We start from the raw sequence: 72089 nt of genomic DNA, 5'->3' as shown, positions 1-72089 counted from the left end.
GAACATTTTTATTCGCAAACATTTCTTTATTTGTACAAATCGCTGCACAATCATTTAATCCTGAATTTCACAGACTCAAATTGAAAGGCATTTGTTTGTGGATAAAATTTATGCAGTACATGGATAATTGTGCGTGCATCCATTAATCATTTTGAGTCTAATATAATCCCATACACTGTAAAAAACTGTTTGTTGAGTCAACTTAAAATACTTTGTAACCTGGCTGCCTTAAAATTTTAAGTTCAGTCAACTCAAAAAAAAGTTTATTCAACTTGAAATGTTAAATTATACTAAGTGACAACTTAGATATTTGAGCTGAATCAACTTGAAATTTTAAGGCAGCTGGGTTAGTTTAGCAAACACAAATATCTAATTTGTTACTTAGTACAACTTACCATTTGAAGTTGAATAAACTTATTTTAGTTGACTGAACTTAAAATTTTAAGGCAGCAGGGTAACAAATTATTTTAAGCTGACTCAACAAATTGTGTTTTTTATTTTTTACAGTGTACGCTTGTGCTCTGCCTCTGTGCCACCAGCAAAACCGCCTGCGGTATGCCGCTTTCTGCATGTCTCCCATTGAAAATGAACTAGACACTTGCGACTGCCGCGTCCCGTGTGAAAGGGCCTATACATTCACACAAACCACAGTTTCAATATTTAGGATAGTATTTCCAATATTTTGCACATTGTCTTCAGTGATCTTGGTTTTACTCTCAGTATTTTTTTCTTTTTGCGTTCGTCTTTAGTGTCTCTGGCCTCTGTTAACGGATGTCTAAAGAGTTCGTAATATTTCCACACACATGACATTTTGAAAGAAGATTGCATGCAGTTCGTGTGCAATAAGAGATCGGTGCATCTGTCTCCACTGTATAAATTAAGAATGTGTTGATCATTGTTAAAGCTACAAAGCTAATACTTTTGTAGGCTATTTGTCCTTTAGAGATGCGTCCTTCTGTGATCGCTTAAATTTTTAAATGATCAAGGTTAAAAACACGTGAAAATTATAAACTTTCGTGACGACGTGGCAGTGGCCCAATCGGGCCAGTGACATACTCGTCAATAGTCCCGAGCGTCTTTCACGCTGGCCCCGGACCATCGGGCACTCCTTATTGTCGAGCCCTGATGTACCTTTGAGGTCCTAATATAGACCATGCAGTAGTAAATAAGGTACAATGTGTGTTTGCAACTGTACTTCCACAGGAATGAATTGAAAACACTATTTGGAAAGGAATAATGATAAAGGAAAACATGACTTCTTCCAGACTATTTTATTTATAATGAGGGCATGAATACATGTCTTTACATATTTAAAATACAAAATATGAGTAACTTTATTTCATTACAGATACATTTAAATGGGTCGTTAATCAAATTACAGCTACAGCTTAAAAGAATTTTAAATTACCAAAGTAATTACTTTGAATTTTAATGTCATTTATTTTATTTAAACATAAACTCTAACAGGCAATTACTGTTAATTTGTGATTTTCTGCATCTGATATTCTGGAAAAGCATCCTAGCATCCTTTGTGTTACAAAACTTGTGAAATCTAATGAAATATATTACAAATTACTTTTAAAAGCATGTAATTTTGTAATCTTTCATTACATTTTTAAAAGTAACCATTCCAACCCTGTCTATATTAACACAGAGAACTTGTAAATTAAAAATACACAAGTGTGTCTAAACATGTTAAAGATCATGTAAAATACAGATGATCTGCTGCTGCTCTCATGAATCTTCTGCTGTGTGTTCATGTCGTTCTCTAAATCTTCTCATTCTCACTTTCTGATCTTCCTGTTTCTTTCCTAAAAGCATCACATCATCATCATCATCTTCACACTCGTAATATTTGCATGTCAAATCCATAATGATGATTATAAATGTCTCTGACCTGACGTGTGTCTCATGTAGATGTGAAAACCTCCTAACAGACCCAACAGAACCATCAGCTGAAAACACCGGACCAGCACAAACACAACAGACACTGAACACACTGAACAACAACAATTAGACAGAAAACAAAACCGTTCGTTCATGTTTCCAGTAGTGTGTTTGTTAAACTCCTACCACATTCTGATGTGTTTGTGCTGCTGGTCACTGTAGAGGTCAAACTAGAGGTCACAGGTGCAGTAGTTGCTCCTGAAATCAAACATCAGCACAGAATCACCTGCTTTCTCTCTCTGAACCACATCAACACAATTCACTGCTGAGATCAAACTCATGATATGTGGACATTTATGTATTAAAATCTCACCAGGACAGGGTTTGACTCTAATGGTTTTCTGTCCATGACTGACGTGGTTCTTCACGCTGCAGCAGATGTTTCCATCAGTTCTTTCATCCAGATCAATGCTGCTGTTTCCAACCATCAGTGGATCTCCATTCAGAGTCCAGCTGTAGAGGAGCTGATCCCCCTCAGAGGAGCAGGACGCCCTCATCACCCCACTGGAGGAGCAGCTGATTGACACTTCCACTGAGCCAATAGGAGCTGGAGGGAGGGACACATGACAGTCACATGACAAACACAGGAGAATCTTGTTTTTCCTATTACTGGAGCATGTAGTGTGTTTAATGTGTGCTAGGAAGAAAAACCTTCACAGAGATTGAACTGATTGATTTGTATGAGAGTGAGATCTTTGGAGAACATGAGATTGGAATGAGTCTGATGAGAGAGTTTCTGTACCTTCAACAATCACTTGAAGATCTCCTTGAAATGTCACTCTGACCTGTGAGCTATAAATTACTAATGTGTAATTCCCTGAATCTGCTCTGATCACATGGTTAATTATCAGCATCCCTTGAACGAAGGTCACTTCTGCTCTGTTATTATAAAAATCACATTCAGTGTCCTTTATTTTGCCATACTGAAATCTACAAACTGGATCATTTTGATTGTTTATTTTCTTACATATCTTCATGTCATATTCACTAGCGCCCAGCAGCATTGGCAGACTGAGTTTGTGTCCCAGAGCTGCGTAACAGAGATCAGACTGATCAAACCAGCAGAACCGATCCAGACCTGAAGAACAAAACACACACACACACACACACACACACACACACACACACACTAAAATGTGCATAAATGTCAGTCTAATCATGAAAATAATGTTCCTGAACACAATTACATGAGCTGTGAATATCATAATCATTGGAGTTGCAGGAATATTTGCTAAAATACAATAAAACAATAGTAATGTATGTTGCTTCTGAAGCATGAGTGCAAAGATACAGATGTAAACTTGTGGTAGAAGATTGAGAACATGGGGAAGAGCAGAGCCGTTTTGAAAAGGTAAAAGAGGAAGTTAGTTAAATATGGAAATAGAGCTGTACAAGAGGAGTGACAGAATGATGTAATAGAGTAAAAACAAAAATAGAACCAACATCAAATGTTAGATTCATTTCCAAACTCTTTAAATGTTAATGCATTTTTAGCAGTCTGGTGCTGACATACAGTTTTACAGTTTTGTCATTTTACAGTGTTTTTATTTGAGAGATTCATGATCAGCATGAGTTTGATGTGAAAGTGACTCACATGCAGTAGTTTGCAGCAGCAGCATCAGTCCAAAGATGAGCATCATTTCCCAAAAGTCCAGTTTCCAGAAGAGCCCAAAACCAGCAGAAGAGTGTGATGCTGCTTCAGTCACACAATCACTTCTCACACAGAAGAGCCTGACTGACACGCATCTGTGCTCACAATAGAGTTAGAAAACTACTGCACAGTTTCCGTCAGAGAAAAGGAAGTTGAGATCATTCACAGTTTGCTGCATCCTAATGTGCCTACTTATACTACGCCCTTAAAACATGTACTCTTTTGGTGAAGAAAAAGTACACACTTTTGAGTGTGTAGTAGAGTAGGCAAGAGTAGGTGAGCTTTGTTACACACTATCATGTCACACAACTGCGTCTTAGCCATTAGCGTGTGCACTGATCCACACTTCAAAAATCGACCTGAAATAGTAGACCATCCGGGGACTTTTGGCATACTCTTTTCAGCATACTATGCTTTAGGACACACTTATTGTAATCTCACATACTATTTAGGATGGATAGTATTAATATTGGGATGCAGGAAATGTTTGCTTTTCCGTCATGGTGGAGACGTTTCACTGATCATGCTTGTGCAGTTTTACATTTTCACAAAGACATTTAATATATTACTAATTTTATCAGTCTTTGCTTGCTTTTATAACTGCAGTGCTCATAATGAACCACAAGGAAAAACTGGCCTTAAAAAAGATTTGCACATCTTCTGTCAACCTTTATCCAAGTCTGAATCCATGAGGTATGGCACAGAATCATAACAGATGATGTTCCTGTTACTCCATTGGAAAACTGACCATCAGAAGTTCATCTAGATTCTAGAAAATCTAAAGTGTTTTGAAATGATGAGACTGAGATCTGTCATTGCTCAAATGTCATTGTCATTGTTCACCACACGAGGTCTCCATCAGCACAGAGCTATAGATCTGTTGTCATATTAACTGCAGACTTTTAATTCTCATAATCCTTTCTGTGCAGTTAAAAAATTATTTTGTCCCCATAATACAATCCCCCAAACAGCAGTCGATATTAAAAGCATAATTTAATAATATTTAATTTATCAAAGTTTATTAATTAGGAATAATCAAAAATGAAGCACTATTTTTTTTTTAAATATTTTCTTCATTAGTACTTTTGTATTTTTCTAGTATAAATATCTAAAAACTCTTGATTTAGGATGCATTTACTAGACAAGTAAAATATTGTGTTAGTTTTTGCTTAAATCAAGCAAAAATATCTGCCAGTGGGGCAAGAAAAATAATCTTGTTAAGCCTTGGATTTAAGATTATTTTTCTTACGCCACTGGCAGATATTTTTGCTTGTTTTAAACAAAAACTGACAAAATTTGAGTACTTCTTTCAGAAAACAAGACATCTTAACTCAATTTACTTGTCAAGTAAATGCATCCTGATTCAAGAACTCTTAGATACTTATACTAGAAAACAAGACAAAAATACCAAAGAGGAAATCATTTTTTGCAGTGCATTGTTATTGTAGTTATTGTAAACCATTATGCATGTTCAGTTACTAAAACTGGGTTGTTTATTTTTGAAAAACCGTTTGAACCTGCATTTTTGTTTTTCTTCGGTGTTTGGTGAATCTGCATTTCAGACCCTGTCATAGAGCTTCACTGAACTTCTGACTCCTTCTGACTGAGTGTGTGATAATGTTTGTAGTGTTTGACTCGGATGCAGTTCAAGTGTGAATGAAGAAAGAATTCTGAGTTTCAGCCCGTCCGGATTCGATCTTCTGTTGACTGGAGCCGAGACTCACCGGACACGTTTGTAGCTGCGCACCCAGGCAAAAAAGTGCACTTCCATAATGTACTTGAAGTGCTCTATTATAACACACTAATTTTGTACTTAATATATTAATGATATTAAATAAATATTAGATATTAAATATTAAATAAAATGATTCTTTACTTCTTAAAATTAAAGTATACTCAACTGTGCTATTTTGGGACATTATGAATATGAACTAAAATGTGCTTGTAACACTATCTCTGAATTAAAAATAAGGTATTTAGTTACCACTTGTAATACACTTGGAAAAATATTAACACTTGAAACATTTTAAATAAAGATAATTGTTTTACCATGTTCAAGATTACGTATATTTTGTGAAAGAATTTTTCAAGATAAATTAAAACATTTTTATAATTCACAATTTATGTACAGTGCAAATGTCACATGTGTTTAGATAATCTTCTATAACTACAAGTCAAGCTGCAATACCATTAACACATTAACCTTATTGTATATAAATATATACGGATCCATTCAGAATTATTAAACAGAGCAAAATACAAATAAAAAAACCCTAATAAAAACATTTTAAAACATTATAAAACACATGCAACCATACTAAAACATGCAAAAAAATCTGTCAGAGGGCACACATAACATGGTTTGTTTATTTGCATTGCAGTCCCTGCAGTTCGGGAAAAAAAAAAAAAAATCCTGGTCAGAGTGAAATCGCCTAAAAAGGGCGGAACGCTACATAATGTGACTTGATGCTGATTGGACATCCAGAGGCAGAACAAACAGTGACAGCTACCTTAACACTGTGGTTGAATGTGATAGAAAAAAATCCCTCCCTTTCTCACTTTGGTGGTGTTTTTTTAGCTCAGTTCCTCAATATTTGTGATTAAAAGTTGACATGCATTTTAGCCTTTTCAGCCAATTGCATCTACAATTCGAGGAGCACTAAAAACAAAAGTGCTCAGTAGTTTGAGGAAAAATAACATGCAATTGGATTCCTCTTTTTTTCATGGTCTTGCTTACTCTATATCTCATGCTGCGGAGCATTTGAGCAGTTTGGAGTGAATGTCACCTCGCCGTACTTAACCTCCTCCTCCTCCTGCTCCTCCTCCTCCTTCTTCTTTGTCTGCGGTCTGACCGCAGCGTATATTACATCAACCGGGAGTGATTCTGCAGAGAGAAAGGAGAAACGATGACAGGACATTACCGGACGTCTCTACACATACTGAATAGCTGTTAGTTGATGCATAAATATCAGCTTTACCACAAATGCGAACTGACAAAGATTTTGAAGAGTCAAACTATTGTAATGATAAAGTAGCAAACAATAATGATAAAAAGATTAAATCCAGTCCAAGTTAAGAGACTCTCAGAGCAGCTGGAGATAAATTTCATGTATTCATGTAGGCTACTTATATACTAACAACATCATGTCATGCGCTTCAGTATGTGTGTAATAAATGAAACCGCATGTCCTCACAATTTATTCACACAGAGAAACACAGAACATGCAGGATTCCTATTTAAAGGGGACAAAACACACTTTCTGCCAATCTCAAGCTCATCTTGAGTATTTAGAGTAGTCTTAGGAGAAATCTTAGGGCGCTACTTAATCCATAAATCAGCTTTTAAACTTTAAACTACACGATTTTAAAAGACAGATGCATTTATTTTCTTTTAGTCTGAAAGAGTGTGAAGGATCTGAATCCAAAGTGATGAATCGATTAGAAATCTTTCATTTGCAATGAGTGATAGTTAACATGTTCAGACAGTAGCATTACTAATTCAAAGATTGAGGCTTATAAACCACAAACTGAATAGATTCTTGTTGTTTTACAGTGTAAAGTAGATCTCTGAGCTTTACTGAGTTTCTTACCTGTTTTCTTCTTTTCACATTTGTTCTCATGAGAGATATCAGCGTATATGAGCTCCACATTTCCAGCAGTGGCTGATGGGAAGGCAATCACATTATCAACAGATAAACTACAGTCTCATATTTCAATCATTAAAGTACTGGCTTTAAAACTAGCCTTATAACAGATCATGCCGCTTAAACGTTTTTTCACATAACAGACTGTTTGCAACACATTTGGAAAAAGATGGAAGCCCCTTACATCAAATATTACTACATTTTAACCTTCACCAGTTAATGACCTACAGATTCAAAATGAGCTGACCTGATGTCGACCTGAGCTGTTTCTTCTTGTAAAAGTAACATGCGGTGATGAACAGCAGAATCAGCATCAGAGCAGCGCACGCCCAGCACAAAGTAATCAAAAAGGCATCTAAAATAATGGAAAAAAAACCCAAGGACATTTATCAAACTTCAAAAACTGCTTTGAGAAGTTCATTCATACCAACTGCAACAGTAACAAGAATTACAACTTTAGCAACTTCATGCAATTAATAGTACAGTAAATTAGTTAAAAATCATATTAGCCACAGAACAGCCAGCAGATCCCTCTCTGCCATCATTAATATTATGATTAACTTATTTACATTATTAGTAGTGTAGTTAAGACTACAGTTAGTAACAGATAGTTACTAGTGTAGGTGACATTCATACCAGCTTTATTTCAGCATTTTTCTCTATATAATGGACTGATATGGTGCTCCGAGTTTGAACTTCCAAAATGCAGTTTAAAAATGATCCCAGCTGAGAAAGAAGGGTAATACAATTTAAATATTTTTTAATCTCAAACACTTGTCTTGTCTTGCTTTGCCTGAACTCTGTGTATTGTGACTCAAGACCGTTAGGGTATGTTGAAAAACTCTGATCGTATTTTCTCCCTCAACTTCAAAAATCATTTCAAAATCATCCTACATCGCTGCAGAAGTACCGGCCCAGTCTTTGCAAAGTGAACATGCAAAGAAGATCAAACACCCTTAACAAAAAAGGTAAAACAGCGATATAGGAAGATTTTGAAGTTGAGGGAGAACATGAGATGGGAGTTTGACATTAAAAAGTATATAAATTGTATTATTTTGTAAAATAATGATTGTTTCGCAAGATAAGACCCTTCTTCCTGAGCTGGGATTGTTTACAAGCGCATTTGTGATCGTTTGAAGCTGCATTTAAACTGCATTTTGGACGTTAGATCATTCATTCTCAGGGGATACGGACTTGGAGTATTTTTCTCCATATAATGGACTGACCATTATATGGAGAAAAATCCTGAAATGTTTTCCTCAAAAAACATAATTTCTTTACGACTGAAGAAAGAAAGACATGAACATCTTGGATGAGGGGGTGAATACATCATCTGTAAATCTTTGTTCTGGAAGTTTTCCTTTAATTAGATAATTGATGGTTGTTCAGGTTTAAGTAATTGCATTTATTGGTATGAACTTGAGATTTCTTGTTTTCACTCTCTTAAACTCATCCAGTCCTCACTTTTTTTTGCAACTTGTGTGAATGTATGAGCGCGTGTTTATGTATTAGATTTAGTTTATATGTCTTAGATTTATCCAGTAAAGTCTTATTTGTATTGAAAAGAGACGTATCTTGTTTTTTTGTGCTTTAAAGTTTATTTTTCATAAAAAAGTGAGACTTAGCCTCACTTTATTAATAATCCTTCCTTAAGAATCAACCAAAAAAGGAGAGTCTTAGAGTAATTAAAACCATTACAATCTATCAAAATACGTTTCAGAGACACTGAGTGGATTCTGTAGTGAAATGTGACTTTGACATGTTAAGGTTTTGTGAGATTCTGCATCACTCTTGTTGCTGTTGTCTAGCAAATACTTCAGTCATGTATTAAAATCTGACCAGGACAGGGTTTGACTCTAATGGTCTTCTGTCCATGACTGACGTGGTTCTTCACGCTGCAGCAGATGTTTCCATCAGTTCTTTCATCCAGATCAATGCTGCTGTTTCCAACCATCAGTGGATCTCCATTCAGAGTCCAGCTGTAGAGGAGCTGATCCCCCTCAGAGGAGCAGGACGCCCTCATCACCCCACTGGAGGAGCAGCTGATTGACACTTCCACTGAGCCAATAGGAGCTGGAGGGAGGGACACATGACAGTCACATGATAAACACAGGAGAATCCTGTTCTTTTACATAGAGCTTCAACTGATTCATTTGCATGAGAGTGAGATCTTTGGAGAACATGAGATTGGAATCTGATGAGAGAGTTTCTGTACCTTCAACAATCACTTGAAGATTTCCTTGAAATAATTCTGTGCCGTCTGAGTGACTGAGTGTTAATGTGTAATTCCCTGAATCTGCTTTGGTCACATGGTTTATTATCAGAGTCCCATTAATGACTGTCACTTCAGCTCTGTTATTATAAAGATCACATTCCCTCATTTTGTCATTCTTTACTCTACAAACTAGATCATGTGCTGTGTTGTTGTTTATTCTCTTTTTTAACTGCAGGTCGTATTTACTAGCGTCCAGCACCATTGGAAGTTTGAGTTTGTGTCCCAGAGCTGCATAACAGGAATCAGACTGATTAAAACTGCAGTTTAACTCCAGACCTGAAGAACAAAACACACACAATGAAATGTACCAAAATCTACAGACATCATGAACTAAAATTAGGCAAACATATGGTGACCACCTGGTAATTGCTCCGTCGTAGGACATAGATGTGATTTTGTGGCACACGTGTGTAAGAGATAAATTTATTATACTATGTAAATACTGATTTACATTAGTTTGAAGGCGGAGGGCGAAACTAAAAGAAGCCTAATGTTAGTGTAATCTATTAGCACATAGTCAAGTAGCCTAACAGATTTGAGTATCATGTCAGAAAATATTTTATTATGACTGAATTTGTTAATGTTAACTAAAGTTTTAGTACATTTACTAAAGTTACTAAATACACGGTTATTCAAACAGTGAATAATACAGAAAGCGAGCAGAGAATGCCATCAAATAATATTATCATTGACAGTCTACTGTGAATTGAAGCATTAACAAAATAACTCCTGCTATATTAAATAAAGCTGTCTGTAGCTGTGACAGAAAAGGTTGTATTTTCTTTTAAGTAGTTCAATTGTTTATTTTGTAAAAAAGTATTTAGTTCACTAATAGTGTACAATGTATTGTCAATGTTCATTTGGAAATTGTATTTGAGAATTATAAAACTGGTTAATAGTGACACCTACAGGTGAAATGTGCAATGTTAGTTGAATTTGTCACGTGATCTAGGCAGCCATGTTAGTATATGATCTACAAAGAAATGCACACATGCTGAGAGCTGTCCGATTGTAAGATTATTTGTTAAAGGGAAAGCCTACACTAACGTCTCCTGAATTTCTGATTAGAAGGTGCACACGTTTTTCACGGTGTCACGACATAAAGATGTCAAGATGTTAATGATATCCAAAGGGTGTCGCAATGTTCAAGTGGTGTTGAAGTACGATCAAGATGGCAATGACGCTGATGCTTGTTTTAGCAAAGAAGATATTAAACATAAAGACATCAGATGAAGTGTGGTTCTTTTACTCAGAAGAAAACCTTCAGGAGCCGTTACACTGTCTACACTGTGAAATTAATCTCTTACTTACATCATACATACATTTACACTTTGTTATTTATGTGAGAAATTTCCAGAGAGCAGAATTCAGTCAATGAGCGCACACACTCAACATAACATTGGCATTTCAGTAATGACTCATCTGAAAGCCCCTGATTGGCCATTACATTAATAAACTCAACACAATCGTGTGTGATTGGTTATAATGCGCAGTGCTGCTCAGCGAGTAGTTTCTATCATTATTATTAGATTTATCTGTAATGTACATCATTAGTTGTAGATCAGCACTCACACATCCTTAAAGAAAAGTATGTAGTGTAGGTGACATTCATAAAAGCTGATGAGAAACTCGTACTGTAATCTGATGTCTGTGTCGATGTAGAGGTCAAACTAGAGGTCACAGGTGCAGTAGTTGGTCCTGTAATAAAACACCAGCACAGAGTCACCTGCTTTCTCTCTTAATTATTGCAGAGATAATCATTTTGAAAAATTAAGTGGCCAATTTGTCTGAATGTCATGAATCTTGTGAAGGACACATCCAGGTCACATTTAATTTCAAAACTGTGATTAGTAAGTAATATTTAGCATGTTTCATTGAATGTTTTTGGGGACATTAAACCCTTTTACATTATGACATTTACCCCTCACATCTAATTTCTGACATATGAGGAAAATGCAAAAATAAATAAAAAAATAAAAATAAATAAAAAATAAATAAATAAATAAATAAATAATAATAATAAACAAATAATTAAAAATAGTCAAATAAATTCATTTTTTTGCAAATGAATTTGTACATTCATGCAAAAAACTATATAAACTATAATGTGTATTAAATAACTAAATGAACCTGAGAGAAATGTATCATATTGCATCAAATAAAAATATATTGTATGCAATTGCAGAAATATATGAATCAAGTAACAAAATATCACTATAAATAAGTGCAATTACCAAAAAACAACAACAACAACAACAGCAACAACCCTAAAACTTAATTATAAAACATTAAAGTACAAAAAATTAGAAGATTTAGGGAGTATCACTGTTTTTCATTTTCATTAAAATAGCAATGCAAATAAAATAAAATGGTTGTAAATTAATCCTTATTTTCTTTATGCAAAATATGAGGTTAAATGTTTGTTGTTTACAACAACAACTGCCGAGAAACAAGTAAAACATAGTAGAAGTAAATAAATACTATACTGTACAACAAATAAAAACAATCTGGCACAAGAGGATTCTGTGGTGAAATGTGATTTTGACATGTTCACTCTTATTGCTGTTGTCTAGCAAATACTTCAGTCATGTATTAAAATCTCACCAGGACAGGGTTTGACTCTAACGGTCTTCTGTCCATGACTGACGTGGTTCTTCACGCTGCAGCTGATGTTTCCATCGGTTTCCTCATCCAGATCAATGCTTCTGTTTCCATCTATCAGTGGATCTCCATTCAGAGTCCAGTTATAGAGGAGCTGATCCCCCTCAGAGGAGCAGGACGCTCTCATCACCCCACTGGAGGAGCAGCTGATTGACACTTCCACTGAGCCAATAGGAGCTGGAGGGAGGGACACATGACAGTCACATGAATCTTTCTCTCTCATTCTTGAGATGAGTACTTGAAAAGTGCAGATGAATTTGACTAAATACTTCCAGACATTTAATAATGAGCTGCAACAAAAACCTTTACAGAGATTCAACTGAATCATTTGCATGAGAGTGAGATCTTTGGACAACATGAGGTTGGAATGAGTCTGATGAGAGAGTTTCTGTACCTTCAACAATCACTTGAAGATCTCTAGATGTTTCTGTGCCATCCGAGGGACTGAGTTTTAATGTGTAATTCCCTGAATCTGCTCTGATCACACGCTTTATTATCAGAGTCCCATTAATGACTGTCACTTCAGGTCTGTTATTATAAAGATCACAATCCTTCATCCTGCCATTCTTTACTCTACAAACTGGATCATCTTGTGTGTTATTTATTCTGTGACGTAACCCCAGGTCATATTTACTGGCGTCCAGCACCATAAGCAGATTGAGTTTGTGTCCCAGAGCTGCGTAACAGAGATCAAACTGATCAAACCTGCAGAACAGATCCAGACCTGGGAACAAAACACACACACACACGTTTTTGTGAATTGTGGGGACTTTCCATAGACTTCTATAGTTTTTATACTGACAAAATGATATTGTCTATCCCCTAACCCAACACTAACCCTAAACCTACCGCTTACAGAAAACATGTTTGCATTGTTACACTTTCAGATAAACATCATTTACTATGTTTAAACTTTTTTTACATTGTGGGGACCATCAAAAATTTCAGGTTTTACTATCCTTGTGGGGACATTTGGTCCCCACAATGTAGCAAGAACAAGTACACACACACACAAACACACACACACACACACACAACATTTAACTATATTATTGAGCTCTTCTTATAGATATCCTTTCAGTCAAAGTCAAAATGACACTGCTGATATAAATCTCTTTCCCATCAATTAATTAGACACAAATTAAATTAGATTAATAATTTTTCAGGTCAAAGAAATTAAAGTGTAAACATTCATGTCTTAGATGTTAGATGTATATATATAGAGAGAGAGAGAGAAGTACAGAATGACATGATGCAGTGAAAACATCAAATGTTTTAAAGATCTTTAGAAGGTAATGCATTTTTATCAGTAAATGTTATTTACAGAGATACAAAAATCAGCTGTTGTACCTCTTCTAAGAAGACTATATACAGACTGTAATTATATAAAAAATAATCATTTTGATTTCATGAGTACTAACATATCATAATAATCCACTAACACACACCGCTAAGACCTGGAAACATATAAGATGACTGACAACATTTTTTAAACAATATTACAGTGTTTTTATTTGAGAGATTCATGAGCTGCATGAGTTTGATGTGAAAGTGACTCACATGCAGTAGTTTGCAGCAGCAGCATCAGTCCAAAGATGAGCATCATTTCTATAAAATCCAGTTTCCAGAAGAGCCCAAAACCAGCAGAAGAGTGTGTGAGTCTCACACGGCATCACAGCAGCTCTAGTGACACATCAGGAAATTATATGACTTTAACAAAGAAAGAAGAAAGAGGAAGTTTTTCAGAGCAGGTCAATGTGGGTCAACAAATGACAAACTATTAAAATGAACATTTCTAAGTCACATTATTTTTGACATATCTTTGTTTAAACACACACATTCAACCCTTTTACTTTATTTAAACACATCTGTCTCACATATTAAATCACTGAGATTATTATTTGAAAGAGAGACATTTAAGTTGAATGGATGTAACTAAAACATTGAACAGAAACTACTGTTAGTCTGTTTGTGAAAAGTAAATTAAAAGACCTATTACTGTTTCAATTGTTGTTCATTTAAAAAACTTTCTGTAATTAGCACAGCATGTTTGCATGCAAATGCAATCAGCAAGATGTTATTTGTATATGTGTGCCGAGTGAATCAAAATGCGCTATATATAACATCATGTAGCCGTCCACAATCAGACCACAGTCTCTACTCTTTAGCACAATACCAACCATATAAACTTCAGCATAACAGAAACTGAACATTCAACTGTAATGGGTCTTTCGCTTTACACAAAAAGGCATAAAATAACATTTAATTACAACATTTAATCTTCTTACCTGATTTAGTTAATATGACAGACATTATTAACGAACCGGGGAATGAACTTCAGAAGCTGTGACAAATGTTACATTTTAAGTGTGCTGCACTAATATACACTCTTAGGAAGTTTGCCACTGCAAACTGTGCTCACAGTAGAGTTATGAGTTATAGTTATCTGTAGTTATGAGACCAGTGCAGTGTTTCTGTGAGAGAAAAGGAAGTTTAGATCATTCACAGGTTGAGGTTAAAGGTCTGGCACAAGGACACAAAAATAACACATATGTGTGGTTTGCAATTATGGTGGGGACTTTCCACTGACTGACGTTTCAGCTCTATATTTTCATAAAGATATTATTTATATATTATTAAACTGTTTTTGTCACTCTTTGGTTGCTTTTATACACTCTTAAAAATAAAGGTGCTTTAAAAGGTTCCTCACAGTGATGTCAAAGAAGAACTATTTTTGGTTCCACAAAGAGCCATTTAGTCAAAGATTCTTTAAAGAACCATCTGTTTCTTACCTTTTTATAATCTGAAGAACCTTTTTGCTACAAAGAACATTTTGTGAAAAAGAAAGGATCTTCAGATGTTTGAAGATTGAAGCACCTTTATTTTTAAGAGTGTAACAGTAGAACTCATAATAAATCTCAACAAAAAAAATGTCTATAAAAACCATTGCTGACTAACAAACATCTACTAAAAAACATCTGTCATGATTTGTATGTCTTTTATCAATTTTTACCTTTTTAAGTCTCAATACACAAGCTCTAACACACAATAATAATGGATGGTGTTCTTTTTTAACAACACTGGAAAACTGACCAGAATCAGAAGTTTATCTAGGATATTTAAAGTGTTTTTGAATATTCCTCACATTAAACCACTGAAACACTGTGAGTCAAATATACAGGAAAAACTGCTAAATAAAGCAGCTGTCATAAGGATATTTATAATGTCAGTCCTGCATGTGTCATTTGAAAGTGTATTAACAAACTCTCAGTGATTACTGCAGTTTGTGAAAACATTTTCTCCTAATAAAGAAGCTCAGTTTGTACTGAAATGATGAGACTGATATTTCTGTCATTACTCAAGTTCACCACACGAGGTCTCCATCAGCACAGCGCTATCGATCTGTTGTCATAGTAACAGCAGCCTGTTTCATCCTCTGCTTCATGTCTGACATCAGTCTATATATAATTCTATATTTTAATGATGGACTTGGTATCAAAGATAACAGTTACAACTCAGTGTGTGCATTCTGTTAGATAAAATGTTAATTGGCTTAATTAAAAATTAATATCGAATGATATTGTGACTTTTGAATGCCAGTGAAGTTTTATTTCAAAGTTTTTTATTTTCATTTAACTCATTAACTTTATTTACATTTACAATTTCTAAAGAATGCAATGTTTATCAATATTTTGTAATGACAAAAATATCTTGTGAAGAAAAATGCACAAATGGTTAAGCATTTTAAAAGTAATCTAAAAAATCTAAAAATCTAAAAAAAAAAAAAAATTCAAGCAGAAGTTTAAAACCACAGACAGAAAACACCAGACACTGCAAAACTGAGAAACGGATCAAGAGCTTCAAACAGGTAAAACATCTACAGACACTGTAACGGAAAAAAACTCAATCAAAACAACAGAATAAAGTAAAAGAGCAAAAGCAGAAATGTGAAATAAACACACAGAATGACTTCACAATCTGACAGATCTGAATCAGAGAAATAAAAGAGTCTTATCATTGATGTACAGAAGGGGTTTCATGTAAAGATATAAAAATATTGCTACAGACAAATAAAAAAGTGAATGTCTCAAAAATAATCTTAATAACTAAAACTGTAGAACAGGGGTCACCAGTGTCCTGCAGAGTTTAGCTCCAACCCTTTCTCATAGATGTGATGATCTGCTGCTCTCATGAATCTTCTGCTGTGTGTTCATGTCGTTCTCTAAATCTTCTCATTCTTACTTTCTGATCTTCCTGTTTATTTCCTAAAAGCATCACACCATCATCATCATCATCAGCATCATATTCACACTCTTAATATTTGCATATCAAATCCATAATGATGATCATAAATGTCTCTGACCTGACGTGTGTCTCATGTAGATGTGAAAACCTCCTAACAGACCCAACAGAACCATCAGCTGAAAACACCAGACCAGCACAAACACCACAGACACTGAACACACTGAATAACACAAATACATCAAACAGTCAGTCAATCAATCAATGCTGGGTTGCTGATATCTGTAGATGAGCAGAAATGATCTCACCAGGACAGGGTTTGACTCTAATGGTTTCTGTCCATGACTGACGTGGTTCTTCACGCTGCAGCTGATGTTTCCATCAGTTCCTTCATCCAGTTCAATGCTGCTGTTTCCATCCATCAGTGGATCTCCATTCAGAGTCCAGCTGTAGAGGAGCTGATCCCCCTCAGAGGAGCAGGACGCCCTCATCACCCCACTGGAGGAGCAGATGATTGACACTTCCACTGAGCCAATAGGAGCTGGAGGGAGGGACACATGACAGTCACATGACAAACACAGGAAAATCTTGTTCTTCCACACTACTCATACTATTACTGGAGCATGGAATAAAAGCCTTCACAGTTCAACTGATTGATTTGTATGAGAGTGAGATCTTTGGAGAACATGAGGAATAAAAGCCTTCACAGAGATTCAACTGATTGATTTGCATGAAAGTGAGATCTTTTGAATGAACATGAAAGATTGGGATGAGTCTGATTTTTAAATGAACAACAGAATTGAACATGAAACACTAATAGGTTTTTAATTTACCTTCAAAACAATCACTTTTTCAAAGATTTCAACTTAAATGTCTCTCTTTTAAATAATAATCTCAGTGATTTAATATGTGAGATGTTTCTGTACCTTCAACAATCACTTGAAGATTTCCTGAAATGACTGAGTGTTAATGTTATGCTGTAATTCCCTGAATCTGCTCTGGTCACATGGTTTATTATCAGAGTCCCATTAATGACTGTCACTTCAGGTCTGTTATTATAAAGATCACAATCCTTCATCCTGTCATTCTTTATTCTACAAACTGGATCATTTACTGTGTTGTTAATTCTCTTTATTAACTTCAGGTCATATTTTCTAGTGTCCAGCACCATCAGCAGATTGAGTTTGTGTCCCAGAACTGCGTAACACTGATCAGACTGATTGAACCTGCAGAACCGATCCAGACCTGAAGAACAAAATACACACACACACACACACATTTGATCCCCATAACATGATAAATACCAGGCACACACACACACACACACACACACACAGTGAAATCCACATTCAGTAAAATTAACTGTGGATGCTTTATTGATAACATTTAAATAGTAATTGTTATTTCAATTAGTAATACTAATTTGCAACATTAGAAATATTTTTGACTGTTAAATAAATGCTATTTCCTTGAACATAAGTATCAATTATGTAAACATTTTTAATTCTGAACAAATGTAATGTAAGGAAATAACTGACAACAAACCAATGAACTATTAAAAAAGAAAAAAAATCAATAATTCAAATGACCAGTGTAAATTATTCCACTTACATCACAGTTACCACGCCTCAAGACATGATTTAGATGTTTTATTTCAAGACATTTGTCAGATTTTGTTCCTACAGCTCTCTTGTGAGTAGAATTACTTACGCTTTGCATCCCAAGGCTTCATTGCTATTTTAAAAATATCATTTTAGAGTAAGTTTTTGAAGACTAATGCAGTTATTAGAGAGAGAGAGACACACAGAGGCAGAGAGAGATTAATCCTGTGAATTACCCATGTCTCTGCATCTCTCACCAGTGTTCAGCAGCAGCATCTCTACTGATATCAAAACTGTAAGTTTATCTGCTTCAAGAACAGCACAGTTATTACCTCATTTGTGAGAAAGGTTGTGTAGTTCTTCAGTTGCAAACTATTTTCCAAAAAAGTCATCTGCTTTTGTGTGACTGTATGTTTGTATGTGTGTGTGAGAGAGCAGAAGGATGAATGCATGATTTCCGTAGATGATAATTAAGGTTACTTTGTGGAAAAAAAACAACAACAACAACAAAACATTTTTATCCTTTCTTTGTGGGTTTTGGTTTATTTGATGTTGTCAGAACTACTTCATAGCTGTGTGTTTACTTAAAAATAATTGCACACCACAGAACAATAGAAATGATAATTAATTTGTTCAACAGCCTAGAATCATTCACATTATAGTGACTAAAAAAAGACATTGTATTGCGACTCCCACACTTCTGTACAACTGTTTTAATCATAATATTAGATATTATGGTAGATGTTGTTAATGTCTGATCACAGAAATGATCTCACCAGGACAGGGTTCGACTCTAATGGTTTTCTGTGCGTGACTGATGTGGTTCTTCACGCTGCAGCTGATGTTTCCACCAGTTTCCTCATCTAGATCAATGCTGCTGTTTCCAACCATCAGTCCTTGTTCTAGTATTTTTCCATTTAGAGTCCAGCTGTAAATGATCTGATCACCCTCAGATGAGCAGGACACTGACCTCTGATTGGAGGAGCAGCTGGTTGACACTTTCACTGAGCCAATAGGAACTGGAGGGAGGGACACATGAGAATCACATGACACAGAGATTAATTTGCATGAGAGTGAGATTTTTGAAGAAGGACCTGAAGGAAAAAACACAAACAAACATAATAATATTCAATCACTAGCCCATTTGGCTATTAATTTTTAAGTTACTGGCTATTCAGAACTATACAAACTTAGATTACATTTTCTAAAATGGCCTTTAAGTTTTATATCAGTGGATTATATGAACAGGGATAGAAACAATAGAAACAACATAAAATACAAATAAAATGTTTAAATAAAACAGCAATTATTTTGTTACAACTTCCAAATATATTTCACTCTAAACATCAATGTTTAAATGGGTCATCGGATGCTAAGTTCACTTTTTCATGTTATTTGAACATTAATGTGTGTTGTCAGTGTATGTACAAATCTACCCTATAATGATAAAAATCCATGCAGTGGTTTTTAATTAATCTGTAAAAATAATATCCCCTTTTTCAAATGGAGCTGTTCTCAGATGCCTGTCATTGTGGCGTCACACCAACAGAGGACACACCCACGATAGTTGATTGACATGAGCGTCTTACCTCAGATCAGCTGTCACAGTCCAGTAACTTTCCTTGTTTCGATGCTGGAGCAGGGATGTAAGTTAGACAAGAATATCTCTGATTGAGCGATTGAGGTGTTGTGTTGCTGGATGTAATAATGAACATAGTGGTCGTCATTTACTCCCGACATCTGAGCCGCTGAAGATATAGTGGATTACGTTTGTTTGTGAAGGGAATGCGTCTCCCGATCTACATATATCCGTCTATGTTAGCGTGAATCATTCATGATCCAGCTTCACTTACAGCAGAAGTGAGTATAAGCATTTTTTTATGAATCTTTGCGATCGTCTTTCCTTATAACGTGGTAGTTAGCAAGTTTAGCGGCTAAACGCGGCTAATGTAAACAAGACCATCTTTTCACACAGAGAAGAGAGGGGCGGGGCAAGCAGAGCTCATTTGCATTTAAAGGAACAACCCCTTAGAATGAGATGATTTTTGCAGAGCTGATTTTGGCAAAGTAAAAAGGGTGTTGTTTTACAAAACCATTGAGAATTTTTAATCAAAGTATATTAGAGACTTTTCATTAAGACCCTAAAGAATCATATCAACTTGTGGAAAATGGGCATCCGATGACCCCTTTAAATTTAAACACATTCAACTGCCAACTGTTCACCTAATTTATATGCTTTAACTGTAGTCATATGACATTAATATTTTTAGATTCACAAAAATGAGGTTGAGGTTAAAGGTCTGGCACAAGGACACAAAAATAACACATGTGTGGTTTGTTATCATGGTGGGGACTTTCCACTGACTGACGTTTCTGCTTTATATTTTCATAAAGATATTATTTATATATTATTAAACTGTTTTTGTCACTCTTTGGTTGCTTTTATACACACTCAAAAATAAAGGTGCTTTAAAAGGTTCCTCACAGTGATGTCACAGAAGAACTATTTTTGGTTCCTCAAAGACCCATTTAGTCAAAGATTCTTTAAAGAACCATCTGTTTCTTACCTCTTTATAATCTGAAGAACCTTTTTTGCTACAAAGAACATTTTGGGAAAAATAAAGGATCTTCAGATGTTTGAAGATTGAAGCACCTTTATTTTTAAGAGTGTAACAGTAGAACTCATAATAAATCTCAACAACAACAAACAAATGTCTATAAAAACCATTTGTGACCAACAAACATCTACTAAAAACATCTGTCATGATTTGTATGTCTTTTATCAACTTTTACCTTTTTAAGTCTCAATACACAAGCTCTAACACACAATAATAATGAATGGTGTTCTCTTTTAACAACACTGGAAAACTGACCAGAATCAGAAGTTTATCTAGGATATCTAAAGTGTTTTTGAGTATTCCTCACATTAAACCACTGAAACACTGTGAGTCAAATATACAGGAAAAACTGCTAAATAAAGCAGCTGTCATAAGGATATTTATAATGTCAGTCCTGCATGTGTCATTTGAAAGTGTATTAACAAACTCTCAGTGATTACTGCAGTTTGTGAAAACATTTTCTGCTAATAAAGAAGCTCAGTTTGTACTGAAATGATGAGATTGATATTTCTGTCATTACTCAAGTTCACCACACGAGGTCTCCATCAGCACAGCACTATCGATCTGTTGTCATAGTAACAGCTGCCTGTTTCATCTTCTGCTTCATGTCTGACATCAGTCTATATATAATTCTATATTTTAATGATGGACTTGGTATCAAAGATAACAGTTACAACTCAGTGTGTGCATTCTGTTAGATAAAATGTTAATTGGCTTAATTAAAAATTAATATCGAATGATACTGTGACTTTTGAATGCCAGTAAAGTTTTATTTCAAAGTTTTTTATTTTCATTTAACTCATTAACTTTATTTACATTTACAATTTCTAAAGAATGCAATGTTTATCAGTATTTTGTAATGACAAAAATATCTTGTGAAGAAAAATGCACAAATGGTTAAGCATTTTAAAAGTAATCTAAAAAATCTAAAAATCTAAAAAAAAAACCTTGCAAATTCAAGCAGAAGTTTAAAACCACAGACAGAAAACACCAGACACTGCAAAACTGAGAAACGGATCAAGAGCTTCAAACAGGTAAAACATCTACAGACACTGTAACGGAAAAAAACTCAATCAAAACAACAGAATAAAGTAAAAGAGCAAAAGCAGAAATGTGAAATAAACACACAGAACGACTTCACAATCTGACAGATCTGAATCAGAGAAATAAAAGAGTCTTATCATTGATGTACAGAAGGGGTTTCATGTAAAGATATAAAAATATTGCTACAGACAAATAAAAGTGAATGTCTCAAAAATAATCTTAATAACTAAAACTGTAGAACAGGGGTCACCAGTGTCCTGCAGAGTTTAGCTCCAACCCTTTCTCATAGATGTGATGATCTGCTGCTCTCATGAATCTTCTGCTGTGTGTTCATGTCGTTCTCTAAATCTTCTCATTCTCACTTTCTGATCTTCCTGTTTCTTTCCTAAAAGCATCACATCATCATCATGTTCACACACTCAATATTTGCATGTCAAATCCATAATGATGATCATAAATGTCTCTGACCTGACATGTGTCTCATGTAGATGTGAAAACCTCCTAACAGACCCAACAGAACCATCAGCTGAAAACACCAGACCAGCACAAACACCACAGACACTGAACACACTGAATAACACAAATACATCAATCAGTCAGTCAATCAATCAATGCTGGGTTGCTGATATCTGTAGATGAACAGAAATGATCTCACCAGGACAGGGTTTGACTCTAATGGTTTTCTGTCCATGACTGACGTGGTTCTTCACGCTGCAGCTGATGTTTCCATCAGTTCCTTCATTCAGATCAATGCTGCTGTTTCCAACCATCAGTGGATCTCCATTCAGAGTCCAGCTGTAGAGGAGCTGATCACCCTCAGAGGAGCAGGACGCCCTCATCACCTCACTGGAGGAGCAGATGATTGACACTTCCACTGAGCCAATAGGAGCTGGAGGGAGGGACACATGACAGTCACATGACAAACACAGGAGAATCTTGTTCTTCCACACTACTCATACTATTACTGGAGCATGTAGTGTGTTTACTGTGTGCTACAGGAATAAAAACATTTGCATGAGAGTGAGATCTTTGGAGAACATGAGATCGGAATGAGTCTGATGAGAGAGTTTCTGTACCTTCAACAATCACTTGAAGATCTCTTGATGTTATTGTGCCATCTGGGCGATCAAGGGTTATTCTGTAATTCCCTGAATCTGATCTGATCACATGGTTTATTATCAGAGTCCCGTTAATGACTGTCACTTCACGTCTGTTATTATAAAGATCACATTCCCTGATTCTGCCATATTTTACTCTACAAACTGGATCATCGTGTGTGTTGTATATTCTCTTTATTATCTTCAGGTCATATTCATTAGCGTTCAACATCATCAGCAGATTGAGTTTGTGTCCCAGGGCTGCGTAACAGGGATCAGACTGATTAAAACTACAGTTCCACTCCACACCTGAAGAAGAACAAAACAAACACACACACAATGAAATACCTAAAAATCTGCATACATCATTAAAGGGTTTCTCCACCCCCAAATTAAAATTTTGTCATTAATCATTTACCCCTGATGTCACATCGATTATTTTACTGATCTCCTTGTTTCCTCATTTCTGTTGATTGCATTTGCAATTAATTAGACAAATAAATCGCCCCATAGTGCAATTAATTAGGTTAAACATTTTAATCATTTGACAGCCCTAGCACAAATGTAAACAAAAAGATACATTATCAGGCAACATGCTTGAGCACACTACTCAAAAGTAAACTTCACTTTTATTCTTCTTTTATTGCTTTTATTACTGTTTCAACTGTAGTCATAAGACAGATATTTGCAGGTTCACAGAAATGATCTCACCGGTAGGACAGACTAGTCTAATGGTCTTCTGTCCATGACTGACGTGGTTCTTTACGCTGCAGCTGATGTTTCCATCAGTTCCTTCATCCAGTTCAATGCTGCTGTTTCCATCCATCAGTGGATCTCCATTCAGAGTCCAGCTGTAGAGGAGCTGATCACCCTCAGAGGAGCAGGACGCCCTCATCACCTCACTGGAGGAGCAGATGATTGACACTTCCACTGAGCCAATAGGAGCTGGAGGGAGGGACACATGACAGTCACATGACAAATACAGGAGAATCTTGTTTTTCCACACTACTCATACTAATACTGGAGTATGTAGTGTGTTTGCTAGGGTGGAACAATTCAGCTTACTCAGGGTTTGGTTTGTATCACAGCTTTAGAGTTACAGATAAAAATAAATACTGAAATATGGAAGAAACGATATTCTACATATAAAAAACTAAAAGTGCCAGTAGGTGGGGAAAATTATGGTCTTAATAAGTAGGCTAAGTCATTCAGTTATTCATTCGATAACATCGATTTGTTCAAACAAGTGATTAATTTAGAAACAAAGCTATAAGTTTGATTGCAACATATAATTCATTACTGTTAAAAGTGTTCATTGTCTGTTTGATTATGTCATTAACTGATCTTTACCATACATCTCTGCCATGTACATCAACTTGACATAGTCACCACCAGTAAGCTATGACTAAATATATTGTAGAAACTTTAATTTTCTGCAAAGCTGCTTTGCAAAGATTTGTATCGTGAAAAGCGCTATACAAATAAACTTGAATTGAAACTTGGATTCGATTCATTCAATAAGGAAACACCGCTTTGTGTTGATTAGAGACGCACAATAGTTTGTTGGTGAAATTACTGACAATGTGTCAATCTTCATTTTAAGTAAAACTTCTGTGTAAACTATTTTTTTTCTTACTACAAGCCAATGATGATTCTGAACGAAAACACTGTGTTTGTTATAGTAACACATGCAACTTTCACAACTTTCATCTGTTAATGTTATAGGTATTTTAGGAAATAGCCTGCTCCATAAATTCAGTTCAACAGCATTAAGTTGAAGAGGGTAAATGTTATCACTTGACTGAATCTACACACGCATTTTAGAAGGTGTTCTTGCTCCATCCAAGCAATAAATGTACGTCTTTAAACAAGCGCTGTAATATTCTTCAACCCCTCAGGTAATGCCAATACGACCCGTTTCAGGGGCTGCCAAAATTGAATTTTAAAATAAGCTATAGAAATGCAGTTTAATATTTAATAAGTAAATCTCCATATTATTCATAGGCTACTTTCTGTCGAATTTCTGACAGAAATTGAATAAAGTAATCAAATGCTAAATAGCATTGCAAATTTTACTGTATAAATTAAAAATGAACCTTTATTAAAGTTACAAAAGCTATTCAATCAAGAGCAGTGAGTAATTTCCTTCCCTGGTGAAAAAAACCAGCATATGCTGGAAGGCATGTTTTGATGGTGGGATGCTGGTTAGGTATGTTTTGGTGCTGGTGGAGAACCATGGTTCGTTTTTTTTTTACCGAGAACCGTTCCACCCACAGTGTTTACTGTGAGCTACAGGAATAAAAACCTTCACAAAGATTCGACTGATTCATTTGCATGAGAGTGAGATCTTTGGAGAACATGAGATTGGAATGAGTCTGATGAAAGAGTTTCTGTACCTTCAACAATCACTTGAAGATCTGTAAATGTTCCTCTGTCATCTGAGCGATTGAGAGTCAATCTGTAATTCCCCGAATCTGCTCTGATCACATGGTTTATTATCAGAGTCCCTTTAATGACTGTCACTTCAGTTCTGTTATTATAAAGATCACAATCCCTGATTCTGCCATATTTTATTCTACAAACCAGATCATCTATTGTGCTGTTTATTCTATTTATTATCTTCAGGTCATATTCACTAGCGTTCAACATCATCAGCAGACTGAGTTTGTCTCCCAGAGCCGCGTAACAGGGATCAGACTGATTAAAGCTACAGTTCCACTCCACACCTGAAGAACAAAACAAACACACACACACACACACACAATGAAATACCAAAATCTACAGACATCATTAATTAAAATCAGACACACATTACACAAACATTCACAGAATTAAAGCTCAACAGAAGAAACACATCAAACATACTCTTGATCTGATCTCAGTACTGCTCATTTTCATCATAAACACAGATTTGTGTGTCTCCTGACTTACTAATTAGCAGGATACTAAACATAATTATATTACTAGATAGATTTAACTTGGTTTAGTGTGTAAAATAAAACATTTATTTTATTTTAAAATCTTTTTGAAACTATAATATCAACTTTTTTTTGGCTTCAGTCAAAAAGCAAATCTATATGTTGTTTATATTCAAATTTATTACCATGATTTCGCTATCTACAAACACTTTATGCATGTTGATACGGTTTATTCTGATAAAGCATAAATTGTCTTTGTCCTGCACTTTCTGTCCAATCCTGTAATCCAGTGACATTTCTCTCATTTAGAAATAATGTCTTGATCTTTCTGAAATCACATTTAATGCACTGACATCATTTGATGAATCCGTCTTCAAACCTTATAGCACAGTGGACATGTTAACCCTCCACTAATATAAACTGTTAATACCAGAAAAGACTATGATTAGATCACTGCAGACTCTTAATGTAATATTGCAACAAGGGCTGTGCATTAATTACAGAAAAAACTAGATAAAAAAAGTTCGTCAAGACAAACTTTAAGTTGGCAAAGCAGTGAAAGTTTTAAAAAGTTTATAAAGTTTAACCCTTTAAGAAGTTTTAAGTTTGATGGTTTTCAGTCCGAAATAGTTTTAATTCTAAAGTAGTTTTAAAAGGTTAAAGTCTGGATGTTTTGAAGGCAATACAGTCTGTTAGAGATAGATAGATGAGTTTGAATGAGTTTAAATGGATTAGAAATACAGTACATAGAAGGGAAGCTTGATTGAATCTCAAAGGATTCTGGGAGTTTTGACAGTTGGAATTTGAATAGTGCTGGCTCATTTGAACATTCCGTCAATGTAAGTCTATGGGATTTTTCCCAAATTTAATCGTCATTTTTAGGAAAATGGTAAGTCCGATCAGTTAGAAAAGATATAGCAACTAACTTCAGATCAGTTTGAAGATCTGGGCTGAGTTTGGAGTTTGTAGAGTTAAAGCTCTAGGAGGAGTTAGTGTCGACAGATTTAGTCTCAGAAGAAAATAGCGTATCAGTAAGTTGGCTTTCTCAAGCCAACTTAATAATGTGTTAAAAATATTAACAGTGCACCCCGCCCAAGCTCAGACCTGTCCAAAATCTTACATTAATGCAGTTGCTGATGAACATGATGCCAGACTGTGTGACGAAGCCTATTAGAATGCAGTTATATGCCACTAAAATACAACGGCAAAACTGTATGAATTCGTGTCTTATATATTTGCATCAAATAGCGTAGTTTAACAATATCACATGAGCATGAGTGCTGTTTTCCCCCAATATCTGCAGATGATTGCAAATGTGATGTTGAATTTATACAAGTTAATACTGTGTTATGTTTTAAACACAATATTGTCTGTTGGAACAGTAAACATGTCACTTAAAGTAAAAATCAAGGAGGTATTTAGATATCACCTACAGATTTTATTCTACAGTTTAAGTTTATTTAAAAGTGCAATTTTTTTTTAAATGTATATAATTTGTAAATTAAATTAAGCTCTGTATAAAAACACTATTTTTTCAACAGTGCAACAGTGCTTATCTCCGGCCAAATACAACAAATATGTTTTACAGTAAACAAACGGTCAAGCGCAAAGACCCCAGGTGTGGGCATTGTGACAGACCCTGGCTACAGTATATGGTTACAGCGTGCATGTAACTAAGCTACAGAGTACAGAGTACACTGTAAAAAACAATTTGTTGAGTCAACTTAAAATAATTTGTAACCTGGCTGCCTATAAATAAATAAGTTCAGTCAACTCAAAAAAAGTTTATTCAACTTGAAATGTTAAATTATACTAAGTGACAACTTAGATATTTGAGTTGAATCAACTTAAAATTTTAAGGCAGCTGGGTTACTTACCCATCTGTTAAGTTTAGCAACCACAAATATCTAAGTTGTTACTTAGTAAAACTTAACAAACTTATTTTAGTTGACTGAACTTAAAATATTAAGGCAGCAGGGTAACAAATTATTTTAAGCTCACTCAACAAATTGTGTTTTTTATTTTTTACAGTGTAGGTGAATTGGGAAACAGCGTCTTTGAGAAGTGCGGATTGCTTTACATCAGCAACAAATGCATATGTACTATTCACTGAAATTGGTCTAAAAAAAGACTATGCACAGACTAAAATTATAGAAACTATCATTTCACATTCTCATAATACTCCACTTTATACACAGTCAAAAAGATCAGAAAATCTATTACTAGATGACTGCAGACTTCATCTGACTGAACAATGATCAGCATCATAAGATGAGTTTGATGTGAAAGTGACTCACATGCAGTAGTTTGCAGCAGCAGCATCAGTCCAAAGATGAGCATCATTTCTCCAAAGTCCAGTTTCCAGAGCCCAAAACCAGCAGAAGAGTGTGATGCTGCTTCAGTCACACAATCACTTCTCACTCTGACAGAAGAGCCAAAAACTGACACTCATCTGTGCTCACAATACAGTTATTAAACTATTGCACCGTTTCTGTGAGAGAAAAGGAAGTTGAGATCACTACTGGAGCAGTTTGGGGTTGAAGTTCTTGCACAGGAACACCAAAATAACTAACACATACGTTTGTTTACTGTCTTTGTGCGACCACAAGTAAAAATTGTCTGTGGTGACAATAAAAACCATTGCTGACCGACAAACGATTTGCCTGTCTTCTATAAACTTTTACCCAAGTCTGAATCCACGTGGTCTGACACAAAATCGTAAAGACATAATCATAAAATCATAAATATATTTTCTGTTACTCCACCGGAAAACTGACCATCAGAAGTTTATCTAGAATATCTTTTTTTTTTCATTTCCATTTCTTTTCTTTTTTTTTTTTTTTTTGAATATTCCTCACATTAAACCACTGAAACAAAAACATAAGAGTCAAGTACACAGAATAAAACAGCTAAATAAACGAGTTGTCATAAGGATATTTATAATGTGAGTTTTAAAGCCTGCATGTGTTGTTTGAAAGTGTATTAACAAACTCTAACTGATTATAGTGTAACCCTTGACACTTTTAACGTTTGAAAACAGCAATGCTTTAATTTGGTATTTCCCCTTTAAGAGGGTGGGGAGCGCGTGCACGGAGAAAGTGCAAGGCAATAGCAGAAGTGATCGTGAAGAGAGACTACGCACCGCATGTGAGAGTCTTATTCCCTCGATAAAGATTTCGTATTTCTATTCTGAAGAATGCTGAAGTTTAAGCAAATACTTTGCTCATTCTTTCCTGTGGTTCTTTGTTTTCAAGACATTCTTACTGTTTTTTTCCTCGGTTTATTCGCTGGATGATGCAAATGGCATTTTAGTTCTACAAGTGGTTTCTCCAGGAGTGAGTTTCCTTTTCAGCAAGCATCCTACTAGCTGCATCAACTCTTCAGCTCTTCATGTCATGTCTTTCAACTCTTCAGATCTTCACTCATCCATCTTTGATCAACTGAATGCCATTCCTAAAGGAGCGGTAGGACTGAGACATTGCTTTTACACACATCACACGGAACTGAATTTTTTCCTTTTTTTCCAAAAAAAAAAAAAAATAATAAAATTATTGTTGGGGATTGTGTCTATTGTACACTGTTGTCTACTCACTCTATTTTTTATTTATTTATTTTTTTGGAGTGCCAGGAAGTACAAGCGCAACTAATTGCTTAAAATACATTGCTTAAAAAAACATTTTGGTGTGTTGTTACATTATTTATTTTTTTTCCTCCCTCCACTGAATTCTGATATTCAAAACTTTTTCATTTAACATCTTTGTGGCTGAAAAAAACAAAAAAAAAACAAAACAAGCTCCTCTGATGAACCTAGAAGACTAGTATTAGATCATATAGCCCTGAAAATAAATGTTAAAGCCGTGGTTACGATAGCAGTTTGTAAAAACATTTTCTCCTGATAAAGAAGCTCAGTTTGTACTGAAATGATGACACTTGAGATCTCTGTCATTACTCTGGTTTAACCCCACAAGATCTTCATCAGCACAGCGCTATTATTTTGTTCCCATAGTAAGCGGCCTGTTTCAGTCAAGTATCCACCTTATTCTTCAACGCGGCAGTAAGCCTATGAGCGAGACTTCTGGTTCATTAGCCACTATAGGGAAATAACAAGAAGAACACAGTAAAACTGTTTGCACTACAAACCAGTCTGTGCATTTTTAAAAATAATGCATTAAATTATTTGGTAAGATACACCATTTTGCAATATCAACCAGCAAAACAAGCTGTTTTGTACATCTAAAAAAAATGGCTGCGTCCACAAGTATGCGTTCGCACAAATTGGTGTGTGAAACCTGTGTTTCATAAACAAATCATGATTCACTGAAACATTCGTACTAAAATGTATTCTAAAATTTAAAAAAAAATATAGGAACAGCTGAAAGCACACGTAAGCAAAAATCACACTCTGTTTGGTCTTAATAATCTATGTATATATTTATGAAAAGTTCCAATGCAAAAGCCTCTAAAAGCCGTCTTGGTCAAAAATGAGATAATGATACTAAATGAATGCTCTCCACACATAGTATTTAAAAAAAAAAATGCCACCAGGTCAGCCTTGGTTGTAAAATGCCATTGTCTTTTGTGTGTCTCATGACTGACTGTGTCATGCTAACGTTCTTTTTAATGAGATGTGAGCACGCTAACAGAGCGGGATCATTTTCAGCGATTAAACGTTACGTTTCACTCTCTTGTTCGCATAAAGATATCGCACGGCTTCAGAAGACTTGGAATGCAACATGACTTGGAATGCTTTATACTGCTTGTTTATGGTCAGTTTTTGCAAGAAATACCTGTGACTGTACTTACATTTGCCTGTAACGTGTTTTATATTGTTCAGAAGTGGGTAAGTTTAGGGTAGGGGAGGGGTTTGGTGCTCCAATTAAAGTATGGATTTAAATTAAATTATTTATATTTTTTACAAATGCATGCAAACATTTAAATTAAGACAAATAACTGAAAAGAATGAAGGACCCTGCACGTCGACACTAAATGTGTACCTTGAGCATCATAAAGTGACGGCAAAGGGGTCCTGATCAAGCATCGGTATGTGACTAGGGAGTGAGAACGTGTTGACCAATACCATTTTTTTTCTGATACAAATATTCTAAATATTGGATACCGATACTGAACTGATAACAGTGCTGCTTTTTTTCCTTGATCACCGTAGAATATAGTCCTAGCTCTTATGTGCGAAACTGATGATCATTCTTTTTTGTGTTAAACACAATCCACTAAATCCACTGTGGCATCATGAGAGGTAAGGTGTCACCAAACTGTGGGTCCCTTTATTCCTTGCCATCCACTGCTGTCTTTTCCTTGGACACTTGAGACAGGGGAACTTGCCAGTATCCTTTGGTAATAAATCTGGCCTTTCCTAGCCGATCAATCAGTTCATCTACATGTGGCATTGGATAAAAATCAAACTGTGACACTTCATTCAGATTCCTGAAATCATTACAGAATCGTATTGTTCCATCTGGCTTGGGAACCAGCACAATATGGCACTCTGTGATTCTTCAATGATCCCTAGGTTAACATTTTTCTTACCTTCTCTTTGATAGCTTTTCGCCAAGCTTTAGAGACCCTGCATGTTTAGAGACCCCAATTTCATCGCGCTGACTGTTGCAATGATATGGAATACCCAATGTGTCACTCGTATAGTTTTGAATGGGGAAAATGCAACGCTGAATATGGGTGCTTCTGAATAAAATAGCCAATCGCTAATCAGTGTAAGCATAAATGTCATGTTACTGATCACTTTTGAGCCACAGCATGTCTAAAATATAATTGCAAATTGCAAAGGTAAAGTAATATGTTTATGCTCTGTCAGCTGTGGGGGGAATTCATACTCCTGCGCTGTATTTCTGAATTTCCACTACAAACTATGACTTTGGGGCCTTTAACAAAGACATTCAACTATTTTACTTTAGTTTAAAAAAAAAAAAAACACTTAGTTGAATATTACTGTGTTTTATTTCCGACCTGTCAATCATCTGATTAAATCAATCATCTGATTGATCAGCATGATAAGATGAATTTGATGTGAAAGTGACTCACATGCATCAGTTTGCAACAGCAGCAGCAGTCCAAAGATTTTTCTCTAAAGGCCCGTTTCCAGAAGAGCCCAATTCCAGCAGAAAAGTGTGATGCTGCTTTAGATCGTCTGGACTTCTGTCTGTCTGTGTTCTGGCTCTCATTAAGTGCCTTCACGGGGCAATGAGGAAATATCTGAAGAGGAAGTTTCTTTTTATAGAGGAAAGCAAATGCTGTTAGTCTGCACTAAAATAAATCTAAAACAGATGGTGAAACTAAGAGAAATGTGTAGAAGAAGAAGTAGTAACATTATATATTAAACTGTAACTTGTTGCAACAAGTCAAGTCACCTTTATTTATATAGTGCTTTTAACAATACAGATTGTGTCAAAGCAGCTTTACAGTATGAAATAGGAAAATAGTGTGTGAATAATTCAAAAGGACAACAGTAAACATTCAATTTTCAGTTAAAGGCAGTTTATCATTGATTCAATGATGTCATCTTCCAGCTCAGTTCAGTTCAAATAGTATCTGAGCAATCAAGTCGACGATATCGCTGGAAATTAAGTGTCCCCAAACTAAGTGAGCCAGAGGCGACAGCGCCAAGGAACCAAAACCAAAAGAAATTGAGAAAAAACAAACCAGGGACAAACCAGGCTCATTCGCGGGGCCAGTTCTCCTCAGGCCAGACAAAACAGCAGTTTGTTCCAGGCTGCAGCAAAGTCAGATTGTGCGGAGGACTCCTGTGGTCTTGTGCTGATTGCTGTCTATGTGACGAGGTCCTCACTGGGGATCTGTCTCTGGGGCTCATCTAGTTGTCCTGGTCTCTGCTGACATTCAGGACTGTAAAGGGTCGTCTCTAGGTGCTGATCCACCTAGATGTCTGGGTGTCTACGGTGACTTTGGAATAAGAACAAAACAGACTGATATTAGTGTAGCTGCCATTCTTCTTACAATGTAACAAGTACATCAGGTGTTAGCGGAAGTGTTCCTGGTTCCGGCTGTCCTAATTAATGCAGCCTAATAATCTTTTAATGGATTTGATAATTATAAATGTGTTAATGTGTTATGTGTCAGCCAGGTTAAAGATGGGTCTTTAATCTAGATTTAAACTAAACGGATCTGGCTCCTGAACAATGTTAAGTAGATTGTTCCAGAGTTTGTGCTCTAAATAGAAAAAAGGATCTGCCTTTTTTGATTTTGATATTCTAGGTATTATCAAATTGCCAGAGTTTTGAAACAATAAACTCAGTTTCGAAACAATAACAATAATTTTGCAGCAATAATAATGTTGTTGCAATTTAGTCAGCCAGCTAGAATTTAACATGGATTGTCAAAATAGGATAATAACCCTGAGAATCAGGGGTATAAGCCCCTAGTGAAACTTTCAACATAGTTTAACCATGGTATTATATTACTGATTATGCAAAACAAAACAAAACAAAAAAGACAAAACTGTAACAGTGTACATAGAATGGAAAGAAGGGGGTGCAAACCAGTAAACATTTAAAGCAGTGGTTGGCAACAGGCAGCCCACGGGCCAAAAGTGGCCCGCCAGCAATAATATCTGTCCTGTGCCCGCAGCCAGATTATTTTGATAGCAGCTGGTTCTAAAATAGATATGTCGTGACAGCAACAGTTACTCACAATTTTTTTAAATCGTCTTTAAATAAGCCCTTGCAGTTCACCTTCGATTTCGCGATCGCGCACACTCCCATGTTCGAATCCTGACTCGAGGATCTCTTTCCGTTCTCACCCCGCTTCTGTCTCCCATTTCACTTCTTGGCAATTCTGATCAGTCCTACTACAATAAAGGCAAAAAATGGCAAAAAATAGATATATATAATAGAAAAAAAGAAAATTAGGTAATTTTCTGCCTCAGCTTTATCAGCTCTGTACATCCCTTACTTTCAGCAGCCAGACAACAAATATGGATCCTTATATGGAACAATAAACCAGCACCAGAGAATAATACAACAATAAACAACAAACAAACAAACAAACAAATATATATACAGTGCCTTCCACAAATATTGGCACCCTATTGGTAAACATGAACAAAGGCAGCTATGGATATAAATCTGCATTGTTTATCCTTTTGATCTTTCATTGAAAAAAAAAATCACAAAATTCAAATCTTTCATTAAAGTAAACAGATAAAAAGTGGGGGAAAAATCTCATTATGAAATAAATGTTTTTCTCTAATTCACATTGGCCATAATTATTGGCACCCAATTATTGCAAAGTCCTTTTTCCCAAGATAACAGCTCTGAATTTTCTCCTATAATCCCTGGTGAGTTTGGAGAACACCTAACAAGAGATCAGAGACCATTCCCTCATACAGAATCTCTCCAGATCCTTCAGATTCCCAGTTCCATGTTAGTGCTTCTCCTCTTCAGTTCACCCCACTCATTTTCTAAAGGGTTCAGGTCAGGGAACTGGGACGGCCATGGCAGAAGCTTCATTTTGTCCTCAGTGACACATTTTTGTGTTTGTTTTGGATCATTGTCCTGATGGAATATCTAAAAACAGCCCATTATAAGATTTCTAACAGTGGTAGTCATGTTTAGATTTTGTTTATCTCTTAGTATTTGATAGAATCCATGATAACATGTGTCTAAACAAGATGTCCAGGATCTCTGGCAGAAAAATAGGCCCAGAACATTAAAGATCCAGCAGTTTATTTAAATGTGGCCATGTGGTACTTTTTATCCCTGTTTGCACCAAACCCATCTTGAGTGTTTGCTGCAAAAAAAGCTCTTTTTGTAGTTTCATCTGACCACAGAAGCCAGTCCCGTTTGAAGCTCTAGTCCTATCTGAAATTCCTATCCGAATCATAGGATTTGTGATATGTGCTCCAAAGTCCCAGACTGAATCAAATGATTCGTGATAAGCGATCCAACTAAAGCACATCGAAACAGTAAATCATTTTGCAACGCAATGGTTTAACTGATTGAATCAGGTAAGGTAACTGATTTCCTGCTAGTGCTAACTAGTGAAAACACTCCACCAATAATATGAACCACAGCTCAAAATACATGTTAGATGGAAACATTGTGCATTATGATAGGAGTTTGTAGCTTAATTCACTATATATGAAATAGTGTGAGCATGCAGTTCAGTTGGTGACAGTTCAATAGGAAATCAGCTGAAATACCACTGAAAATCAGTAAAATCAGTAATCTCATACCATTGAAGTGAATATTCAATTTATCAGTATATATTGTAATAAATATTTGAGAAATTATTGTTGTATCTGATTGTATTAGTCTATATGGAATGATAGTCAATGTAAAAAGAGCAAATGGGAGAAGCAGATGAACACAAAATAGTAGAACAAAGTTAAAGAGGGTAAACTTTATTATTCAGCTAAACTGTGCACATATGTTTTAAACACTTCAGCTACCTTATATGTTCTTACTACACACATGTATTAAATGTATGTCCTTGAAAGTGTGCAGTGTATTTCTTTAACTTGTCAGGTAATATCAGTTGTATGACCTTATTCAGATGCAGCTGAAATTACAACAGCAGTGGTTACATACACATATTAAATTGTTTAATCAAAATGATTTCCTGTATTACTACAGAAAGTCTATAATGTAAAATAGTCTAATAATGTAATACACCTTCTTTGTTATTAGTGACACCTGCAGGGGAAAACAAGAGTTACAGTTTGATTCATTACTTAAAATAAATAATTTCTGGATGTATTGTTTTTATATGTAGTTTGTTTTGTCCTTTTAAATTAATTGTATGCTTTCTGTTACTTAAATGTTAAAAGAAAAGTTCACTTCCAGAAAAAAATGTACAGATAATTTACTTACCCCCTTGTCATCCAAGATGTTTGTATTTTTCTTTTTTTTTTCAGTTCTAAAGAAATTGTTTCTTGAGGAAAACATTACAGAATTTTCTCCATAGTGGACTTCTATGGTGCCTGTAAGTTTGAACTTCCAAATGTAGTTTTTTTTTTTTTTTTTTAAATGTACAATTTATATACTTAAACCTCAAACGCTTGACTTGTCTGTTCTCTGCAATGCACATGTTAACTCTGTGTAATACAAAATTGAAACTGCATTTTGGAAGTTCAGATTCACTGGTACCATTGAAGTCCACTATATAAAGAAATATTCTGTAATGTTTTCCTCAAGGAACAATTTCTTTACGACAGAAGAAAGAAAGACACAGACATCTTGGGTGACAAGAGGGTGAGTACATTATCTGCAAATTTTTGTTCTGGAAGTGAACTACTTTAACTGACCTCACTGACTGTAAATAATTATGGACTGTAAAAATAAAAGACAGGTGAAATATTGATTCGCATGACAATCTGTGAGATTCTGAAGTCATTTCTCATAGATGTGATGATCTGCTGCTGCTCTCATGAATCTTCTGCTGTGTGTTCATGTCGTTCTCTAAATCTTCTCATTCTCACTTTCTGATCTTCCTGTTTCTTTCCTAAAAACATCACATCATCATCATCATCATCTTAACACTCTTATTATTTGCATGTCAAATCCATAATGATGATCATAAATGTCTCTGACCTGACGTGTGTCTCATGTAGATGTGAAAACCTCCTAACAGACCCAACAGAACCATCAGCTGAAAACACCAGACCAGCACAAACACCACAGACACTGAACAACACAAATGCATCAATCAATCAGTCAGTAAATTAGTTGGGTTGTTAATATCTGAAGATGGTCAAGAAATGATCTCACCAGTAGGACAATCTAGTCTAATGGTCTTCTGTCCGTGACTGACATGGTTCTTCACGCTGCAGCTGATGTTTCCATCAGTTCCTTCATTCAGTTCAATGCTGCTGTTTCCATCCATCAGTGGATCTCCATTCAGAGTCCAGTTGTAGAGGAGCTGATCCCCCTCAGAGGAGCAGGACGCCCTCATCACCCCACTGGAGGAGCAGCTGATTGACACTTCCACTGAGCCAATAGGAGCTGGAGGGAGGGACACATGACAGTCACATGACAAACACAGGAGAATCTTGTTCTTCCACACTACTCATACTATTACTGGAGTATGTAGTGTGTTTACTGTGTGCTACAGGAATAAACAGGTTTTTTTTTGCCACCCTATCTCTGTTGTTTTTAATTCAACAAAAAGTAGTTGGTAACTATTCATTGCGTTCCCAGTCTTATCTTAATCTCCATGTACCTTGAGCTCAAACCAATCTAGGTAAATATGCTTTTGAATATGCTGCCCCTTCATAATACTAATAATAACCTTCACAGAGATTCAGCTGATTCATTTGTGAGTGAGATCTTTGGAGAACATGAGATTGAGTCTGTTGAGAGAGTTTCTGTACCTTCAACATTCACTTGAAGATCTCTAGATGTTTCTGTGGCCCAGAGACGAGTGTATAATCTGTAATTCCCTGAATCTGCTCTGATCACATGGTTTATTATCAGAGTCCCATTAATGACTGTCACTCCAGGTCTGTTATTATAAAGATCACAATCCTTCTTGCTGCCATATTTTACTCTACAAACTGGATCATCTGCTGTGTTGTTTATTCTCTTTATTAATGTCAGGTCATATTCACTAGCGTCCAGCACCATTGGCAGATTGAGTTTGTGTCCCAGAGCTGCGTAACAGGGATCAGACTGATTAAACCAGCAGAACCGATCCAGACCTGAAGAACAAAACACATACAGACAGGTTTTTATTTTTTATTGTGACATTCTATAGGCGTAATGGTTTTTCTATGGTTTCTTCTACTTTTCAAACTATATTTTTTATCCCCTTACACAAACCCTACCTCTAAACCTACCCATCTCACTAAACGTTCTGCTATTTTATATTTTCAAAAAATATCATTTTGTATGATTTATAAGCTTGTTTTCACATGGAGAGAAAAAACTTTTCCAGTCAAATGAGTCTGTCATCAAAAAGAGGTTTTGGAAAATGTTTTCACGTTTAGCTCTGCAAAATATAATTGAGTTAACTGGTACACACAAATTAAGAAATCTAAACATTTTAAATCAGAAAGTCTGAAAACATAAAAATGTATAAATATATTTACACACCTTAATAGTACAGTATTTGGTTAAAAAAAGATTACATATTTTTAAACATACTTTCTTTGAAACAATTTGAAATCAGTGTGTAAATATTATATACACATTGATTTCAAATGATTTCAAATAAAGTACATTTTAAAAATACGTAATCTTTTTTTTTAACCAAATACTGTACTATTAAGGTGTGTATTGCTGATAGAAAAAATAAAATATGAGGAAATAAATCTATTAAAACCCCTGCATAGGAACTGATTACAGAATAACCTGTTTCCCATTAGTAGAACTATTTCAGCTGCACACTCTCTCACACATATTGCTGAGTCTTGTTTTAGCATTAGTGAACATGAGATTGTAATGAGTCTGATATGAGAGTTTCTGTACCTTCAACAATCACCTGAAGATCTGTAGATGTCCTTGCACCCCATGAGTTAATGACAATTAATCTGTAATTCCCCGAATCTGCTCTGGTCACATGGTTTATTATCAGAGTTCCGTTAATGACTGTCACCTCCGGTCTGTTATTATAAAGATCACATTCCTTCATCCTGCCATATTTTACTCTACAAACTGGATCATCTCTTGGGTTGTATATCCTCTTTTGTATCTTCAGCTCATATTTACTAGCATCGCTCACCATCAGCAGACTGAGTTTGTGTCCCAGAGCTGCGTAACAGGGATCTGATTGATTAAACCAGCAGAAACGATCTAGACCTGAAGAACAAACTGAAGAAGAAAACACACACACGCAGTGTATAAATATGATATATAAAGAAAGAAGGAAGAACAAAGTGAAGGTATAAAAGAGGAAGTTGTGAGGTGCCCTTGACACCATACTTGGCCACACATCAAGTCACTTAACATTCAAAACACTCAAAACAGACAGCTATATTAAAAGATTATTCCAAACCATAATGTAATGTAATCTTACAGTGTTTATATTTGAGGGATTCACGAACAGCATGAGATGTGATAGATCTGATGTGAAAGTGACTTACATGCATCAGTTTGCAGCAGCAGCATCAGTCCAAAGATGAGCATAATTTCTCTAAACTCCAGTTTCCAGAAGAGCCCAAAACCAGCAGAAGAGTTTGATGCTGCTTCAGTCACACAATCACTTCTCACTCTGACAGAAGAGCCCGACTGACACTCATCTGTGCTCACAATAGAGTTAGAAAACTACTGCACTGTTTCTGTCAGAGAAAAGGAAGTTGAGATCATTCACAGTTCAAGGACACAAAAATAACTAAAATGTATGTTTTGCCATCAGGGTGGTGACTTTCCATTGACTAATCCTTCTGCAGTTCTACATTTTCTTAAAGTAGGATGACCATACATCCTCTTATCCCCAGACATCATCATCTTTTTGGACGTAAAAAATGCATCCGGCTGGGATTTCTAAATCGCCCAAAATGTCCATGATTCGGCTTTTGCTTTCTACAGTGGAACTGTGCATACTTTACACTTAAACCTTAAACGAACACCACATCACAATCTTAGTGATTATATAACCATCATATATAGCATATATAGTGCCGTCACTGGGTATAATTAGCAAAACTAGGGTATAATTTGGACCTTGGGGCTTGCTACGTTGGGATGGGCCAAAGAGACCTGCATTCGACCCAAATTTCAACTTCCTGGAGCCCAGCCTGACTGAGATATAAGTGATTAAGTGAAACTAGTCTGTGACATGATCTTGCATCTTCCTAACTAGCATCCAGCACCATCAGCAGATTGAGTTTGTGTCCCAGAGCTGCGTAACAGGGATCAGACTGATCAAACCTACAGAACAGATCCAGACCTCAAGAACAAAACACACGCACACACACAGTTTACGGTACACACAATACAATATCTGATAAAGCTAATCTTGTCATTTTGAGGATGAGGGCAAACATATCATAATATTAAATCCAAAAATCATTATTGTGATTTCACAGGTATTTAACACAGACATTCGGCTCTTTTACTGTAACTTAAACACATCCATCCCACATATCAATATACCAAAAAAAATGGCATTTTGAGTTTTCTCACTTTTTCACTTTTTAAAGGGTCATCGGATGCTAAGTTCACTTTTTCATGTTGTTTGAACATTAATGTGTGTTGTCAGTGTATATACAAATCTACCCTATAATGATAAAAATCCATGCAGTGGTTTTTAATTAATCTGTAAAAATAATATCCCCTTTTTCAAATCAAGTCATTCTCAGATGCCTGTTGTTGTGGCGTCACACCCACAGAGGCCACTCCCACAATAGTTGATTGACATGAGCGTCTTACCTCAGACCAGCTGTCACAGTCCGCCCTCTTTGTTTCGATGCCGGAACAGGGATGTAAATTAGACAAGAATATCTCCGATTGAGCGATTGAGGTGTTGTGTTGCTGGATGTAATAATGAACATAGTGGCGGTCATTTACTCCCGACATCTGAGCCGCTGAAGATGCAGTGGATTATGTTTGTTTGTGAAGGGAATGCACCTCCCGATCTACATATATCCGTCTATGTTCGTGCGAATCATTCATGATCCAGCTTCACTTACAGCAGAAGTGAGTATTAGGGTGTATTGCATTTAGTGAGTATTGCATTTAAAGCAGCCTCGACCAGAATGAGATGATTTTTGCAGAGCTGATTTTGACAAGGTAAAAAGGGTGTTGTTTTACACAACCATTGAGAATTTTTAACCAAAGTATATTATAGACTTTTCATTAAGACCCTAAAGAATCATATCAACTTGTGGAAAATGGGCATCCGATGACCCCTTTAAGGCAAGTAGTTACTCTAAAAACCTTCATTTTAGACATACACCTTTAGTTATATCACCTAAGTTATATTTCCAATATGTTCAAGTAAACATAAAAATACAATAAGCTATTACAAATTGTTTGAAGAAACATGCACTATCAATTTTATTTGTTTTTTAACACTGAATTAAACTATTTCCTTTAAAACATCTTAGGCCATGCCAAAAATAAGGAGCATGGTTTTTCACGTAGCCACCCACAACCAGACCACAAGCTTTTATCTGGTCTACTTTTACATATTTAGGTGGGATATTAAGATAATTTAAAAAGTGTAATTAATTTTAAGTGTACTACATACTGTATGTAGACTGTATGTTGTGGCCTAATGCTATCTGTGATCCTGTGCAGAAGGCGAAAGCATGCAATGGCTATCGTATGTGTGATATTTTTCCAATTTTACTTAATTTGATTGCTGGAGGAACTGCAATGGCCGTAACCCACGTCTGCTAGTGAATCACTCTTGCGGGAGCCTACTTTGATGGCATAGGCTAGCTACACTACTTCAAGTCAGACGCTGATTGATCTGCTTAAATCTAACATAACTTTATGTGCTCTGCCCATGCTCCTCCAATTAATAATCCATTAATGGTTTAATTTAAAATGTATCTGACGCCAAAACCAGGAGATCCAAGACAACTATAATGTAACCATAAAAAATATACAAAAATATGAAGTGTATTTATTTGACACAAAAGCCCTGACACTATTTTCAAGTTATTTTATATGAACAGAAAATGTTTTTATTTGACAAAAACTGCTTGCGATTGCTGACTGGTATCTGAAGTTAATGCTTATTAATATAAAATGTGTCTGACGCCAAATCCACGAGATCGCAGAAAAGTATGATTTAACCTTACAAAAATATAAAATGTATTTATTTGACACCAAAGCCCTGACACTTTTTTCAAGTTATTTTATATGAACAGAAAATGTTTTTATTTGACAAAAACTGCTTGCGATTGCTGACTGGTATCTGAAGTTAAACTGTTTTTGTCAGCCTTTGGTTGCTTTTATACACTCTTAAAAATAAATGTGCTTTAAAAGGTTCTTCACAGCAATGCCATATAAATTTTTGGTTCCACAAACAGCCATTCGGTCAAAGATTCTTTAAAGAACCATCTCTTTCTTACCTTTTTATAATCTGAAGAACCTTCTTTTGCCACAAAGAACCTTTCATGAAACAGAAAGGCTCTTCAGAGGTTAAAGGTTCTTTATGGAACCATTGAAGCACCTTTATTTTTAAAAGTGTAACAGCAGAACTCTTAATAAATCTTAACAAAAAAATGTCCCATAAAAACCATTGCTGAATAACAAACACCTACTAAAAACATCTGTCATGATTTGCATGTCTTCTTTCAAATTTTACCTTTTTACGTCCGAATACATATATGATAATGGATGGTGTTCCCTGTTAACAACACTGGAAAACTGACCATCAGATGTTTATATACAATATATACAAAAATATGAGTGTCAAATTGACCTGCGCTGTGAGTCAAATATACAGAAAAAAAATACATCTAAACAAACCAGTTGTCATAAAGATATTTAAAATGTCAGTTTGTGAGGTTTGAAAGTGTATTAACAAAGCTCTCAGTGATTACTACAGTTTGTGAAAACATTTTCTCCTAATAAAGAAGCTCAGTTTGTCCTGAAATGATCAGATTGATATTTCTGTCGTTACTCAAGTTCACCACACGAGGTCTCCATCAGCACAGCACTATCAGTCTGTTGTCATAGTAACAGCAGCCTGTTTCATCCTCTTTTTAATGTCTGACATCAATCTACTGGAGTTCACGGGGATGCAGAGTGAATGAATACCTTTAAGTTGACTGCCAAAAAAGTGCAGTTTCACACAGATGCAAGTTACTAAGTCAGTGATAGACAGAAATCAGAAGGTCCCACATAATGTGCCACATGCTTTATTTATTGGACCTTAAGTTTGACCTATCCTGGATGCAGATTTACACTAATACCAGACTCCACTTAATCTGCTAGTCATATTAATTTCAGAAGTTCAGAATAAATCTAATATAACATTTTATTTGTCAGGTTAAAGTCACACCAATTACATTAAACATTGAGAATCCAGTTCAGAATTAAATTTAGTTCCACTTCAGATAAATGCATAACATTGATTGCTCAAAGATGAATCTGAGTGAGAGAAGCATCCCTGACAGTAAAGAAACACACAGTTGACACAGAACTGAGACCAGTTTACCAATCACACTGTTACATGTAAAGGGGTCCTATTATGCTTTGTCACTTTTTGAGTTTTAGTCAGTGTGTGGTGTGTATGTTTGGGCATAAAAACAATCTACAAAATTACAAATCTCAAAGTCCACTCCAAAGGGAAATATTTAGTTTTAAAAATCCCTTTTCAAGAACTACAAGAAATGGCTTGTTTGGACTACAGCATTGTTTTTGTAGAATATCATTCAAATAAATCCTGCCAAAATTTGAATGGTTGGGGGGTGGTGAGGGATGAGGTGGGGGGATGGACTGGGGTTCAGGGTTCAGACACACTCTCTCTGTTTAAATCTAGATTAAAGACACATCTTTTTAGCCAAGCATTCAAATAATGTATCTCATAAACTTTTCCTGCAGTTCTATCTGTTCAAATGTTCATTATTAATCTTTTAGCTCTGGTTGAACAAATCTTTCTTTGCTTGGTTTGAACAGCAGCTACGCTAATTATGTTCCTGTTTGTTCTCTGTTTCTGCCATGGGATTGACATCCCGTGGTAACTAGGAATTCACAAGCTCCAGTCTGGATCCAGAACACTTAAGAAGAGATGATGCCAACCCCTCAGAGGACTTCAGATGATGCCAAACCTGAAACAACACACAGCACTACCAAATTCTGCTACTAATTTATAGTGTTCTTTGTCTGTTTGATTACGTCATTAATTGATCTTTACCACACATCTCTGCCATATGTACATCCACTTGACATAATCACCACTAGTAAGCTACTACTAAATATATTGTAAAAACAAATTCAAGTTCAATTTGAATTGAATTTGAATGGACCCTTTTCACAAGCCTGTGATGACGCGTTTCAATGGTCATCATCATCATAAATCCTTTAAAGTTTTTAATATTTTGATTGATTTACTGACTGCCAATATCAGTCTCTCTCAAGTTTTTTCCCTTTGATTGAAAGTCGTGAAAACACTATCGTGTAGTTTTTCTTTTGCTATTTGAGCAAATGGAAATGCAAAAAATATATTTGTGATACTCTCCCATTCACTGCTCTCACATTTTACCCAACTATGATGACTTCCGCTATGAGAAACCCAGAAATGTGAAAAAGGTCTATTAGAACCCTTAGTTGAGTGCAGCTGAGTGCGCGGCTGGGACAGCTAACCAATCAGAACACACTTTGTTTTTCGGAAGGCGGGCCTTCATCAAACCCGGAACTAATCGAGCCATTTGTGCCAGGCTGGGAAGAAAGGTATTGTAATAATGTCAGTTATGTGAAAAAATCAGTAGTTTTTTTGAACCACTGAGCATGAGAGCATGTTCGAGTACACTCTCAAAACAATATCAAGACTTTGTAATCAGATAAATAAGTAGCCTAACTGTAATTGTCTTTGTTTACTTAGGTAAGTGCTAGCAACTCTTAGCAGTAGCAGCCAGAGGATTAATAATACTGTAAACTAAACTAAACTAAATTACAATTACTCAAAATACTGTATGCAAAAGGACATCATTATTATCTACTGTAAAGTTACAGTAGTAAACAGCAGCCTGTTTCATCATCTGCTTCATGTCTGACATTAATCTATATGTATTTCTATATTTTAATGATGAACTTGGAATCAGAGATAACAGTTACAGCTTAGTGTGTGCATTCAAAGAGATAAAATCTTAATTGGCTTTATTAAAAAATAAATATTGAATGAACTTGCCAGTGCAGTTTTATTTCAGTGTTTTATTTTCATGTAACTCAAAAAAGACATACATTTATGTAAATGTAAATGTTATGTAAATGTAAATAAATTTAGACATAAAGTTATTTACATTTACAATTTCTAAAGAATGCAGTGTTTATCAATATTCTATAATGACAAAAATATCTTGTGAAGAAAAATGCACAAATGTTGTTAAACATGTTAAAAGTCATCAAAACAAACAAACAAACTGCAAATTCAAGCAGAACTTTAAAACACCAGACAGTATAAAACTGAGAAATGGATCAAGAGCTTCAAACAGATAAAACATGTAAACAGACACTGTAAATGAAAGAACTCAATCAAAACAACAATCTCACAGATCTGAATCAGAGAAATAAAAGTCTTATCACGGATGAACAGAAGGAGTTTCATGTAAAGATATAAAAATATTGCTAGTTCATTCAAAACATAAAGACAAATAAATGCACAATTAAACTGATACAAAAAACAAATGTCCAGTAAATAACCCCGTAACCCTTGTGCATCAATAAAAAAAAGTTACACATAGGTCCTGTAATGCCACGCCAGCAGAGGGAGCTCTCACCTAGTACTGTCTGTTACCGCTCCCTCTGCTTCCTCTATGGTAACTTCCTGTTTGACATCCATATAAAGAGGCCCATGCCAAACAGGCCTTTGTAAAGTATTGTTTAGAACAATGTAGATTAAAACTAAATCTAAGCTGTGTTCCAAATTTGAGGTTGATTTGAGCTTTCAGTAAGATTTTGTTTGGGCGCAGTACCAGATTTTCCTCATTAGGTGCCAGCAAAACTCTGCTGGTGCACACAGTGGTTGGATTTGTGATTTGGAGTTTTCTCTCTCTCAAATATTACAAGAACATTTTTTTAATGACACGCATTGTGAAACTGAGAAAGGGATCAAGAGCTTTGAACAGTTAAAACTAAACAGAAACTGTGAATGAAAGAACTCAACCAAAACCACAGAGCAAAATAGGAACAAAGATAAACACTGAGAAATCTTATTCAGAGAAATAAAGTTTGATCATTGATGAACAGAAGGGGTTTCATGTAATGATATAATAATATTGCTAGTTCATTCAAAGCATAAAGACAAACAAAAACATTCTGACATTCTGAGTCTTTTCTCATAAATGTGATGATCTGCTGCTGCTCTCATGAATCTTCTGCTGTGTGTTCATGTCGTTCTCTAAATCTTCTCATTCTCACTTTCTGATCTTTCTGTTTCTTTCCTAAAAGCATCATATGGTCATCATCTTAACACTCTTAATATTTGCATGTCAAATCCATAATGATGATCATAAATGTCTCTGACCTGACGTGTGTCTCATGTAGATGTGAAAACCTCCTAACAGACCCAACAGAACCATCAGCTGAAAACACCAGACCAGCACAAACACCACAGACACTGAACAACACAAATACATCAATCAATCAATCAATCAACAACAATTAGACAGAAAACAAAACTCATTGTTCATGTTTCCAGTAGTGTGTTTGTTAAACTCGTACCACATTCTGATGTGTGTGAGCTGCTGGTCACTGTAGAGGTCAAACTAGAGGTCACAGGTGCAGTAGTTGCTCCTGAAATCAAACATCAGCACAGAATCACCTGCTTTCTCTCTCTGAACCACATCAACACAATTCACTGCTGAGATCAAACTCAAACAAACTCTTCAACAATTTTGCGCCCAATTAGAAGAATTGACTGTTTTACACGATCAGTGTTGCTGTGGTTTGTATATATACACATGGACATTCATGTATTAGAAGCTCACCAGGACAGGGTTTGACTCTAATAGTTTTCTGTGCGTGACTGATGTGGTTCTTCACGCTGCAGTTGATGTTTCCATCAGTTCCCTCATCCAGCTGAATGGTAGTTTTTCCATTCATGAATCTTTGTTCTAGTATTTTTCCATTCAAAGTCCAGCTATAGGTGATCTGATCTCCCTCAGATGAGCAGGAGACTGACATCTGATTGGAGGAGCAGCTGGTTGACACTTCCACTGAGCCAATAGGAGCTGAAAGGAGGGACACATGACAGTCAACACATAACCAGAGTCATTATCAAGACATTTCTAAAACAAAATGTATTGCTGAGATTCAGCTGATTCATTTGCATGAGAGTGAGATCTTTGGAGAACATGAGATCGTAATGAGCCTGATGAGAGTTTCTGTACCTTCAACAATCACTTGAAGATTACTGCCCATTACCATATCCATCTCAATGACATCTGATGTATAAGTCCCTGAATCTGCTTTGATCACATTGTTTATGATTAGAGTCACATTATCAAAGATGAATTCAGATCTGCTTCTGATGGATTCATGTTTATACTCTTTATTCTTCTCTATTCTAAAAATATTCAGTGTACTGCCATCATTTAACGTCTTATACAAATACAGGTCTTGATGTTGAGGTTTCAGCACCATCTGCAGATTGAGTTTGTGTCCCAGAGCTGCAAAACAGGGTTTAGCCTGACAAAACCTGCAGAACTGATCCAGGCCTAAAGAACAAAACACACACAAAATGAAATGTACGAACTTCGACAGAGTCACAGTGTTACTGCTGGTGTAAATATCATCTCTCTCATCATGAATTTCAATCAGACACAAATCATACAAATATTCATATTAAGCTCTACAGAAGACACATATCAGACTCTTGATCTGACATCAGGTTTCAAATGATGTACTTAATAATCATCTATAAACCTCATAAAATGGTTTAACAAGTGCACTTTTTGAAAATGATTGAAAAAAAAAAGGAACACAGAAAAGGCATCTCCAATCCATCAGATTTATAAATTAACGGCAGAATGTGTACACAATATAAATAGAAATATTATGTATGTATGGCTTTAATAGAAATGACATGCTACATTTTAATGTTTGATAATATTGAGGATTGCTTGGCTGTAAAATTTCCCTTTGAATTGTGATCTTATAAAGAAATTCTATTCATGAAAATAATGACTGCAGAAAAAAATAATAAAATAAAAAATGAACTATTACTGATATATAGGCATGTTATCTGCAAATTAAAAAAAAAAGAGGAAAGGAACTGTTAGCAGTGATAAAGATGAACCATGTGTTAATGTGTGAAAAAGTGCAAAAATAACTTTATACCAAATGCTAGCTTAGTTTGCAAGCTTATTCAAAAGTAAAGTATTAGGTTTAAGTCAGTGAATAAATCAGTGAATATTATTTATTTCCTGGTATGTAATCAGCAGTTATAGTTTACGGAATGAGATTGTAAAGTGGGGAATTGAGACTCCTGCATTTTATTTCTGAATTTCCACCACAAAATTGTAAAGACACATTTTTTCCCACATCATTTTGAATCAGAATCAGAAAGAGCTTTATTGCCAAGTATGCTTGTGCATACAAGGAATTTGATTTAGTGTCATTAGCTTCCAGTACACAGAGACAGCAACAACATACAGACAATAAATAAGATGAGAATAAAATACACGTATGTAAATATAAATAGACAAAACTTAGAAAAATAAGATGACAATAAAATACAGATATGCAAATATCTTGGGGTCTTTAACAAAATCCAACTCATTTACTATAAGCTTTGCACCTAATTGAATATTACTTCTGAGACTGATCTGATTGATCAGCATAATAAAATGGGTTTGATGTGAAAGTGCATGCAGTAACATGCAGTAGTTTGCAGCAGCAGCATCAGTCCAAAGATGAGCATCATTTCTCTAAACTCCAGTTTCCAAAAGAGCCCAATCCCAGCAGAAGATGCTGCTTTAGAATGTGACAAGAGTGTCTGGACTGCATCCGTCTGTGTTCTTGCTCTCGTCAAGCATCCTCACAGCATAATGAGGAAATATCTGAAGAGGGCATTTCCTCTTATTGGGCAAGGCAGATCCTGTTAGACTACACTAAAATAAACCTAAAAAAGAGAGAGTGAAACTAGGAGAAATGTGAAAAAGAAGAGGCATTTATATTAAACAGTTTACAACAAGTGTATTCACATATATCGAGTACAATGGGGCTAAAGGCACACCTTTAGAGAAATTATGCTGATTTACTACTTCCATAGTGTGTTTGATTTTGTGATAGTGTGATAGATAAGTCATAGAAGTGTTTTTGTGTTTAAAATCCATATAAATGTATAGGATGGCCCAGCGTAAAAAGGCATGGCTCACAAATGCTTTAACTAAAGTGACACGTTAATACTTGTTCAAAAACTTTAATTTTAGCAATAAATGGAACAAAAGTGGTCACTGGAGTGATATTTTGCTAAATACTAATTTTAGGTGTTTGTGAAACAGTATAGTGACAGTACATATATTAATAATGGGTAACACTTTACAATACATGTGCACAAATATGCATTAATTCATGATTAACTAATGCAGAGATAATCATGTGTTAATATATAACTCATGAAGAACTAAACCATTTATTAATAATTACTTCATCAGCAACAAATGAACATTCTATATGATTCATAGATTAAGTAATCAATAAATTGTTATTAGTTAAATGTGTCATAATGTATTAATTTCCTCATAATTTATTTTATGAACTAATAGTGTAAATTCATGTGTTAATTACCACAGTGGGTTGAAGCCACGCATTTCATCTTCCAGTTGTCTGCTTTAATTAATCATTAGCTAATGATTTGCAAAGATATCATTATGTTATGACTTTACTTGTTGAGGCACAGAACTATTAACTAATTGACTAATACTAATCAACAAGTAAAGTCATACAAGTAAAGTCATAACATAATGATATCTTAGCAAATGATTAGGAAATAATTAATTAGAGCAGACAATTGGAAGTTGAAATGCATGGCTCCAACTCATTGAGGCACATGACTAATTAACTAATTCTATATCCATAACCACAATGACACATTACTTAACAATTAGTTAATAGTTTTGTAGTTCTGTGCCTCAACAAGTAAAGTCATAACATAATGATACATTTGCAAATCATTAGCTAATGAGTATTTAAGGCAGACAACTGTAAGTTGAAGTACATGGCTTTGACCACTGTGGTAATTAACCTCTCTAATTAATAAAATAAGTTATTAGGTATTATGACCCATTTAACTTATAACAATTTATTGATTACTTACTCTATGAATCATATAGATTGTTCATTAGTTGCTGATGTAGTTATCATTAATAAATGGTTTAGTTCTTCATGAATTATACATTAACTCATGATTATCTGTGCATTAATTAGGCATGAATTAATGCATATTTGTACACATACTGTAAAGTGTTACTGACAATATACACAGGTGTTTTTTTTTTTTTTTTTTTTTTTAAATAGGTGGAGACAGTAGAGATGAGACAGGAATTGACAAAGGAAAAGAGTTGGACGATGGGACTGGGAATAATGTTATTTATACTTCTTTTTATAATTCTGATAATGTCTTCCAGTTGTAACTTTCATAGAGCCAGAACTGCTTGAAGGGTTTTTTTTAGCTTTTGTTTGTTCCGTGTGTCTTGGGCAGGAAGCACAAAGAGCGATGCACTTTGTTCCACTAATGTTGAAGACTCAGAACATAGCAATGTTCAAAAAAGGGACGAACTTTCTCATCTCAGACTGCTGTTGTCATCTGGCTGTAAGCGACTGACTTTTCTGATCTTCTTCTGAACTCCTGAAAAACAACAAAAACAATACAAAGACAAGAATATTCTCAGGTAAGTTTTGGGTCTATCAGTGAACATCTCAAGCTTAAGTGACCCAACACAGTATTTTTGTGTTACATTTTATCTTAACTGTAATTATTGTAAATTAAACTAGATCTACTAGATCGTCTGAGGGATTTGACTGAATAAAGATGCTGCTGATCATTGAAGCTGCTCTTCTCATTTTAGCTGCTCTAGGACAGGTAAGCTTGAGTTCTACTATGAATATTACAGACATGAATACGTCATTATGATCATTATGATTCCTGTTAATGCAGGATCACACAACTGCTGCTGCAGAACAGATATTTCCACTGGATATGGCACCAAATTCAGTTGATGATCAGTATAAAGGTTGTACAGAGAAAATGAGGAATCTGGTGGAGACAAAATATCTAGTGACGGAAAAATCTCAACCTGAATCTGAATTTGCAATACTTTGGGATAATGGAGTATGCAAAGTCAAGACACCGGGAGACAACTTGTCAAAACATCATTCAGTTGCCATTTATGTGAAAATATCACAGAGGTCTCTGGTGTGACACTGTGTTCACTTTGAAAAGCTCTGGGAAAAAATGTGAAATGAACTGTGCGGTGGCATTCATGAAATTTAGGACATTTTTAATTATTATTATTATTGTTGTTGTTGTTGCTCTTATTGTTTTTGTTATATGTATTTTTTTATCATTGCAATATAATTGCGAAGTGCCATGGTTTGCTGCGCTGTAAAACATGTGTGTAATTTTAACACTAAAAGGCAGAAAAAATGCCACAGAAAGAACATGTGTATTGTTTAACAGTATGCTTGCTTACTTCTGTATATGTAGTGAAAATCTGTAATAGATAATGGGACATATTATGTAATTATACAGTACCTTACTATAAAAACAAATTACCTTTATTTATATACCACCTTTAACAATACAGAATTGTGACAAAGCGGCTGTACAGTATTTAATAGGAAATAGTACATCAACAATGCAAAAGGGCAACAATAAACACTCAATTTTCAGGTAAAGGTAGTTAATCAAATACAATAAAATAAAATACAATATTGTGTGAAGAGAAAGTCTCCCCAATTAAGCAAGCCAGGGGCGACAGCGGCAAGGAACCAAAACTCCATCTGTGACAAATGGAGAAAAAAACCTTGGGAGAAACCAGGCTGAGTCGGGGGCCAGTTCTCTTCTGGCCAGACACAGAGGACTCACCAGATTCCCGTGGTCTTGTGCCGACGGCCGTCTAGGTGACAAGATCTTCACTGGGGATCCGTCTCTGGGGCTCATCTAGTCGATTTGGTCTCCGCTGACATTCAGGGCTGTAGAGGTCATCTCTAGGTGCTGATCCACCGTCTGATCTGGATATGGACTGGATCTGGTGGTTAAGGTGACCTCAGAATAAGAAAGAAACAGACTAATATTAGCATAGATGCCATTCTTCTGACGATGCACTGAGTACTGAGTGTTCCCGGTGCCGTTTGACCTAATTAGTGCAGCCTAACAATCCTTTAACGGATTTGAATTATAAGAATATGTTGATGTGTTATGTGTTATATTACTGCATTACAACCAATTTGGTGTTATTTCTTTCATACATGCATAAAATATGTTATTGAGAACTAACAGAGGTTTAGACCTTCACAAGTGTTACATTATTAGTTGACATGAACAAAGACAACTGGAAGATGATCACTGTAACAAACACCTCTTTTACCTTTTCTTTTCCTCTCACTAAACTAAGAAGAAAAAACTAAATTTTTTCCCTCTCTTATTATGGAAAAAAATGAACAATAGCTGCTTGTCATTGCAAGCAATACAGTGAGGGAAAAATGATTTGATCCCCTGCTGATTTAGTATGTCTGCCCACTGACAAAGAAATGATCAGTACATAATTTTAATGGTAGGTTTATTTTAACAGTGAGAGACAGAATAACAGTAAAATAGACATATTTTACATTTCCAAAAAGTTATAAATTGATTTGCATTTTAATGAGTGAAATAAGTATCTGATCCCCTATCGATCAGCAAGATTTCCTGCCCAAGACTTTTGGGTGTAATTATACACACGCCAAGAGTACCCATGCAACACTCGTGAAGGTCTATGAGTGGTTTCATATTGAACAAACAAAAGCTAAAAAAAACCTTTACACCTCAAGCAGTTCTGACTCTATAAAAGTTACTTTCAACTTTCAGTTGTCTGCTATAATTAATTATTTCCTAATCATTTGCTAAGATATCATTATGTTATGACTTTACTTGTTGAGGCACATGACTAACTAATTCTAACTCCATAACCACAAGGATATATTACTTAACAATTAGTTAATAGTCCTGTGCCTCAACAAGTAAAGTCATAACATAATGATATCTTTGCAAATAATCATAATTTAATGATTAATTAAAGCAGACAACTGGAAGATGAAATGTGTGGCTTTAACCCACTGTGGTAATTAACACATGAATTTACACTATTAGTTCATAAAATAAGTTATTAGAGAATTAATACATTATGATACTTTTAACTAATAACAGTTTATTGATTACTCTGAATCATATAAGATGTTCATTTGTTGCTGATGAAGTAATTATTAATAAATGGTTTATATATAAATAAGTTATATATATACTCATGATTATCTCTGCATTAGTTAAGCATGAATAATGCGTATTTGTGCACCCATATTGTAAAGTTTTACCTAATAATGTATTAAGGGAGATGATGAAGTGAAACCAAATTACGTACGAGCAGAAGAACCAGAGCTGGACTTGATTCTGTCTGGATTTGTTGCTTTTATGTATTTTTTTGTCTGTTTAACTTTGATTAATGTGTGCTTTCTGTTCATTAATATGAAAATTATGTTAAATAATCCTTAATAAAAGTAAGATGAGCTTGTGACATTTGATTGAAAATGCAATTTCACTTCAAAGATTTTTATTTTCTTTTAACTTGATACAAAAGTTCATCTTAACTTCAACACTCCATTTATACTTTTTAAATAATATTGTTTATAACTATTATACATAACTATATAATAACACATATGGATAAACATTTTAAAAATCATATAAAATACAGATGATCTGCTGCTGCTCTCATGAATCCTTTGCTGTGTGTTTGTGTCATTCTCTAAATCTTCTCATTCTCACTTTCTGATCTTCCTGTTTCTTTCCTAAAAGCATCACATCATCTTTATCATGTTCACACCCTTACATCTGCATGTCAAATCCATAATGATGATCATAAATGTCTCTGACCTGACGTGTGTCTCATGTAGATGTGAAAACCTCCTAACAGACCAAACAGAACCATCAGCTGAAAACACCAGACCAGCACAAACACCACAGACACTGAACAACACAAATACATCAATCAATCAATCAGTGTTGGGTTGCTGTTATCTTAAGATGATCAAGAAATGATCTCACCAGTAGGACACACCAGTCTAATGGTCTTCTGTCCATGACTGACGTGGTTCTTCACGCTGTAGCTGATGTTTCCTTCAGTTTCCTCATTCAGTTCAATGCTGCTGTTTCCATTCATCAGTGGATCTCCATTCAGAGTCCAGCTGTAGAGGAGCTGATCCCCCTCAGAGGAGCAGGACGCCCTCATCACCCCACTGGAGGAGCAGATGATTGACACTTCCACTGAGCCAATAGGAGCTGGAGGGAGGGACACATGACAGTCACATGACTCTTTCTCAACTCACTATGTAACAACAATGTAGCAAATGACTGTTTGAAATGCTTTCACTTGTTTTTTTTTCTAAAAATAGAAATAATATATATTCAGTAATGGGCTGCAATAAAAAAAACCGATTCAGCTGATTCAACTGATTGATTTGCATGAGAGTGAGATCTTTGGAGAACATGAGATTGGAATGAGTCTGATGAGAGAGTTTCTGTACCTTCAACAATCACTTGAAGATCTCTAGATGTTTCTGTGCCGTCTGAGTGACTGAGTCCTAATCTGTAATTCCCTGAATCTGCTCTGATCACACGTTTTATCATCAGAGTCTCATTAATGACTGTCACTTCAGCTCTGTTATTTAAAAAATCACAATCCTTTATCCTGCCATATTTTACTCTACAAACTTGATCATCTTTTGTGTTGTTCTTTATTCTCTTTTGTATCTTCAGATCATATTTACTAGTGTCCAGCACCATCAGCAGATTGAGTTTGTCTCCCAGAGCTGCATAACAGGGATCAGACTGATCAAACCAGCAAAACCGATCCAGACCTGAAGAGTAAAATATACAGAGAGAGAAATAAAACTGTATAAAGCTGTCTTATCCAGTTTGAAATACACTGAATATTTGTAGGTTTCTCAGGAGAACCATATCTGACAGACTCTTAATCTAATCTCATCTCTCAAATAAAGTTCCTAATTATGATCCAGATCAAAACCCACATGAAACGGTACAATTTGAGTCGTGAATGAGAAGAATAAAGTGGATTTGAAGAAAGTTAAAGAAAGCAGTATCTGTGATGAGGGGTGAAAACAAAAACAGAGCTGCATGTGAACTTTTTAATTACAATGTTTTGCCAGCTCTTAAAAGGTAAAGTAATATGTTTTAATGTGTTGTAACATGTTTCTAAAAAGACTGTATACAGATTATAACTATAGAAGCTCTCATTTTGATTTTTTATTTACTTTCTCTCACATAGGCTATGTGAAGGAAATTTTCTATTAATTATAACAAATATTTATTTTTCTTCCAGGTCTAACATTTGCATGCCTTTGTGTGCTAAATGTCCTCAACACTTGTGTCAAAGTGTTGCAATAACGGATGCACATGGACAAAACGTCTAGACATCTGTCTAAATATAATAATAACCCTAACAGCCCATGACTTGAGTAACAATTTGAAGTCATTAAAAACCAAATTTGCTTTGCCACTGAAGAATCAACTATATTAGAGAATAAAGCATATTCAAAGGGTGTTGTCTGGAGTCTGTCTGGTTACTGCTGCGCAGCAGGTCAGTGGAACAATAGACATCTTAATATACCACACCTATTATAATACTCCAATACACACAGTCAAGAAGATCTGAAAACTCTATTGCTAGATCACTGCAGACTCTTAATGCACTGCATTCACTGGAGATTCATCATAAGATGAGTTTGATGTGAAAGTGACTCACATGCAGTAGTTTGCAGCAGCAGCATCAGTCTAAAGATGAGCATCATTTCTCTAAAATCCAGTTTCCAGAAGAGCCCAAAACCAGCAGAAGAGTGTGATACTGCTTCAGTCACACAATCACTTCTCACTCTGACAGAAGAGCCCGACTGACACGCATCTGTGCTCACAACAGAGTTAGAAAACTACTGCACAGTTTCCGTCAGAGAAAAGGAAGTTGAGATCATTCAGAGTTTGGGGTCTCACACAAGGGCACAATAATAACTAACATATATGTTTGCTTTTCCATCAAGGCAGGTAATTTCTGCTGACTAATGCTTCTACGGTTATACATTTTCATAAATTATTTAATATATAAATAAGCTGTTTTTAAAATAAATAAATAAGTATACAAAATAAAAATATATAAAGAAATAAAATCTAGGTCTAAATTTAAGATTTATATATTTGAACTGCATATAAATGTTCACAGATTCTACATAAAAAAAGAAAAGAAAAAACAGCTAAAATAATCAAATGGTCATAATAATGCTACTTGTGAAAGTGTAGCCTACTTACAGAAAATGTATTAATATAATTATGCTAAATATATTATAGTCTATATTTCTGTATTACCACATTGACTTCTGGATACACTGTTCTATTTCCTTCCTTAATCATCCATGCAGGGAAAAATGGCATTAAACCAACTTCTAGGCATTTGACTGGATGTTTTTGAATATTTGATGTTTCTCCCACAGCGGGTTATAAAGATCATTCACCACAGATCTACAAATGTTTTTAATGATCAGTACTAAAGTGGAAAGATCTGATATAAGGCATTCAATTAAAAGTTACATTTATACAAACAACCCCCTCACTAAAGTATTACTGTCGTTAACAGTATTGGGGAAAGTTACTTTTAAAAGTAATGTGTTACAATATTGCGTTATTCCCTAAAAAAGTAACTAATTGCATTACTTAGTTACTTTTTATGAAAAGTGTAATTACATTTACGTAACTTTTTTGCATCTGGCCTGGGATTGCTTGCTTATTTTTTAAATATAAAAAAGTTCTATTTTTGTGCAAATGTAAAATTTAATTTATAGCCTACATAAAACATATGTTATTTAACATATTTATTTATTGCATTATGTATTTGCGTACTTATGCTTTTTCTCAACATGGGACAGGAGAGCTGTCAGTCAGTAAATGGGGAAACAAAGTAACTTGCGTTACTTATTTAAAGAAGTAACTCCAATATTTTCTTGTAAATTAAAAAGTGATGTGTTACTTTACTGGTTACTTAGTAAAGTAATCTGATTACATAACTCGCATTACTTGTAATGTGTTACCCCCAACACTGGTCCTTACTGAAATGATGAGACTGAGATCTCTGTCATTACTCAAGTTCACCACACGAGGTCTCCATTAGCACAGAGCTGTCGATCTGCTGACATTTTGAATTTGTAACTTTTACTTTCCTTTCAGCTGACTTGTATTGGTTTCTTGTTCAGTGTTATATTTAAATAATTACTATTTCATTATGTCACAGCATTAATGGTGTACAAGTCTAAACAAACCAACAGATCACTTAAACACAACTACATAATTTTCTGTAGTTGCAAGTAGTTCAGATGCAAAAGCCTTTAAATCCATCTGACGTATTTCTTTACAATTAGCATTTCTTTCTGGCTACTTTGTATAGGTTTCTATGTAAGTACCAGTACTTCTGATTGGGCTGAGGCTGGAATTTAGCGAGTTTGAAGTAAAAGTATTTGATGGACGTGTAATATGTGTTGAGAGCATTCACTCAGTATCAGTAGCTCATGTTTGACCGAGATAGCTTATAGCTGCTTTTGCATCTGAACTCTTCATATATATATATATATATATATATACACCCTCCAGACGTTTGGAAACACTCCTTGGCAAAGTGTGGTTTTGGACGATATTAGCATAAATCCTTTATTTATAAATAAATAAATATTTTTTTGGTGCAAATTTGATTAATGGCAATACATACACGTCAAAGTCAGACATGCCCCTTTGCCAGCTGTGATGCCTGGTTACTGGTTTAAACTTGGCCCAGGTTTTTGAAAGATTTTTGGGTCAGCACACCTTAATAGCTTCAACAATTGATTGCCAATTAAGTTTAGAATACAGTGAATTTAGGCCCAGATTATGCAGAGCTGTAATAGCTGCTAATGTTGGATATTTTGATGAATCAAAAATGTAAGTTTTTTTCTATGTATAAACTGTTTATCTAATAAAATATGTTTTTTGTAGTTTTTGTTGTCCCTTATCAGTGCAAAATTATCACAAATTACAAGTATACAAACAAGCTACAAACAAGTATCCACCTTATTTTTCAAATGTTCACATTTATGTAAGCCTATGGGTGAGACATCCGCTGTAGGGAAATAACAAGATAACAACATGCAGTAAATGGTACAACAGTTTGCACTACAAACCAGTGTGCTCATAATTAGGACAATACATTAAAATAATATGGTAAGACACAATTTGCAATATCAAGCAGCAAACCAGCTGTTTTGTACAGCCATAAATAGCTGGACGCGGATGAGACCAGAAGCCAGCATAGTATTGCATAGTATTTCACAGAAAGACATTTAATAGAGAACAAAAGAGATGGTCTTCATCCCTCCAGAGGTGGTGCTGCTCTTCTCTATAGTAATATGGCATATAGTCTTAGAGTTTGTACTTGACTAACTGGGGCCCAGGTCAGGAAGCAGACAGACTGGCTAATCCGACCGTCTGCCGCCTCACGTCACCAAAATCAGTTATTTCTCAGCACACAGAGACCCTTTCACCTAGATATCATGCTATAGAGACTGTGTCTGTTACCCGAGCTAGACAATACAAAAGACGTCCAAACCAATGTAAGAGTAACAATCTAATTAACATTTAACAAATAAAAAATGTACATAATAAAAAGAAACAAGTGATAAATCTTGGCTTATTGAATATCAGGTCCCTCTCTACAAAAGCGCTTTTTGTAAATGATATGATCATTGATCATAAACTAGATGTGCTCTGTTTGACAGAAACCTGGCTAAAACCAGATGATTACATTATCTTAAACGAGTCTACACCCAACTGATATGGTGCCCCGATCTTGAACTTCCAAAATGCAGTTTAAATGCGGCTTCAAATGATCCCAGCCGGGTCTTATCTAGCAAAACAAATGGTTATTTTCATAAAAATAAAAATACTTTTTCATCTCAAACACTCTGTGTATTCTGACTCAAGACAGTTAGGGTATGTCGAAAAACTCCAATCGTATTTTCTCCCTCAACTTCAAAAATCATTTCAAAATCATCCTACATCGCTGCAGAAGTACCGACACAGTCTTTGCAAAGTGAACATGCAAAGAAGATCAAAACAAAAAAGGTAAAACAGCGATATAGGATGATTTTGAAGTTGAGGGAGAACATGAGATGGGAGTTTTTCGACATACACTAACTGTCATGAACCGGAACAAAAACAGTCCAGGCAGAGTAAGACAAGACGAGCATTTGATATCAAAAAAGTATGTAAATTGTATTATTTTTATGAAAAGACCCTTCTTCCTCAACTGGGTTCGTTTACAACTGCATTTGGGATCGTTTGAAGCTGCATTTAAACTGTATTTTGGAAGTTCAAAATCGGGGCACCATATCAGTCCATTATATGGAGAAAAATCCTGAAATGTTTTCCTCAAATAACATAATTTCTTTATGATTGAAGAAAGAAAGACATGAACATCTTAGATGACAAGGGGGTGAGTACATTATATGTGAATCTTTGTTTTGGAAGTGGACTTCACCTTTAATGGCGTTGAAATTCTGCAGCAAAGCGATGATATCTCGGATCATTATCTAGTCTCGTGTATACTCCAAATAACTGTAAATTCAACTCCTTATTACAAGTATAGTCTTTCTGTTCTGGATCAGACGCTGTATTTTTGTGTTACCACAGAAGTGTGACCTCATACTACAGTCCATTTATCGCAGGTGGTTTTGTGGTGGTTTTCACTCTAATGCGCCTGCACCTGAGCGTACACACAGTCCTCTTGTGTTTTACTCGGCCGCTGTTGAACATTTCTGTTGGCGAACGTCACCTCTCCATAATGAAGATCTTGTTCCTTCTTCACATTCTTGTTTGTATGAGGGTCCGTCGTGGCACTTTCCACATCTGCAGAAAGAGAACAAGCACAATGAAGAGATGAGATTATAAACAAGATGATTTCTGTTGCATTAATGTTGACAGTAAATTGACGTGTTGAAGGTGAGAATCTGTGGTGACATATACATATTAATTTATACTCTTTTATTTAGTTATACTATATTTTATTACTATATTCATTTCTATGCATGTTTCATTTACTGTTTATTTTATATGCATTATTAATGTATTTATATGCTTTATTGTACTTGCATATTTTGACTCTCACGAAAACATCAGTACTCATCGTGACTTACATATTTTGAATTTCGTGACTCAATGCCAGGAATGTCATGATGACACACTGTGTTACCACAGCAAAGAAGAAAAACCCTTCAGCTTCCTTTCTAGACTTGCTGTCGATACATTTTCAGCTTTACCCAGGGCAGGATGTTTTCAGTAAAACCACAGATGATTTCTTATCAGTTTTTCTTTCACACTACTGTCTCATGCATCTATACTTCAGACCTAATTTAACAAGTCAGACTGTGACTTGCTTCCGTAGTCAGTTAGGTTTGGGTGCTTATAAGGACCATAACCCCATAACCTCACAAATGTGTCATATTCTTATACAGTTTTAACTATTTTAATTATTTTTGTTTTGATAGAACTCATTGCTGGTTTTTTCTATAGCAGAGCATTGGTATCTCTGATTTGGTTCACTGACAGTCTAAATCCTGGCAAGAAATATTTCTGTTAACCCCTTTTGCATTGAGTTAAGTTTGCCAGGAACGCTAAGGGGTTAAACTATGAGAAAATTAGGAACTGAATTTAGAAAATTAATTTTTTTTTTTTTTTTTAGATTTTACAGAAATTTTATTTTACAGAAATTAAGACATTTTATGCATAAATGTAAATTCTGTCATTATTTACTTCATAAAAAAAACTCAACATACGGATTTGGAGCAACATGATGCTGAATAAATAACTCACCCAAACAATAATTTGCCCAAATAGGTTTTGGGCAAATTATTTCCTGGGAAACAGCCACAGTTTGTGTATGAACCACAGATTAATTAACATTATATTTATATATATTCATTTATCGGATGCTTTAATCTAAACTGAGTTACAAATAAGGACAAATATAAGCAAGCAAAGTGATAAAGGTAATTTAGCAGCAGTGCTGCAATGCTACATTTTAGGACAGAAATACTGACTTGGTGTAGGTTTGAGCCGATTCTTCTTCTTATAAATGTAGTATGCAATGGCGGCCAGAACAATAAGAATTACAGCAAAACATCCCAGAATGATCAGAGTGACTGAGGGAGCTGAAAAAACAGAAGGCATTGTTATTAAAAATTAAATATAAGTATGGCCCCTCAACAATTATTTTAAACGTGACAATATAAATATATATATATATATATATAAATATATTTAAATATAAAAATTCTGATGAAAGAGTTTCTTTGTTGTCTTTTAGTCATTCATTATGATGCTTATGATCTTTATTTGATTTTATCATTTTTGCGTGAGATCTTTGAGAACATGTTATTGAGTCTGATGAGAGAGTCTCTGTACCTTCAACATTCACTTGAAGATATTTAGATGATTCTATGCCGTCTGAGCTAACGAGTTTTAATGTGTAATTCCCTGCATCTGCTCTGATCACATAGTTTATTATCAGAGTCCCATTATTGACTGTCACTTCAGGTCTGTTATTATAAAGATCACATTCTTTCTGCTTTATAATGTTTTTCTTTATTCTACAAACTGGATCTTGTTCTTTGTTGTTTATTATCTTTTTTATTGTCAGATTATATTTTCCAGCGTCCTGCACCATCAGCAGATTGAGTTTGTCTCCCAGAGCTGTGTTACATGGATCAGACTGATTAAACCTGCAGTTTCTCTCCACACCTGAAGAACAAAACAAACACACAATACCAACATTAACTTAAAAACACTAAAAAAAAAAATGTAAAGAAATGAGCACTGTAGTAACCCTTTTAACATAAATTAAAATCAGAAAAACAGGCTCTGCTCGCACTGAAACATCTGAATTACACTCATGAACCTCAGTTAAACACAGATGATCAATCTTTTACACACTTTCACTCATATGTTAATATTAAAAAATATTATGAGACAGAAAATGCTAGGTACATCCGAATTTGCATACTTCTGCACTATTCTGTGCTATTTGGTAATATAAATATTGTTTAAATTACAAAAGAAAAGATTACCTTTAAATACACTGATGATGCAATATCAGCACTGTTGAACTGATCTAAAAAATGACATTATTGATTTTTAAAGTCACTTTACAGTCGAATTTGAATTTATTTCATGTTCATTAAAGTTTGCATCATTGTTTCTGTTTTTCCTGTTTATTACTTAAATTGCTTTGACACAATCTGTATTGTATAAAGTGCTGTAAAAATAAATATGGCTTGACTACCAGATCACAGAAAGTTTTTTTTTTTCAACTCGGGCTATTTTTAGCTTTTCCCAACTCTCTTTAATGACAATTTTTACCGTCTCATTTATATTATTAATTCATTTGTCTACTAAATGTCCAATAGTCAGTGTACACACATCATACATGTAATTTGTGTACATTTTTCTAAACACTTCTTGAACGTTTCCACCACATTTCAATCTTGGTTTACATCATCAAAGCTTTTAAAAGTAATAATTTGCATTTACTGTACCTCTTCCACAACACTTCACCAATCCACAACCTTAAACCATAACACGTAATACTAAAACTACCAAAAAAAAAAAAAAAAAAAAATCTAATAATTATGGTTTGCTCTGCAATGAATTGCTTGTTATGTTCCTCAGTTATATATGTCACTTTGACTTTTCTAAATAAACACATGTATAATTTTAGATCATGTATTGATCATGTAAGACAATCAGATCTAAACAAAAAAGGTATTTTTAGAAATAAGTCGACTCACATGCAGCAGTTTGCAGCAGCAGCATCAGTCCAAAGATGAGCATCATTTCTCTAAAGTCCAGTTTCCTGAAGAGCCCAAAACCAGCAGAAGAGTGTCAGATCGAGTCTCATGCAGCGTCTTCACTGACAGGCAGCAGCTCTACTGACACAGCAGGAAATGACATGTTTTAACAAAGAAAGAAGAAAGAGGACGTTTCCTCATAGGAGGGGAAGGACACACACTGTTGGTCAGCAGTTTACACTATTACTCTTTTCAGCAATGGAGACTAACAACAGAATAAACAAGTGACTCTAGACTTCATGGAACTATAGTTTATCATCTAAAAAGCATGAATGGCATTTATATTTCATTTCATTTCATTTCATTTTTATGTTCAGAGATTATTCTTAGTCTGAATAAACTTTCTTTTCTTTATCTGATAAATAATTTGGATGGCTGCAGGTTTTAATTTCAAAAAAGACAAACTATATTCGTGTTAAATGATATCACACTCTCTGACAAATATTACTGTGAGTTTTCCTGTTTGTGTTCTCTCTCCCTCCTATTTACTGTACCCCTTTGTTTTTATCCGTTTTACATATAGTTAGTTTGAATAACAGGATGAATTTAGGAATAGGTTTTTGTACACCCAGATCTATATCTGATATTTCATTATATGCACAATAATGTCTTTGTTTTGTATGATGCACATATGTAACACCAACCCCTGACAATGGATCTATATAATCTAATGTGGGAGACAGTAAACTTGAAAGAAGTTTGTGAACATACAATTGGCTTCATGTTCATAATTCTTTCCATGGGCCCATACAAGCACTGAGAATAGTCGGACGGCATCGAAAGATAAAGAGCTAGGATATTTATTAACAAATGGGGGCTCGTCTTTCCAGGAATTTTTACAGACAGATGAGAAATAGTCTTTAATTAAATATTCTAGCTATCTGTTAAGAAATTGATTATATTTTTGTGCTGTGAATTTACACTGTGCCATATTTGGAAGAGTGGGTTATGCTTGTCTTGTGTAAGATATGGGGGAAGAACAGCATCATTTTGTGACCGACTGTTAATCTCCAGGTTATCCTCACGATTTATATGTGGGAAGGAGAATGGATGTTTTGCAAAAGATACATTTTTCATTACCCATTCATAAACTAAAAGAGAATGGATGCTTCGTGAAAAGTTATCTTTAGTTACCTGTTCTCACACCGACATATTCTCAGTCCTTCCAAGATTAAATTATTTTTTAAATGACTTGAAAGTTGGTATTGTGAAATCCTTGCAAGGCACTAAAACAAATTAAAATTGCTGAGTCGCAATTCTTCTAATTGTCTATGTCACTTGATCGGGACAGGATGGATGAAACAGCAGAGTAGTATTTCAACAATTGTTTAGTTCAGATTCACTACTAATGGCTATTTGCCATTCTCAGTTGACTTGGATTTAGTGAATTTTGAAATGAATCTACTCTTGCTTTGTTTTGTCTTTGCCGACGTGTTAGATCAAGCGTGCTGCTATTTTAAAAAGCATTGTCAGTCACCAACAAAGCCAAAGTGTGAGCCACAACAGAACTGTATTGATAAATTAATAAACAATATAATGTTAAATACAGGTCTTCAAAGGTATAGCTCGTATTACATTTTGTTATCTTTAGAAGAATGGAGTCTGTGTCCGTTATCCCTGGGGGACAGCTTAAAATGTGATTAACTGCGGAGATTGAGATTTTAGTTTGTGTTAACAAAAATAACTTGTGCATTGTGATCAATAAGAACAAGATTGAGTGACTACCTTACACAGCCGTATTCAGCTAATAATAACAAGGGGCAAAAACGGAAAACATTTTTCTAGACTTTGGTTGTCACATTTGGTAGATTATTTACAAGATTTCAGTCTATAGTTATACTCCAATGCATCGCGCTGATGAATTCATAAAGATTATAGAAGTATGATATGCTCAGATCAGTCAGAATACACTCTAAAAACTGCTGGGTAAAATATGGACATACCCATCGACTGGGATGTTTTGACCCAGTGGTTGGGTTAAATGCTTAACGCTGGGTCAAAACAACCATATTTTGTAGTTTGTCCATATTTTACTCAGCACTGGGTTGCATTTAAAGGGGTCATCGGATGCCCATTTTCCACAAGTTGATATGATTCTTAAGGGTCTTAATGAAAAGTCTCTAATATACTTTGATTAAAAATTCTCAATGGTTTTATAAAACAACACCCTTTTTACCTTGTCAAAATGAGCTGTGCAAAAAGGAGTTGTTCCTTTAAATGCAAATGAGCTCTGCTCGCCCCACCCCTCTCTTCTCTCTGTGGAGTGACGAGCCTGTTTACTTTAGCCGCGTTTAGCCTCTAAACTTCCCAACTACCACATTATTAGGAAAGGCGATCGCAAAGATTCATAAACGCTTATACTCACTTCTGCTGTAAGTGAAGCTGGATCACGAATGATTCACGCAAACATAGACAGATATATGTAGATCGGGAGGTGCATTCCCTTCACAAACAAATGTAATCCACTGCATCTTCAGCGGCTCAGATGTCGGGAGTAAATGACGACCACTATGTTCATTATTACATCCAGCAACACAACACCTCAATCACTCAATCTGAGATATTCTTGTCTAATTTACATCCCTGCTTCGGCACTGAAACAAGGAAAGTTACTGGACTGTTACAGCTGGTCTACGTAAGACGCTCATGTCAGTCAACTATGGTGGGTGTGTCCTCTGTTGGTGTGACGCCACAACGACAGGCATCTGAGAACGGCTCGATTTGAAAAAGGGGATATTATTTTTACAGACTGATTAAAAACCACTGCAAAGCATGTTTTGCATAACGTCACAGTTATATATGACATGAGAATAAGGCCTGAAGTTAGCAAGAACATTTTAAGGAAAATATAATTATATTTTCATAATGATTTTTTCCTTTCAAATATTGTCTGGTAAAAACACTCCTGGCCAAATGACCCCAGAGGGCATCACTTTCCACTTTGATAATTACTGTAGTTACCATGATGTGAGCATGACATCCTTTCTTTTTCCCTCGGATGTAATCTATCTAGGTGGTTGAATAAAAATGTGGACTTTATATCTAAAAATTATCTCAACTTAGCACCAGCAAGCAGCTAGACAGTTAGCATCAGCTAACAATATTTACTTATTTTCAGTATGGTTAAGAATAAACATTCATATCTGTCTACTCCAGCTGATCTAAACAATATAAAAATTTATACTGTTGCTGAACAATATAAAAACAGACGTCACGTAGGACTACATGCTACAAGTACGATCTTACGCTTTGGAATGTAGTGAAGTAAAAGTGAAAGTTACTCAAAATAAAACTACTCCAGTAAAGTACAGATACTTGAAAAATGTACTTAAGTAGAGTAACGAAGTACAACTACTTCGTTACTGCCCAACACTGCATACACTGCCAACACACATTAATGTTCAAACAACATGAAAAAGTGAAGTTTGCATCCAATGACTCCTTTAACCCAGCAGTTTAGTGTAGGTTACTGCTCTCTGCAATATGCCAAGATGGAATTGCCTGCTCTTTTCCTGAAAAGAAGAATTTGCTTTATTAAAATAAAATAAGGAACTGCTATATATTTTGTTAACTGGATGAGATTCCTTAAATTTTGGACAGTTGCGCAAGATGACTGACCATATCGCAGATTGCTTATATGCAGTTGTGGTCAAAGGTTACAATGCGGTTCTCTCGAGTGTTCATTTTATAGAAGAAACAGACCACTTCTGGGACAGCTGCCAATGGGCAATACATGGAGAAAGAGCCTTTATGGCTGTGAAAAACAGGAAAAGCTGATGGGTGATCGGCTACACCCTCTGTAAGAGGAGTTGCTGTGAAATATAAGTTTTAGACTCTGCTTTAAAGACAGGGCTTCTTGTAAAGCTGATAAACATAGATGTTCCAGGATAAATAAATACAAAATAAAGGAATAGAAGGGCACAAAGTGTCCAAGGTCAAAATATGAATAGTAAAGCAATGACTCCATCTTGATTTAATAGATATTTCTTAGGGCTGACTTTAAGTAATAACTTTAAAATTCCAGATGAACTGTAATTACAAATGCTGTCCTACCCAAAGATTACAGTTACATGATGTTAGTGTTATTGGCCATGGATCCAAGATCATGCTGAGATCTCCTATCGTTTTAGAGCAGCCCATGAGCAACAGAAAGAGGTAAGAAAGACAAAATTAAAGTGCACAGTTAAATGATGGATTATATTTAGTAATTAAAATTGGTTCTTTTATTTATGGCATGCCTAGACCTAAAAGATTATTTGGACAAAACACTGAAACATTTGGGGTTCATGATCGCGACGTGAAACTCAACCCCGTTGTGATGGACATCGTTCAGCTGTTTTAGTCCAACGTTTAGACACTGTTGCAAGGGGAAAGCCACAGTGCCTTCGTTTAGTAGCTTCTGTCGTTATCAAAATTGATTTATTCGAATACACTTGGTGGTATTCCACCCTTACAACATACATTCCCCATTCAGTTCACTGTCTTCGGAGGCAGTGACAAAAGGGAGATGGTGCTCAGGCCGGAGACGGGGGTGTGACAGTGTGTGAAAGTGTGTGAGTGATGGTGCACCAAAGCAGACAAAGTAGTTTGCCCTGCGATGAATTGCTTGTCATGTTCCTTGTTTATATGTAAGTCACTTTGACTTTTCTACATAAACACATGCATGTGTCATTTTAGATCATGTATTGATCATGTAAGACAATCAGATCTAAACAAAAAAATTTTTTATAAATAAGTCGACTCACATGCAGCAGTTTGCAGCAGCAGCATCAGTCCAAAGATGAGCCTTATTTCTCTAAAGTCCAGTTTCCAGAAGAGCCCAAAACCAGCAGAAGAGTGTCAGATCGAGTCTCATGCAGCGTCTTCACTGACAGGCAGCAGCTCTACTGACACAGCAGGAAATTACACGACTTTAACAAATAAAAAAGAAAGAGGAAGTTTCCTCATAGGAGGGGAAGGACACACACTGTTGGTCAGCAGTTTACACTATTACTCTTTTCAGCAATGGAGACTAACAACAGAATAAACAAGTGACTCTAGAACTCATAGAACTATAGATTATCATCTAAAAAGCATGAATGTCATTTTTTATGTTCAGAGATTATTCTTAGTCTGAAAAAACGTTCTTTTCCTTATCTGTTAATTCATTTGGACAGTTGCAGGTTTTCATTACAAAAAAGACAAACTATATTCGTCACTGATACAGTAGAAAGCAGAAGCACAGAGCAGCATGAAGCATTACTAACCACAAAACAGAGCATCTATTAAAAACGTAAGTTGAGTTTAAAGCCACAGAACCCAAAGTGCAAAACTTCAAAAAACAGACAGATGAAGCAACAGACCAAAACTGTGTTATGTACAAAAATAAGCATATGAATAAAACTGATAAAACTGACACCAGGCATAAACCTTCTTTTTCGACTGCAGTTAGGTTACATTGAAATTGTTCTAGATATAACACTAGGAACTGGTATTAATACATATTATAAACATATCTTCTTGTAAACATCAACCTTCAAGGTGATATTTTCAGTCACTGAAACACAACTGTGACAGCAGTGGTTTTCACACGGGAGGTAAGCAGCAGAAAGTGTGAGAAGAGTGGTGAGTTGATGCCATGAAAGAGAAGCCATCAAATTTATTCATTTATTATTCAACTTTATTGCTGAGCATGATTTGCATACATTTCTCATACCACATTTGTGGCCAAGTGTTTCCTGCACGGCTCACATACTGTAAAAACAAATCCACAGTACAGCATGACCTGCGTAGCCTACAAAGTCTGATTCACAAACAAATGACTCGTGGGAGACGGTTCTTTAAAATGAATAGTTGGAAGATTCACCAACTCACTGATTTGAAATAGTCTGGCAAATCCTTCAGTGAATCAAAATCTGAATTGTTTTTATAAGGCAGAAATAACAATAGAATGCAATTCTAAATTTAGCCATTGTTCAAAGTTATTTGGGCTTTAAAGGGATAGTGAGTAAAGTCTGTCATCATTTAATCACCTGGTAGCCATTGACTTTCATAGTATGGCACAAAAAAAAAAAAAAAAAAAAAAAAAAAAACAAACAAACAAACAAACAAACAAACAAAAAAAGCTACCAGCAACTGTTTAGTTAATAAAATTTATCAAAATATATTCTTTCATGTTCAGCAGAAGAAAGAAATTCAATTCATACAGGTTTGGAACAACTTGAGGGTGAGTAAATGACAGGATTTTCTTTCTCTTATTTTTTTTTTTTTTTGTTTTTGGGTGAACTATCCAGTTTTTCTGAAACATTTTAAGTTGGACATTCACCTACTGTATTTAAATATTGCTAATTTCTACTTGTTTCAGAACATTCAGAGAACGTACATAATGTTCTCATAATGTTATCAAAATGAAAAAAAAAAAAACATTTGGCAAAACCTAGAAAAACATTTTTAAAGCAAAATTTTGAAAGTTTAGAGAACATTTTGAAATAATGCTTTCATAACTTAATGGAAACTTTGGCAATATGTTCGTTTTGCTAATGCAATGATTTTGTTCAGACTACTGTGAAATATTACATAATACAAGCAATTTTATGGATGTAATTTTTTTCAGCTTGTTTTTCGCTTGATTGTTTTAATTACACCATTTAAATGTCTCTACCTAAAACATAATATTTGCTGAAATTTGAAAATTTTACAGATCAATAACTTGTTTTCAGTAGGGTGAACTCAGGTAAGGCAGACCACTTTTTGTAAAAAATGTCATTTAGATACATATATTTTTTCTTGTCTTTTTGTTATTACTTTTGTTAGCTTCAAGGTCCAGCTATAATATTTCAGTTTGAGAAGAGTTCATATGCAAGATGTATACCAGTGAATATTTTGAGGTCATGTACTACTGACAAATTTATTTTCAGGTAAAGTGGACCATCCCTTATTTATCAAAAATTATTCTGCATCTTAATTAAAAACATGTTTTATTAACACATATGTTCAGACAAACATATTTAACATTATATTTAATAAACCCCAAAAATATATAACCTGCAGGTTACGCATAAAATAAATCATGTGTAAATCCACATCTCAATTCATGTGGAAAATTCCAAACAACTGAAAGAACATGTTGTTTTGACATTAAATTTGATGAAATCTTAATATCAGAATATATTATTTTAATATATTAATCAGAATATATATGTGACTCTGAATCACAAAACCAATCATAAGAGTCAAATTTTCAAACAAATTAAAATATTCAAGTTGTCCAAATGAAGTTCTTAGCAATGCATATTACTAATCAAAAATTAAGTTTTGATATATTTACGGTAGGAAATTTTTACTTAATATCCTAATGATTTTTGGCATTAAATAAGAAAAGTTGATCATTTTGACCGTGTTAAAGACTGGTTTTGTGCTCCAGGGACACATATTCAATCAAGCACAACTATTTTATCATTTAGAGAAATAGTGTCCCTTTAATTAAAAACCATTGTTATATTGTGAAAGTGTAAACACTTTGAGCACAGTACAATCAAGCTTAAACGGACAACTTAACCTGAATTCACCATATTTTCATAAGTATTTCATAATTTGATTTTATTTCATTTATTTTTTAAGATTTAATTTTCTTATTATTTTATTTTTAATTTTATTTATTTATTTATTTATTTTTGTATGTATGTATGTATGTATGTCACTGAGCAGTAAACAGAAATAGATTGATGTCTGATTTTCCTCGGGGTGGAAAAGAGACTTTTATTTTGAAATCATCAGCTTCCAGCCGGAAGTTCACCACTCGATGATCGTCCCGGTGTTTTTCAGTCTGTGCTTTAGCCTTTGAACATTTGAAGGGTTTTATTTCTGTTTAACACCCGTTAACGGGAGCAAATGTCCGCGCAGGGCGACTGTGAGTTCCTGGTGAAGCGCGCGCGGGAGCTCGTGCCGCAGGACCCGTATGCAGCTAAAGCCTGGCTCATCACCGCGCGCACACTGTATCCCACAGACTTCAACATACAGGTGAGAAAACATCAACATCACACACAACAACAACAACAACACTAATGCATTTAAACACTGCACATCATTCAGGCTCCAGTACAGCGCGCTTCATTCTTTCAGATGACACGAACACACAAATATGATCGTTCAAAATACAAAAGACATCTGTATGTTTATATGTGTCAAATTCTTGATTAAATTCCACCATTTTCATTAGATCAAAATGTAAAATACTATATTTTTAGTGTATAATTGAATAAAAAAAAAAATAAATGTATGTTAAATAATATTTTGAAAATATTTGCTTCCTACTGTACTGTTAGATGTTATTTATTTAAATCTTTTAACAAATATTTTGTTTAATTATTTTTTATTTTACTATATTATTATTTACTTGTTTTTATTTTTTTATTTTTTATTTTTTAATTAAAAGTTTATTATTTTATTTCATGTTTGTTTGTTTGTTCATATTTTCAGTATTTTGTTTTTTCTAAATATTTAATTGTTTTTTTTTTATATTTTTTAATATTTTATGCTTAATTTAAAATTTGATATTATTTTATTCAATGTTTGTTTAATTGTATATTGATATATTTTTAGTATTTGGTCTTTTTTTACATTTATTTTATTTAATCAAATTAGTTCATTATTTTAGTTACTTCATATAATGTTTTCATATTTGTATGGTTTATTTTGTTATTATTATTATTATAATTATTATTATTATTTGTTATTTGTTTATTTATTTATAACGTGAACTAAGAAAGAACAATACTACAGCATTCATTAATCTTATTTAATGTTAATTTCAACATTTATTAATGCATTATTAAAATCACGGGTTGTGTTTGTTAGCATTAGCTAATGCACTGTGAACTAACAATGAACGGCTGTATTTTTATTAACCAACATTAGCAAAGATGAATAAATACTGTAATAAATGTATTGTTCATTGTTCGTTTATATTAGTTAATACATTAACTAATGTTAACAAATGACACCTTGTTGTAAAGTGTCACCAATAAAATGTTATCTTGAATGCAATGTATGTTGCTTTGGAAAAAGCTTCCACTTTGTTCAATATTCTATTATAACGTGTCCTGTATTTGTATGTGTGCACTGGAAGCTTCATTTACCAAAGACAATTCTTTGTGTTTGCATCTGCAAGCAGTAAAATTTTCTTTCTGATTTTGATGAATGTGCATAATTATTATTGTGCATGTGCATATCTGAGTGTCTGCAGCATGCAACGGTCTGTGTGCATTAGATCTGTGCATATGTGCATCAATTTCGTGTCTGATGCGTGTGTTATGTTCATGTGTACAGTATGAGATGTACAGTATCGAGCGTAATGCAGAGAGGACGGCCTCCGCCGGCAGACTCCTGTACGACATGTGAGTCCACAACACACATGTTCACTCTGGATGTGTTCGCTGTACATGAGGCTGTCGTTTAATGTTTTTCTTTGGTGTTTTCTGGTGCACAGATTTGTGAATTTCCCTGAGCAGCCAGTGGTCTGGCGTGAAATTGCAGTGATCACTGCGGCGTTACGTAATGACAGCCAGGACAAACACGCTCAGTTTCTCAAAGGTGCATGGCCTACATCAATATATATGTGTATAT

The 72089-nt window shown here is 34.9% G+C and overlaps 4 protein-coding genes and 1 long non-coding RNA gene across 14 annotated transcripts in view; 2 read left to right on the top strand and 3 right to left on the bottom strand.

The window, feature by feature from the left end:
- Positions 1-31859, bottom strand: part of LOC127158121 (uncharacterized) — a 77018-nt gene extending 45159 nt beyond the window's left edge. The window contains exons 1-7 of the mRNA XM_051101271.1: positions 31753-31859; positions 27996-28189; positions 12573-12902; positions 12122-12355; positions 11153-11215; positions 9458-9793; positions 2261-2494 (exon numbers count right to left, since the gene is read on the bottom strand). Coding sequence (XP_050957228.1) covers positions 2261-2494; positions 9458-9793; positions 11153-11215; positions 12122-12355; positions 12573-12902; positions 27996-28041 — 1243 coding nt within the window. The 5' untranslated portion in view covers positions 28042-28189; positions 31753-31859. The remainder of the gene's footprint in view (positions 1-2260; positions 2495-9457; positions 9794-11152; positions 11216-12121; positions 12356-12572; positions 12903-27995; positions 28190-31752) is intronic.
- Positions 31860-35974: 4115 nt separating this feature from the next.
- Positions 35975-55507, bottom strand: LOC127158122 (uncharacterized). 8 transcript variants are annotated; one of them, XR_007826069.1, is made up of 6 exons: positions 55319-55505; positions 54081-54413; positions 53602-53835; positions 53431-53488; positions 51388-51550; positions 49767-50148 (listed from the first exon to the last, which is right to left on the bottom strand). XR_007826069.1 is itself a non-coding variant. In XM_051101272.1 (6 exons), the coding sequence occupies exons 1-5, from the start codon at positions 55362-55364 to the stop codon at positions 51419-51421; spliced, it is 855 nt and encodes a 284-aa protein (XP_050957229.1). In that variant the 5' UTR covers positions 55365-55504; the 3' UTR covers positions 49767-50148; positions 51388-51418. The 8 variants fall into 8 exon arrangements, 7 of the variants coding, with proteins under 7 accessions (XP_050957231.1, XP_050957230.1, XP_050957229.1 ...); XM_051101272.1 differs by having other exon boundaries at positions 51388-51567; positions 53431-53523; positions 55319-55504; XM_051101274.1 differs by lacking the exons at positions 49767-50148; positions 51388-51550; positions 53431-53488 and adding exons at positions 35975-36186; positions 36276-36368.
- LOC127158125 (uncharacterized) lies at positions 50079-51377 on the top strand. The gene is made up of 3 exons (XR_007826070.1): positions 50079-50191; positions 50295-50382; positions 50458-51377. It is a non-coding gene; the product is annotated as an uncharacterized LOC127158125 (long non-coding RNA).
- A 2148-nt stretch (positions 55508-57655) lies between the features above and the next one.
- On the bottom strand, positions 57656-67385 carry LOC127158124 (uncharacterized). 3 transcript variants are annotated; one of them, XM_051101281.1, is made up of 5 exons: positions 67232-67385; positions 62427-62567; positions 61045-61380; positions 60681-60791; positions 57656-59490 (listed from the first exon to the last, which is right to left on the bottom strand). In XM_051101281.1, the coding sequence occupies exons 2-5, from the start codon at positions 62470-62472 to the stop codon at positions 59333-59335; spliced, it is 651 nt and encodes a 216-aa protein (XP_050957238.1). In that variant the 5' UTR covers positions 62473-62567; positions 67232-67385; the 3' UTR covers positions 57656-59332. The 3 variants fall into 3 exon arrangements, with proteins under 3 accessions (XP_050957238.1, XP_050957237.1, XP_050957239.1); XM_051101280.1 differs by having other exon boundaries at positions 62427-62564; XM_051101282.1 differs by lacking the exon at positions 62427-62567.
- A 2841-nt stretch (positions 67386-70226) lies between these two features.
- LOC127158120 (integrator complex subunit 10-like) lies at positions 70227-72056 on the top strand (the record flags this gene model as incomplete). The annotated part of the gene is made up of 3 exons (XM_051101270.1): positions 70227-70484; positions 71793-71860; positions 71953-72056. Coding segments are annotated over exons 1-3 (301 nt in total), but the record flags the coding sequence as incomplete, so codon positions are not given.
- Between the last annotated feature and the right edge of the window lie 33 nt (positions 72057-72089).

The sequence above is a fragment of the Labeo rohita genome, unplaced genomic scaffold, assembly GCF_022985175.1.
Source record: "Labeo rohita strain BAU-BD-2019 unplaced genomic scaffold, IGBB_LRoh.1.0 scaffold_135, whole genome shotgun sequence".
NCBI lineage: Eukaryota > Metazoa > Chordata > Actinopteri > Cypriniformes > Cyprinidae > Labeo > Labeo rohita.
Note: the sequence above shows the minus strand (reverse complement) of the source record. Positions and strands in the feature narration are given on the sequence as shown.

Bases quoted from the DNA above. Each gene is read 5' to 3' on its own strand.
- LOC127158122 (XM_051101272.1), bottom strand. From the start codon at position 55,364: ATGATGCTCATCTTTAGACTGATGCTGCTGCTGCAAACTACTGCAT. The intron at 53,836-54,080 runs GTACAGAAACTC...CCCTCCCTCCAG, and splicing joins TCTTCAAGTGATTGTTGAAG to CTCCTATTGGCTCAGTGGAA. The intron at 51,568-53,430 runs GTCAGAGACATT...TCTTATTCTGAG, and splicing joins CTACATGAGACACACGTCAG to GTCACCTTAACCACCAGATC.
- LOC127158124 (XM_051101281.1), bottom strand. From the start codon at position 62,472: ATGATGCTCATCTTTGGACTGATGCTGCTGCTGCAAACTGCTGCAT. The intron at 61,381-62,426 runs GTGAGTCGACTT...TTTGTTCTTCAG, and splicing joins GCTGCTGCAAACTGCTGCAT to GTGTGGAGAGAAACTGCAGG. The intron at 59,491-60,680 runs GTCAGTATTTCT...CTCTTTCTGCAG, and splicing joins TCGGCTCAAACCTACACCAA to ATGTGGAAAGTGCCACGACG.